The sequence below is a fragment of the Schistocerca cancellata genome, chromosome 1 (genome assembly GCF_023864275.1).
Source record: "Schistocerca cancellata isolate TAMUIC-IGC-003103 chromosome 1, iqSchCanc2.1, whole genome shotgun sequence".
Taxonomy (NCBI): domain Eukaryota; kingdom Metazoa; phylum Arthropoda; class Insecta; order Orthoptera; family Acrididae; genus Schistocerca; species Schistocerca cancellata.
In genome coordinates this window covers 211423102-211495190 of record NC_064626.1, presented here as the reverse complement: position 1 = coordinate 211495190, position 72089 = coordinate 211423102, and positions in this window count along the sequence as shown.

Genomic DNA, 72089 nt, shown 5'->3' with positions numbered 1-72089 from the left:
ATTGCCTAACATCGATGTTCTATAATCGTAGTCAGTGGTGGTACCTACTACGTCGGTTGCAACCAACCATACAAATGGGCGATACGTACTGTACGAAAATCCTCGCAAGAGTTCCCCTCCGTGTGAGAAAAGCGTAGGAAAAGTTATGTTTTGTATCAAGTTTCAAAGAGAAAACATACAGCTGCTTTCGAATAAGTTTGTTGCTTAACATTTACCGAGAGCCGCAATTACTCATCAGGCAGTTTTGCTATCATGCAACAAAACTTGATCTGCTGCCTCAAGGAATAGGTTCTTTTTGTCATCATAAGTGAGCAGTGACGAAAATGACTTTAAAATAGTTGGTTGGTCACAAGCAAAATTTCACAGAATGTTTCTGGACCCATTTATTACTTATTATGCGCTTGACCTGATGACAAATTGGTAAAATAGAAAAAAAATTTTCAATCTTGCAAAATTAAGCAAGTGCCTTAAAAGAGGACATATGCTAAAACGTTACTGAACGTCAAATACATTTGAAACAAGATACATAAGCTTTAGTACAGAATGAATATACAACAAGAACGTCAATTAACTTCGAAAGTTTACTAGTTCCCACTGCAAATGACCTAACATGTGAGTTGCTTTCAGCCGAGTGACGTGACTGGCGGAGAATCCCACAAGAGAGAGAGAGCTTTCAGACGCTAGATGGCGTAAGTGCTGTGGAGCTGCCGCATATGGCAAACACGTAACTATAAGTGTAATTTCAATATCTATTACAAGAGAACGGCCATCACAAATTTAGAAAACTTCGTTAATGTGAAACAACTAGCTCTTAGTCACACAAACTGTTGAGTGCTACGGACAACGGATTTCAAACAGATTCCGTATGTCTAGATGTTCAGAAAGCTTTTGACACAGTACCTCACAAGCGGCGTATAATCAGGTTACGTGCATAAATAATATTGTCTCGATTAAAACTGTGTGCCGGACAGAAACTCGGGACCTTTCCCTTTCGCGGGCAAAGGTCCCGAGTTCGAGTCTCGGTCCGGCACACAGTTTTAATCTGCCGGAAAGTTTTATATCAGCGAACACTCCGCTGCAAGGTGAAAATTTCATTCTGGAAACATCCCCCAGGCTGTGGCTAAGCCATGTCTTCGCCATATCCTTTCTTTCAGGAGTGCTAATTCTGCAAGGTTCGCAGAGAGCTTCTGTAAAGTTTGGAAGGTAGAAGACGAGGTACTTGCAGAAGTAAAGCTGTGAAGACCGGGTGTGAGTCGTGCTTGTGTAGCTCAGGCGGTAGAGCACTTGCCCATGAAAGGCAAAGGTCCCGAGTTCGAGTCTCGGTCCGACACACAGTTTCAATGTGCCAGGAAGTTTCATATCAGCGCACACTCCGCTGCAGAGTGAAAATTTCATTCTGGAATATTGTCTTAGTTATGCGACTGGATTCATGATTTCCGGTCAGAGAGGTCGTAGTCCGTAGCAATTGACGGAATATCGTCGAGTGAAACGGAAGGGATATCTGACGTTCCCCAAGGTAGCGTTTAAAGTCCTCTGCTATTCCTTATGTATACAAACGATTATGAAACAATCTAAGTAGCCGCTTAGGTTCTTAGCACATGATGCTGTAGTTTTTCGTCTAGTAAAGTCATCAGGAGATCAATACCAACTGCAAAACGATTTAGATAAGATATCTGTATAGTACGAAAATTGGTAGTTGTCCCTAAATAATAAAAATTGTGAAGTATTCCACATGAGTGCTTAAAGAAATCCATTAAACTTCTGTTACATGATAAACTAATCATATCTAAAGGTCGTAAATTCAACTAAATACCTAGGAAATATAATTACGAATAACTTAAACTGGAAAGAACACACAGAAAAATTGTGCGGAAGTCGAAGCAAAGACGACGTTTTATTGGTATAACACGTAGAAGATGCAACAGATTTACTAAAGAGACTACGTACACTACACTTGTCCGTCCTCTTTTGGAGTACTGCTGTCCGGTGTGAGACCCTTACCAGATAGGATTAACGCAGTACACCGAGGAAGTTCAAAGAAGGACAGCAAGTTTTGTATTATCTAGGAATAGGGGAGAGAGTATCACTGACATGATATAGAATTTGGGGTGGACATCATTAAAACAAAGCTATTTCTAGTTATGACGGGCTCTTCTCAACAACACTCTCCTCCGAGTGCGAAAATATTTTGTTGACGCCGATCTACATAGGGAGACACAATCACCATAATAAAACAAGGGAAATCAGAGCTCTCACGGAAATGTGGTACATCAATACATCGTCGTATTTCAATAATTGACATAAAATCACCACAGATTTTTTCATGCATTTTAAATGAAAATTAATACCAATATATGGCAAAGACGAGTTTGGAATCCATAAAGGGTTTTGCAATAAAAATATTTTATGTAGGAAACATATAATAAAAAATGAAACTAGGAACCTGTGTCAAGAGGTAAAAGTTGCTAAATAAACAATAAAATATACAGGAGAAGACATCATAAGCGAATGAAGTGTGGAAATGCAGATTTTTGTCCGTATTTTCGCCCTCTATTGGGTCAGCAACGACAGTTCAAAAATGCTACAGAACCATTGTCTGCTGTTGGTTTCTGATTGAACGAACAAAATCTGTTTGTCCATACTTCATTCGGTTATGTTGTGTTCGCCTTTGTAGTTTATGGCTTACTTATAACGGTCGCATGCCTTTGATGGGTTGAAATGGCTCTGAAAACTATGGGACTTAATATCTGAGGTCATCAGTCCCATAGACTCAGAACTACTTAAACCTAACTAACCTCAGGACATCACACACATCCATGCCCGAGGCAGGATTCGAGCCTGCGAACGCAGCGGTCGCGCGGTTCCAGACTCAAGCGCCTAGAACCGCTCGGTCACAATGGCCGGTTGCCTAAAGATGTGATCTGTGCGAATACCGGTCCATATTCGATTAATATGTGGTAGGTCAACTGCGAGACTGACGCGAGTAGGTGAACAGCTGATGAGCGTTCGTCGGCATTTAAGGATATGCATACTGCAACAAGTTTACTCTTGCTACAAAGCGAAACTGACCGAAGATTAACGCCTTTGGAGTACAAAAACATGTAGGAAGCGCTACTGCCATTCTGTGGTAATAAGAACATACAGAAGCTGTGGCAGGAGGCACTGCCACACACAGCGTTACTCAACTAAGAAACGGGACTGACAGGCGTATTGTACACTGACACTTGGTGGTAATCTTTTTTACACATCTGATTCCATTTCTATGCTGGAGGACTGACCATACATCATAAACAAAATGCATTTGACAATCGGCATGGGATGTATGTACCAAGGAAGATTATTTTTTTAACTGACATTTCTTAATGGAGAGAGGCAGTATCAAACAGCAGACTGAGAGGTGTATTGTAGACTATCTTTACTCACATGGACTCCAACACAGACAAACTTCCCGTGGTTGGAAACTTGTATGTACGTCCGAAGCAACGGTACATTGTACTTTTTAACAACACAGGCACTACAATATCATATTTATCCGCGGTCAAGCGACTTTTAACAAAAATCTCTCTCGTGTATGGTAATATACAACAAGAACGTACGATAGTAGGTTGTAGACACATGGTTGACGACACATGAAAATATGGGTCTGGCTGCAAGTCGTGCTCGGATATGGCCACTGCTCCCGATAAGCAGGTAATCAGGGTACAAATCCCAGTCCAGCACAAATTTTCGTTGATGACATCTATTATAGAGCTGATGGTTTTCCATATTCGCAACTATGAATATACTACCTGTATTTAGTATTTCATTTATCTTCTTTAGCAAGTGCAGGTTGTATACAGGGTGAGTCACCTAACATTACCGCTGGATATATTTCGTAAACCACATCAAATACTGACGAATCGATTCCACAAACCGAACGTGAGGAGAGGGGCTAGTGTAGCTGGTTAATACAAACCATAAAAAAAGGCACGGAAGTATGTTTTTTAACATAAACCTACGTTTCTTTAAATGGAACCCCGTTAGTTTTGTTAGCACATCTGAACATATAAACAAATACGTAATCAGTGCCGTTTGTTGCATTGTAAAATGTTAATTACATCCGGAGATATTGTAACCTAAAGTTGACGCTTGAGTACCACTCCTCCGCTGTTCGATCGTGTGTATCGGAGAGCACCGAATTACGTAGGGATACAAAGGGAACGGTGATGGACCTTAGGTACAGAAGAGACTGGAACAGCACATTACGTCCACATGCTAACACCTTTCTATTGGTCTTTTTCACTGACGCACATGTACATTACCATGAGGGGTGAGATACACGTACACACGTGGTTTCCGTTTTTAATTACGGAGTGGAATAGAGTGTGTCCCGACATGTCAGGCCAATAGATGTTCAATGTGGTGGCCATCATTTGCTGCACACAATTGCAATCTCTGGCGTAATGAATGTCGTACACGCCGCAGTACATCTGGTGCAATGTCGCCACAGGCTGCCACAATACGTTGTTTCATATCCTCTGGGGTTGTAGGCACATCATGGTACACATTCTCCTTTAACGTACCCCACCTGCACATTCCGCAATTAACAATAGGCTGACCCTTGACAGGATGTTCGACGGACGTTTCATAGGACGTGGAGGACGCATAAATTGGCCAGCCCGTTCTCCTGATCTTACACCTCTGGACTTCTTTCTGTGGGGTACGTTAAAGGAGAATGTGTACCGTGATGTGCCTACAACCCCAGAGGATATGAAACAACGTATTGTGGCAGCCTGCGGCGACATTACACCAGATGTACTGTGGCGTGAACGACATTCATTACGCCAGACATTGCAATTGTGTGCAGCAAATGATGGCCACCACATTGAACATCTGTTGGCCTAACATGTCGGGACACACTCTATTCCACTCCGTAATTGAAAACGGAAACCACGTGTGTACGTGTACCTCACCCCTCATGGTAATGTACATGTGCGTCAGTGAAAAAGACCAATAAAAAGGTGTTAGAATGTGGACGTAAGCTGCTGTTCCAGTCTCTTCTGCACCTAAGGTCCATCACCGTTCCCTTTGGATCCCTACGTAATTCGGTGCCCTCCGATATACACGATCGAACAGCGGAGGAGTGGTCCTCAAGCGCCAACTTTAGGTTACAATATCTCCGGATGTAATTAACATTTTACAATGCAACAAACGGCACTGATTACGTATTTGTTTATATGTTCAGATGTGCTAACAAAACTAACGGGGTTCCATTTAAAAAAACGTAGGTTAGTGTTAAAAAACATACTTCCGTGCAATTTTTTTGTGGTTTGTAGTAACCAATTACACTAGCCCCTCTCCTCACGTTCGGTCTGTGGAATCGATTTGTCACTATTTGATGTGGTTTACGAAATATATCCAGCGGTAACGTTAGGTGACTCACCCTGTATATTCAAATCATCAGCAACCAGTTGCATAAAAGATATTTAATTTCTTAGCCAGTTTCAGGCACCTAGTGCCCTTATTCAGAACGATATAACTATTGCATTAGTTGCGAGTGTCAACAATAAAATGCACGCAACATATCGCCGGTCATGTGGTTCATAGTGCCTGTATGAAAATGGTATAGTGGCTGTAGTCGCCGTAGCGCCCACTCCTCCGGACAAGCATGCATGTCTGAAAACACTTTGCATTGTACTTATACGTCGGGACGACACAGGCATTGCAATATCGTATTTATCTGCCGACACCGGGCAAGCGACTCTCAATTAAAACTCGTCCCTGTACATAATATACATAATAAATATACGTGTACAAGTTATTGGCACATATTTGACGACATATGGAAGTGTAGGTCTGACCGTGGGGAGTGCTCTGATAGCGCAATGGTAAAACGACCATTCGCAATAAGCGGGAAATCGGAGTTCGACTCCCGGTTCCGTACAAAGTTTCATTGTCGTCATTCCATTATACAGCTGATCGTTGTCCATATTCAAACTTCGAATACATTTCATCTGTTTCATTGGTATTGTGTGAATTGAATTGTGTGTTTGTCTAAGTCCCTCGTGGCTTGCTATGATGCTTTATGCTGTAAGTGCACTCTCAGCGGCTCTGGATGCAGTTGCCCATTGTCTCTTACACTTTAACTGGGTGTCATGCTGTTCCACGCTCTGGGTGACTGGCAGCAGTTGCGTCTTGTCTCATGTATTTTAAGTTGGTGTCACACTTTTTGACTATCTTGGAGCCTCTAGATGTTGGAGCTGTAGCACATATCAAAGCCAGCTATAATTCCCTTTCCTGGGAACTTACCTGTCTGTGGTCGTCTTTACATGGCTTAGCTTCTGAACATGCTGTTACGGTCGCAGGTTCGAATCCTGCCTCGGACATGGATGTGTGTGATGTCCTTAGGTTAGTTAGGTTTACGTAGTTCTAAGTTCTAGGGGACTGATGACCTCAGATGTTAAGTCCCATAGTGCTTAGAGCCATTTGAACCATTTTTGAACATCTTTAGGCATCAGTCTAATGCTTCCTTATTTCACCTGCTATGAGTAAAAATATACAGTTGGCAGAGTTACGTCCCGGTGCCAATCAGGTAATGCTGAGAAGTAATGCCTCAGAATTGGCGCATTTTATGGGAAAATTCTTATAGTTTTTTAAGCAAAACAAACGTTTTTGACAGTCTACATCTTTTTTTCTCATGTGTTCATACTAGCAGCTCTCTGCCGATAGAGGGCTCCGAATTGTAGCGTGTAAGATGGAGTTGTATAAGGTAACTATGTCAGTGCGTCAGAAACAGTATGCTGTAATCAAATTTCGAATTCGAAGAGTTCATCCACAGTTGGAGCACCCTCTTCTTCAGCAAGACAAAGCGAGACCAAAGTCGATTGCTGCAACATCTGCAGAAACCCTACGCCTTGGATTCAGTCAGCTGATTCCAAAACTTGAAGAACACCTTCGATGACGACACATGGATAGTGATGAAGCAGTGCAAGCGGAGGTGAGGTTGTGGCTCCGTCGACAAAGTCAAACATTCTACAGTTTCTCGTTGGAAGAAGTGTCCTGGCTGTTTAGGTTCTTATACTGGTAACGCCACGTAGCGCTCTGTATGAAAATCACTGGCTGTGCTGTGTGAAGTCTGTGGCTGGTTTGAATTGTTTTAATTTGTTATTGTAGTGTTGGGCAGTTGGATGTTAACAGCGCGTAGCGTTGCGCAGTTGGAGTTGAGCCGCCAGCAGTGGTGGATGTTGGGAGTGAGATGGCGGAGTTTCGAGAACGGATGATCTGGACGTGTGTCCATCAGAAAGAGTAAATTTGTAAGACTGGATGTCTTGAACTGATATATATATTATGACTTTTGAATGCTATTAAGGTAAATACATTGTTTGCTCTTTATCAAAATCTTTCATTTGCTAACTATGCCTATCAGTAGTTAGTGCCTTCAGTAGTTTGAATCTTTTATTTAGCTGGCAGCATTGGCGCACGCTGTATTGCAGTAGTTCGAGTAACGAAGATTTTTGTGAGGTAAGTGATTCATGAAAGGTATAGGTTATTGTTAGTCAGGGCCATTATTTTGTAGGGATTTTTGATAGTCAGATTGCGTTGCGCTAAAAATATTGTGTGTCAGTTTAAGCAGAGTCATTTATAATTTCTTTAAGGGAACGTTTCAGTTGTCAGCATGACAAAGCCGATAAATAAATATGTAATCATGTAGAAGAAAGATACAGAGTGTTAATAACGTTTGTTTTACTTAGAAAGACTTGAGAGTTCACACGTAACAAATTCGGAGACATTACTTTTCAGCACGGAGGAAGAAGAGGAGATTAGTGTTCAACGTCTCCAACGAGGTCATTAGAGACAAAGTACAAGCTAGGATTAGGGATGGATAGCGGCATTTGTCTGAAGCGATTTAGGGAAACCACAGAGAATCTAAATCAGGATGGCCGGACGCGGGTTTGAACCGTCGTTCTCGCGCACGCAAGTCTAGTGTGCTATCCATCGCGCCACTTCGCCCGCTTACTCAACAACATGTGCCAACTGATAGCAATGGAAACAATGCTAAGGAGTTACTGTATGAGAGCGGCCGTACAATGCTGTCTATTTCATTTTGCACAGTGAATCGTCTCACAGCACTAGTACGTGTAGTTAGAGTTCTGTCCGTGTGGACGGATGGCAGTAAAGCTATGTTATTGCGAAGATGTAACAAACATAGTGTTCCTGTTTTGCTCTTCACGCCAAAGATAAGAGGTCAAAGCACCGAATGAAAGCTGTTTTCTCATCCGTTCTCTGTAAGGCGTGTGTCTCACCTCTGATAACGTTGCAGTGAACTTTCCCACAGTGAAAGAGATACGCAGATAAGGAGTCGTAACGGACTGTGAATACGTTGCCACTGTCAGTGTAGTCTGCCACAGGAAATCGCATGTAACTCCAGTTGACTGACAGAAGCGATTAGCGCACAATGAATTTAATCCCAGAAGCGGACAACAAGTGTGTCGTCGGTGAACCAGAAAATGTGATGCAGTGCTCAAAATTAAACAGTGCTGCAGCGCAGAGCTGCGATAAACTATCCAGATAAACCTTTCACAATTATGTCAATGTATTATGCGGACTGTAGTCAATGAGGCGTAAAATACAGAGCTATTGAAATTCACTTTACACTTTACAGCCTCCGATGCCGATTTCGTACTTCCTTCGTACTTCCTCATCAACACAGCTGTTACGCAGAAGTTTTGCGAATATCCGCTTCATAAATAGGTAGCAGTAACGGAGATATATAGCTCATCAACATTCCATACAATAGGTTCGCACATAATCAGAAGCAAAAAAGAAGCATAGACAATCAGGTAAGAAACGACACAAAATAAATATAAAATAAGACAGACGACTGAGTCACACAACAGCTGACGGAATATCAATTGATTTTTATCTCCGTCCGGGTTAATCAGAAGGCTTTTGGTGTTCTAACCAACAACGTTCATCACAGATGAATTTGTAGGTTCAACTATCAGGCAATTAATTGCACTAGCTCAGCAAACACACTAGCGCCTGTCCCGGTTTGCCCGTACGTTAGTTAGTTCCCTACCTTTTCCATAAATCATAAACACGTTAAACGTTGTGATTGGAAAATGGAGCTAGTTACACGTAGAAATGTTTACTTCACATCAAAAGTAAACGAATTCTGCTGCAACATAGGTCCCAGTTAGCTAATCCAACAACAATACGCCCTGAAAACCATTTTTAACGTTACTCCAGCAGTTCCTTATTCTTCTCTTATTTTATTTGGCTCGCTTTTATAGAAGTTATTAAAATCTGAAAAGTATTTAAATCTTGATATATGATCGTAGCATGGTATCTTTCAGTGGATTTAGCTTTTGTAATAGTCCAGGAGTACTGTCTTTGATTAGAAATCAAAACGTCCTCGCTCCCCAGTTCGAATTGCGCAACTGTTTAAAATTTGAATAAATATCATCAGTAATGGCAACCGAAGACCTCCACCATAAGAAGTCGCCCTCTTTCTACTACCTGCCTTGTCAAAGAGGACGGAGGAGCGGACAGACGTTAAGGACACTCTCTTGCCATTGGGGTGAGAAACTGCCCCTAAATGTGGATGAATCAGCAATGATTAACCCCATCAGGAAGGAGAAGACTGTGGAAACCATTGCATTAAAGACTCATAATGTGTATCCACAGACCATGTGTCCTGTAATAGAAAAAGTATCGTGATGATCTCTTCATTGGCAAAGGATTCCAGACTGGTCCCCCGTTCGGATCTTAGGGACGGGCTGGCAAGGAAAAGGTGAATATGGGAAAAAGATCAAATAACGACCGAGAGGACAACATTCTACGAGTCGGGGCGCGAAATGTCAGAATGTGGTAGGGAAGCTAGAAAATCTGAAAATGGAACTGCAAAGGCTCAATCTAGATGCAGTGGGGGTCGGTGAAGTGAAATGGAAAAAAGACCAGGATTTCTGGTCAGATGAGTATAGGGTAATACCAACAGAAGCAGAGAATGGTATAACGGGAGTAGGATTCGTTATGAATAGAAAGATAGGGCAGAGAGTTAGTTACTATGAACAATTCAGTGACAGGGTTGTTCTCATCTGAATCGACAGCACACCAACACCTTCAACAACAGTTCAGGTAGACATACGACGTCACAAGTGGACAACGAAGTGATACAGAAAATATATGAGGATGCTGAACGGGTAATTCAGTGCGTAAAGGGAGATGAAACTCTAATACTCATGAGGGTCTGAATGCAGTTGAGAGGAAGGAGAAGAAGAAAGCGTTACGGGACAATATCGGATGGAAATAGGAAAGAGGGAGGAGAAAGATTTTCTTCTGCAACAATTTTCAGCTAGTAATAGCGAATACTATGTTCAAGAATCACAAGAGGAGGAGATATTCTTGAAAAAGACCAGGTGATACGGGAAGATTACGAAATCAGATACTGGATTGTATGGTGTATCCAGGAGCAGATACAGACTCAGATCACGATGTGGTAGTGTTGAAGAATAGGCTGAAACTTAATGCGATAAACGAGAGGGATACAGATGTATATATGAAGATAGTTACTGTTCTCGAAAGAACAGGTACCACTGATGACCGTGCAGCTCCTCTAGAATGTGGGTCTCACGGGAAGAGTGCAAGGGATAAGTCTCTGCAGTCGCGCTATTCATCTGTGTCCTCGGTAGCTCAGATGGATAGAGCGTCTGCCATGTAAACAGGAGATCCCGGGTTCGAGTCCCGGTCGGGGCACACATTTTCAGCTGACCCCATCGAGGTATATCCACAACGCCTGTCGGCAGCTGAGAGTTTCAATTAGTTTTCATGGCTACAGACGTGCTAAGGATTGGAGAGATACGGTTAAGGTTCTCTGAGGCTACAGATACTACGATAGCTCAGTAGGCAGTCCGGTTGAAGAGGAATGCACATCTCTAAAAATGGCAGTCACAGAAGTTGGTAATAAAAACTTAGGTATGAAGAAGGTAACTACAGTGAAACCATGGGTAACAGAAGAAATATTTCAGTTGATCAATGAAAGAAGCAAGTACAAAAGTGATCCGGGAAGTCAGGAAAACAGAACTACAAGCCACATAGTAATGAAATGAATATGAAGAGCATGGAATCTAAGGCGAACTAGCTACATGCAACACGTGAAGAAATCGAAAGAGAAATGATTGTCGCTAGGGCTGACTAAGCATATAGAAAACTCAAAACTACCTCAGGTGAAATTAAAGACAAGGGTGGTGGTCACATTAAGAATGCAATGCCAATTCCACCGTTAAATTCAGAGGAGTGAGCGCATAGGCGGAAAGAGTGCACTGAAGGTCTCTATAAGGAAAAAGATTGTGTGATGAGATCATGGAAGAGGAAATAAGAAATCGATATAGAAGAGATAAGGGAAGTTTGGAAGACTTAATGTCAAATAAGGGAGCAGGATAGACAATATTTCGTCATGATTTCTAAAGCTATTTGGGAAAGTGACAGCTCTGGTGTGTAAAATGTATGAGTCTGGCGACCACTACGGTCGCAGGTACGAATCCTGCCTCGGGCATGGATGTGTGTGATGTCCTTAGGTTAGTCAGGTTCAAGTAGTTCTAAGTTCTAGGGGACTGATGACCTCAGAAGTTAAGTCCCATAGCGCTCAGAGACTATTTTTTTTTTTTTTTTGATAAGCCATGTTATTTGAATCAAGAGGCAAAATTAGTCCTTTCTGAAGATGGTACAAACATTGTTGTGAGGCCAAGCAAAGAAGCATCAATAACAAAAACAGTAAATGATATATTCTTGAAAGAAGTTACTGAATGGTTTTACACAAATGAGTTATCCATAAACTTTGAAAAAACGCACTTAATTTGGTTTTGTACTAGAAAAAATACCATACTGTCTGTTAACCAGTACACCATTAAGAAATAATGAAGAGAACAGAAAACTACCAGTTGTTATGTGCGCATGTTAGTGAAACCTTAAAGTAGAAGAATCATACAGCAGATCTACTAAAATATTTAAGTTCACCTATTTTCTCCTTAAGAATAACTGCCAGTTTTGATGTTGAAAAAATCATCTGATTATTTTCATTCACTGGCGTCTTATTGGGTAATATTGTAGAATAAATCCTCGCTTAGGCAACAACGATTCCTAGTAAAAAAGAAAGAAATTGGAATTACGTGTGGAGTTAACAGATGTATATCCTGCAGGTAACTGTTTAAGCAACTGGGAATGTTAACCACAGCCTCACAGCACATTTATTCACCTATGACGTGTGATCTGCAATTCATCTAAGTATCAGTTAAATAGACATATACAGGGTACAATACTACAAGGAAAAATTATCTGCATTACCTTTTAAACTAATTTTGGCACATGAAGTTATGTAATACGCAGCTATAAATCTCTTACAATCTAACCATGGAAATAAAATGTCTGAGGGATAACAGAAGTTTATGAAGTCCAACATACTGATGTATGACAGGACTGGCGATTTTGGTATTAAATATTTTTATTCTCTTCCATACTCGCCACAGTTGCGATAATAGTAATTTCTTTGTGGCGACTAATTTCGCACCATCACATCCATTTCCAAACACGTACCCTGATGGGAACTAATCACCGCAAAGAAATGACTCCTATTGCAAATCTGATGGATGCAGGAAGAAAATTCAAAATTAAGAAAGATGACAGAAGTGTTTACAAATGTGGATCAAGTATGTTTCTCCTTGATAATTCCTTCTATACCACAGAGGAATTTTTAACTAGAGATACTAGTCATTAAAACTGCAAACGGCCAGCATGTAGCCATATAAGTATTTTTATTTTATTTCGTTTTGTTGTGAATTTCTTTTATGCAACAAGGACCCAGCTAAGTAACTAAGCGTCCTTTTCATGCTCCATTCCATTACCGTCTAAATTTCATTTTTTAACGTTGCACGTATACGTCAAACGCGTGGAAAAAAATAAACATGATATTAATCGTGCTTCTATGAAATTAACAGCTCTAGCTGTACCAGTTTTCTGAATTTAGCAGCAGCAACGAATTATCTTAAAGTAATAGTTGAGTGCGTGGTAGACATCAACTCGGCCGTGTATTTGTCTTGTAGTGGAATCAGTGTTTACCTCACAAACTTCGCGACGATCTTTTATTATTCGGCGTTCAGGTGGCGACCTCCAATCCTTCGTGTGACGTCATGACTGATTACCTTTGCAGTCAGAACTTGTTTAGAATCTGACGTAGTAAATATTACGCCTATGTAGCTGTGTGACCTAACTAATTGGCTAACGCACCAGACGTGCTTGCTAGATGCAATATAGTGCACTACGATGGCAGGTTGCGCCGTCCGGTGTGTACAAGATACAGTCACGTACTCAAGGCCAATTCCAAAGATAAAACGAAAACTGAAGATCAGCTTGATACGCTACGTGACGTTAGATACAACTCGTTTTATTACAGTTCGTTAGTTTCTTAATAACACAAGAAACCTGTGATTGTTCAATCGACTGAATACCATAACGACTGTGATCTGTTAATATAGTATCCGTGTCGTAATACACATCATCTCCCGTGAACAATATTGCCTGAAAAATGAGCCTTTTTCATAAAAATTTGAAATGGAATGACACGTAAAATACGTGACTACTTACGTAGCATGGTAGGACCAATCCGTAAATCTAATCGAAATCAGAATGCTTTCAGGTCAGACTTTCGTGGTGATATCGGAACACTATGCTTCTCACGATCACATAATAAGAAAAAGAAAATTAATGTCTCTTTATTAATATTATTTCAAGGAAACAATCTTGATCACATATATGTTGTACAGTATATTTGGTTTGGTGTGCGGTTTCGACCTTTTGGAGACCATCATCAGATCATTTGTGCTCAGTGCTGACAGCAGAAGTCGGTGGCGTGGAGCAGGTCGATCTGGTGGTGTGCGGAACACTGCTCATGGTGCATGTGGAACATCGCTCATGGAGTACACACAGCACTGCGCATGGAGCTGTCACCAATGTGTTAAAAATGGTCTGGTGATGGCCTCTTAAAAGACAGAAACCGGTCAGCAAACTAAATATACAAAATAAATGCGATCAAGGCTGTTTACTGAAATAATTTTAATATAATTCTAACGATCGCCATTTTTCCCTAGGACAAAGTTTCAAAAGATTCTTAATATGCCTTTAATTTAGCAATGGTCAACAATATTCAGCTTTACTAATAATTTGAAATAAATAATTGTGCATTGGTACAACCATTTTTGTGTCGTAGCGTAACATTAACTAGGCAGGTCACACCCATGAACCATGTAGCGTCTGGAATCCAAAGTCGTCGCTACGTCGATGGTCGAAAATGCCGTGGAGATCATGGTTACGATTGCAAGTTACATAAAACGAAAGAAGTACTAATAAACAAAGCCAGAATCAAATGTAATAACGCTCTACCATTAGCCGTTAACTGATTTTTTTTTAATAGGCAATCAGTTTCAACGTTCCAATCACACAGTCTTCAGGCCTTTCGCACAGATTCCACCAAGTACCACTCGTGCATGTATAAGACGAGGCACAAATACTCGTATTGGTTCCGTAGAAACCCGAACTTCATGACCATATGTGCCCGTAACGCGTGTGACAGTATCTGCCCAACTTCTCATGAAGTTAGAATATCTACGGGACCAGATTCGAGTATTGGTGGCTTGAAATGTCCCCTTACAAAAATTAATTAATTACTGTGCTGATAAACCTCTTACATTATTTGATTTTCAAACAGCTGAGCAGAACTGAACGCACTCAGACATTTCGCTCTTTACCTATTCTGATCAACACTAAACTGACACACAATATTTTTAGCGCAACGCAATCTGACTTTCAATAATCCCTACAAATGAATGGCCCTGACTAACATTAACCTATACCTTTCACAAATCACTTACCTCACAAAAATCTTCGTTACTCGAACTACTGCAATACAGCGAGCGCCACTAATGACAGCTAAATAAAAGATTCAAACTACTGAAGGCACTAACTACTGATAGGCACAGTTAGCAAATGTAAGATTTTAATAGAGAACAAATAATGTAGTTACGAGTGTACCTTAATAGTGTTCAAAAGTCATAATATATATATCAGTTCATGACATCCATTCTTACAAATGTACTGTTTCTGATGGACACACGTCCAGATCATGTGCTCTAAAAAATCCGCCATCTCACTTCCCCCCATCCACCACTGCTGGCGGCTCACCTCCAACTGCACAATGCTATGCGCTGTTAACATCCACCTGCCCAACACTACAATAGCAAATTCCAACAATGCCACCCAGCCACAGACTGCACACCGCACAGCCAGTGATTTTCGTACAGAGCGCTAGGTAGCGGTGGCGTTACCAATATAAGAACCCAAACAGCCTACTTATATAGCCCCCATGCTCCCCACAAAAAGTTTTACAAATTGTTTTGGGCAGTGGCCAATACAGATTTGAAAAAAATTTTCATAATTACAATAACAAAGAAATCGAATGCACACACTTACTGATACAATGTTGGTCAAAAGCTAAAATTTTCTCACAGTCCATAAAGACAGTCCTGATCATTCATCACAATAAAATTGCAGTGTTTTTTTTCTCAAAGTCTGAGTAGTAAAAGAAAATACACACGGAAGTAGTGGATTTCCATGCAGTCTTGAAGAAGTAGTGTTGTCCTTCCAACAGAAAGACACTGCTGACTCTTGACATGCAGACAGGTAATGGGCCACACCAGAGCAAACCCACAGCAGAGTCAGTCGAAGTTTTCAAGAATATTGGTAGGTAGGTCATCACAGAGCAGACCCACTGCAGTCCTGGTAGAGATTATGGTATTGGTGGGCCATCAGGGGTGCAGACCCACTGCGGTCCTTGTAGAAATAATGGTACTGGTGAGTCATCAAAGGTGCAGACCCACTGCAGTCCTTGTAGAGACGGCCAGCAACCATCTGTTGCGACTGTGCAGGTGCACAATCACCATCGAAGAGTCTTGTACTATATACCAAGTAGATAAACCACCACTTGTGCACTCACAAAAAATTTTTTTGAAATGTCCTTAGAACCAGCAATGCTGTTATCCAGTCCCTTGCTGAATTATCAACACATGTGCAAGCACTAACAGTCCCAACTTCTCGCATACTGTGCATATATTATGACCAACAGAAACCTGTGCAGTGAAATGATACTTAATTTGAAGAGCTGGTGTCTATACAATTATAAATTTACAATATAAGAATACAATTACAAAGGTACAAAATACATCATTAAAGAACATAACAGTACAGGTAACATTTGTAGTAGCACTGGATTTACAAAAGAATCGAAATAACATATACATCAGTGTTACAGGAATTATGACATAAGTAAATAAATAAAATTATGAGAATAGTTTTTGAAACATTAATTTCACACTTGAGAATTGAAACAGAACATAATTAATAATGTGTAAACATCTTTACAAAGAATATGACATATTATTAATGCAAATTATATTTGAGGATAACAGTACTCCTCATCATAGTGAATGTAACTGAGTATTAGAAAAATTCTACAACATAAGTCTTATCAGATAAACACATAAAGACAGGAAGAACACAAATATACAAGAGTACACAAACACATAGCGGAATAACGAAAGGGAAAGGACAGGGTTTGTTTTACTGCAGTATCTTGCAAACGAAACTTTCTTTACTTCTTGGAGATCTCCCTTCGTTCTTCATTATTTCAAAAAGTGCTATCTATACCTGCTTTCTGTACTTTTTTCGTAAAACTTCTCAATGCATTTCTTCCAATTCATCGCAACTCATTCTCTTATATAGCCTACTCCTCTTAAGCTAACTTAAATCTACTGTGCTCAGATGCTAAACTAAGGGACGAGGCAATGCAGCAGCACAAAACAATTAACGCAAACAGCAATGCAAAAAAATGCAAATTGGCAAAGCAAGCAACAGTAAATCTAAATTAACAGAGCAATTGCAATATTACAACTAATATAAGGCAATGTGCAGCAAACAATAAAAATAAATAATTAGTAAAACTGGCTTAACAGAGTAATACAAAGTCAAATTTAGTAGCACTAAGCCTGGCAAGCAGCAGCAGCAAGTGCAATAACTAATATCTAAACATGACAAGGCTCAAGCAGAAAAAATAGTACAATAAAGACAACAATGCAGATAAGGGAGATGTCTATTCATATCTTAATGTCTATATAATTAAAGTGGTGCACCACAAAAACTTATTCTATGAAATAAATTACCAAGTACTTGAAAAGAAAATTATGTATGCAGTTCCAGTGAAGGGAAATGTCTTTTTGTGCTCCCTCATTTTTTTGGAAGTATATCACAAAATTATTATTTACTGGATCTGTAGACAGAAAATATTTATATTAGTACATCTATAAAATTTTATTTTAACCAATGCTGCAGTGCAGCTAGAAACTAGATGTTAAACAAAATAGGCAAAGCAAGGCATGAAACGTCATTCACTAGCCATATGGCATTTCATAATGCAGTAAACAATCTTTCAACTAGCAAGACAATAGATGTGAAATGTTTCTCATCATTTCATTTCAGTAAATATCATAAATTAAGAATTCTACAGTGTAATCATGTTTTCAAGTTTGAGTGTGTCATACTTGCGATGCTTTCTACAAAGAAATGTCAGTAGCGAGGATAATGGCCTCTTTCTTCTCCACCTAATGGCTTTTTCTCAAGGCGGCTGGTACACCTGGCCACTCACAACGCATTACGTCATGGTCACTTACCTTTCTTACCGCTACAGTGACAGTCTCATATAAAAATTTCACAGCTCGGAAATTTGCGTTGCAATGCGTAGAAACAAAATCCTGTAAATATAACAGTGTCCAAAAAATTTTCGCCGGCATTGTGATACATTTACGCATATACACACATTTCATAACTCTTAAAGTACGATTCTTGGTTTCCAACATCCTTTTCATAAATCAGAGTCCCTAACCACTGCTCCTTATTCCTTACCTTATTACACATGTACATATTCATTTTCATCAACACATCTTCAATATTTCATCATAATAACTACATAGCATAATCAGATTCCTCATATAGCATCATCTCATTGATCATAAACATACCTCAAAAGCATAATACACATCGTCATTGTAATAATAACACCATAACACCTCAGCCAAATTTCAAAAACGTCGTAGCTTTCTGCAATAATTTCAAAACCTAAAAAAAATTCTCTGCTCATTTCAGTAGTGTCATCTACCTCAAACGTACTTTAAAAATCATGACCCCATACCAAATGCGACATTCAAAGCTCTCATAGTATCACAATGGTTCCGAAAAAAAATATGAACAGTTCACAAAGTACAGACAAAATACAATTTCATAAGTGTGAAATTATCCAACTGTGTAATTGCATAAACATCTGTCACTGATGTAGTAAAAAAGACATGTTTGTCTCTCTCAGTTAAATGATCAGATAGCTGTGTAATATATGTGTCAGAGAAATATGGTACCGATGTGTAAAGTTGTATAAGCAAATACCACATTAGCTAGGGCTCCTTGTGCTTGCCAAACACATGGTACACAAAGTAAGCGTGTACCCCCTGAGGATTAATGTAATTATACCCTCAGGTGTTACAGATTACACCAATAGAATGAAATGTATCATGGAAAACCTTTTTATCATTGTACTTCAAATATCTTAAAAAAAATGTTTTAAGTACAAAATTAATCACTCAAATACGTGTACTGTAGCGCTAAACTGTGCGTCTTGTTGTAAGATAATCTCTGTGGAAGTGTCGTAGTTATCGTCCTTCGAAAGCTAAGTTCTGCAGAAGTCAATGTACTTACCTCATGATAAACAAATGTGAAATGCTTTGCGTATAGATATCTTAGTTATTACGCTTATTGCCGTGATGAAGAAAGTACTGTGCTGTAACGTATTGTTGTGCTACGGAAAAGGGTGTCTCATTGTATCTATACCACAAAAGTTACTACTAAAACATGTTTTCCTTTCGGGAAGAATCCAGAAAATCTGTGCAGATATGAAACAGATACAGTGCAAATGCAATAATATAAATTGTGTCACTCATTAGTAGCGTCGTGATACAACCGTGTAGCTGTCAAATAAACTAACCACTGTGTCATCTGATATCTCTCAGAAAGTACTTTAAATCCAGAATGTATTTTCAAGTAAACCAAAATGTTGCATTAAAATCTCATTAGCAGTACCGGTACATGTTCTAAGTATGTGAGCCTTATAGTCGTTACGTAATCGTGCAACTAACAAGCAAGAATGTACACACACAATAACACTGTGTTGTCTGTTCACTATAACAATGCATTCGTAATTTCTGATTAAATAAGTTATCTTGGTTCTTGACTGGATATTTAACTTCAAACATTGTTGCATGTTAACAGTTTCTAAGTCTGACAAAGCATACTAGTAACGTGAAGTGAAAAGTTTTAAGGCAAAGACTAAGTTAAAAAGCAGATTATCTTTCAATAAAACGGTTTTACATCTGAAATGTGGTGCAATCCTTTACTCTTCATAGTACTCAAAGTTTGAACATGAAAGCAATTATCATGCGGTATACGTCGGTAAAGAATACTGGAATTTTTCTCAAGGTTAGCGTCTATGTTATGTTTCTCAGAGCCAGCCGGCGCAAATGGCTGCCTGCGATGCGAGTCATTGTCTGTCTCTTTGTTGGCGCGCGTCGTTATTGGGATTAGGAGACCTAACTTCTACAAATTCACGTTGTCGAAAGGGCCCCGCCCTGTTTGAATCCCGACAGTTCTGATGCAATTCAGGTCTGTCGTTACGATCACATCGTCTGACGTCATGTCAGTAGATTCCATAGTTTCCTTCTTGTTGGTCATGTGGTGGTGAATTTCTCGCTGAATTGTAACTGCGCGCTGGCCCGTTGCATCTAAAGTTATTCTGTCTCCCTTGATAATAATTATTTTGGTTCCCATATTGTCTGTTTCTCTGATTGTCTCTGTGATAGTCACTACCGCGGAGAGGTGATCTTTCCCTGTTATTATTTCTTTCATCGCAGAATTGTGACGTATGTGACCTGTAATTATTGTGTTCCTGGACTGGAGAATTCAGATTGTTCGAAATGTTTCATCATTATGGTGCTATGTTTTACTTGGTCTTGTGTAGCTTGAGACCAATATGCTGAGAGGAAGGCATGATAAAATTCTCCTTCACTGTGACAATCGTGAATGACCGATCGCATTCTTTCAGCTGGTTCATTCTCTAAGTAGCCACACATAAATTATAATCTGTGCTCCAATGACCAGTTGGGAGGAAAACAATGAGAGAATTGATGAAGTCACGCTTGTGGATGAATGTCGTTGCCGGAATTCTTAAATGTTTTAAATTTACGTGTAGTAATGAACAGCTTATAGTCAAAATCATCGTGTCAGCGAGTAGCATATCGGTCACTGTTACGTCGTGTCGGCGATACCATCTCAAAATTCGGTGCACCTTGCCATTTCTTTCATAATTTCCGAAATGCCCTGTGTTATTATTTTGTGGCTGTTCCGTATTTCTATGTACCTCTCCCCATAATGAAGTGCAAGTGTCCTCTGAAATATGTAATTCTTGTATTACCTGTGTCAACTGATCTTGTACTTCCTGGATTTCTCTTTGATGTTGCGTATTGATTTGATTTTGATTTTGTTTGAATTTTCTAATTTGTTCATACTCTTCTGCGTCAGTGAAGGCTACAGGTCTTGTGTCATTCAGATCATCATCTACCTTTGTAGATAAGTTAGTGAATTGATCCGAAAGTTCGGCTACTTTCTCCGATAGTGAACTGATTTCCTCAGTGCGTTTTTCTTAACCAAGTTTCAGAGTGTCCATTTGTGTTGAAATCGTATCTACTGTGTCCTTTAAGTTTTCCTGAGTTTTTGCAAAAAGCGTAACCGAATCAGTAGATGCAACTGAGTCAATTTTAGCCCACAAGGTCTCATGATTTTCATGAAAAATGGTTTGCAGTTCTTTTATGGCTGCTTCGTGATTCTGTAATGCATTTTCACGCCGCGAAAAAAATAGGTTGAAAATGCACACAAATTTGTGTTTTTACGTCATTACAGACTTTTTGACATTATGATTCAATGTTTGTAACTCAGTAGTTAAATCTTCACGTGTTTGTTCAAGTGTGGTGTCTAACTTTTGAATCTTTTGCTGTGTTTGTCTCTGATTTTGTTCCATTGTGTCTAACTGTTGCTGTGTTTGTCTCTGGTGTTGTTCCATTGTGTCTAACTTTTGAAGATTTTGTTCCATTGTGTCTAACTTTTGAAGCCTTTGTCCCATTTGTTGCATTAATTGTAATAACAATGCACTGGTGTCTGAAACATGTTCCTCAGTGCTATTCGGCAATGCATTTGAACCAGCAATATTCGCATTTTGAAAAGCAGAAACTGTGTCTTGACTTATTTGAGAAAACAGCGAGGACGCAAAACCTGAATCTACAGTATTTGCAAGATTGTGTCCTGTCATTTCGGATTCCTGAGGCAAGCTGTTGCCGACCGATCGATCGATAATGCTTCCCTGTTCACTAACTGTTTCACTGCCTACACCATTATTTGCAGCCCGCTCCATTTCTCTATGCACAATTACCAAATTACTACTTTGAACATTAGTTAATTCATTACACGGCGGCGCTAACACACTGCTTTCGTCTTCACTGTCATTTCTCAGTTTACTTTGGAGCCTAGTATTACGTTTTTCACACGCCATTATTGTCACAATATTTCACACGACAACACAGAAAAGCAGAATTTGAAGAGCAAAATAAGAAAACACATTAACATAGCATTGAAAATAATAACTCCTTAATTGCATGCGCAGCTGCGAAATACTTGGTGCAAATCTACATGCATGCCACAACTGTTTTACTGTACAACAATGAAAAACTACAACCACAAAAGAAATTCTCTGTATAATTACGCACTGGCAATAAACAATAGCTACACTAAGTACACAAACTACAAGAAAAAATCAGAAGTTTCCAGTGAGGTATCTTCGGCTAAGGGTCGACATATGAAATGTCCCCTTAGAAAAATTAATTAATTACTGTGCTGATAAACCTCTTACATTATTTGATTTTCAAACAGCTGAGCAGAACTGAACGCATTCAGACATTTCGCCCTTTACCTATTCTGATCAACATTAAACTGACACACAATATTTTTAGCGCAGCGCAATCTGACTTTCAATAATCCCTACAAATGAATGGCCCTGACTAACATTAACCTATACCTTTCACAAATCACTTACCTCACAAAAATCTTCGTTACTCGAACTACTGCAATACAGCGAGCGCCACTACTGACAGCTAAATAAAAGATTCAAACTACTGAAGGCACTAACTACTGATAGGCACAGTTAGCAAATGAAAGATTTTAATAGAGAACAAATAATGTATTTACCTTAATAGTGTTCAAAAGTCATAATATATATAGCAGTTCATGACATCCATTCTTACAAATGTACTGTTTCTGATGGGCACACGTCCAGATCATGTGCTCTAAAAAATCCGCCATCTCACTTCCCCACATCCACCACTGCTGGCGGCTCACCTCCAACTGCACAACGCTATGCTCTGTTAACATCCAGCTGCCCAACACTACAATAGCAAATTCCAACAATGCCACCCAGCCACAGACTGCACACCGCAGAGCCAGTGATTTTCATACAGAGCGCTAGGTGGCGGTGGCGTTACCAATATAAGAACCTAAACAGCCTACTTACAGGCTTGCTTCATGCATGTACGAGTTGTACGTGATGTTATTCATGCGACAAGCCTGAAGATGAAGTGATTGAAACGTAGAAACCGGTTGCCTAATAAAACAATATCAATATAACGGCTGTTGCCGTAGCATTACTACGTTTCATCGAGCAGTCGCTGTCCCACTCTTCTGAACCCAGTATAGAGTTACATTTTAAGGCAGAATCATCTTATACACCACACACTCAGAAGTCGGATTCCGAATAGAAGTCCAGGTTCATAAAAGCAGGATAACAGACATATTCGAGAATCGGCTTATCGAGTGCTTGCTGATGATATACAGATTCGCCCTCCGAGTCATGTATTTATTTCCGGAAGGGCGCTAATGGCCATCATCATGTGCTGAGTTTGGTAGACTGCTGAACATTTAGTATTATTATTATTATGACTGTTGTTGCGCATAACTCATTTAATGTCATCTCTCAGCGTACCTAATTAAAAAGATGGCCTGAGGAACTTAAAGTTGTCAATCGTGACAAGTGCCTAACTCCTCAGCCGAGTGGTCAGCGTCGCTCACTGCCATGCGGAAGACCCTCGTTCAATTCCCTTCACTGCCAAGGATTTTTCCGTGGTCTGAGGACTGGAATGGGGTCCTTTCAGTCTCGTCATGTTAAAGGAGCTACTTTGATGAGAAACAGCGGCTCTAACGTTTGGACAGCTGACAATGGCCGGGAAAGCGGTGTAACGAACCCATTCCCATCCACATCACATCGGCATCATGCCGTAGGACAAAGGACGACGTTGCGGCCGGTAAACCTCACGCGGTCCATTTTTTAATTGCAGTAGATGCCTAAATAAATAAATGTCAAAACTCTGTAAATATTGATTGAGGAATTGAGAATTGTTATTGTTTCGCTATCAATAGACGGAAGCACATCTTGTAAGTATCAGATCGAAGATAAATGTAAACACGGTTGTTCTTCTTATTGCAGAATTTAATTCGCCGAGATCGTCAATAAACTTCTGTAATAAGAAGAACAACCGTGTTTAGATTCTGAGATCGCCTCCGGTACAACTGACAGTATCAGGTAATAATCATAATATAGTGCCTAGCCGGTAATTAAGGTTCAAAAGAAAGTTTCAAAAAACTGGTTAAACATAATTTTGAATAAAAATATTTTAGGCCACAAATCAGTCCCAAGCATGGCCCTGTTATTGCCTTAAAAGTTTCCTATCAGATACCACCAAGAACACAACATAAAAATATTTTATACGCTTCTTATGTATTTTACTTGCGACCACTGTGCACTGTTTGCACAGCTCTTCTCTTTTTGTATGACGAGGGCCGGTACTATGGAATATCGCCCCTATATGTTTACTTTGAATTTCTATGCATTTTGTGTTGGTTTGGCTTTAGAATTTTCCATAATTGTTCCTTTATGTTCATTAGAGCTGTGTCCACCTTATGTGAACAATCGACGTAACGGATTGGCCCTGTAACCTTTTTTTATACAAATGGCGATTTAATTTCTCTGAAATTATTAATCACTGTGTATTTTTAAGCGACCTGTGCGAATAAACATATGTAATAAGAAGAACAACCTTGTTCAGATTCTAAGATCGCCCCCAATTCAACTGACATTGTCAGGCAATCAGCAGAAGTTAAACGTCGTGCAAATTTCATTCGGAGAAACGAAATAAAATGCGGGTCAGATGTCGTAATGAACTGTCAAGAAGTTGCCTTTGTCGTTGTAAACCGACACAGGAAGCCACTCGAAATTGCAGGTGACTGACAGAAGCGTAACTGCTTAATGAATTTAATCCCATAATGCGGCGACAAGTGTGTCGTCGGTGTTACCAGACAACTTGATCTAGAGAACTAAAATCAACAGTCATGCGGAGTTAAGATATAACTTTCAGATAAACTCAGATTTAAGTCGGCAGATTATGTGTGAAACACTCAATGAGGCGCAAAATGCGGAGTCACTTGATTGCTAATTATGACATTCTTTGTTTAGTTCTCTACCACAGCTGGAAGCGACAATTTTTGTCAATAAAGACGTTTCGATTTCTCAGTTATAGGATGAGTTTGATATGTAGCTGAAAAGTAAATCTGCTGCAGACTAAGAGCCAGTTTAAAATTAAATATTACGACAGATCGGAAAGAGAAAAAAAAGTGGTACGCAAAACATAAATAACAAGATGACAGATTGTTACTCCAGGTAATGGATCCTTCTAGGGCAACTTGTGTGCCACGAAAAAGTTATTTCTATTACCATAGCCGTACTCTGCAAACGACTGAGACCACTGTGAAGGGCAAGACAGCAGTACTTGCGTTATACCCATCACTTAAAACAAAATCTTCAAAAGTAAACATTCCCGTGATAACTGACGTCTTCAGGCGTCCACAAGTTTAAGTTTGCCAGAATCTCTATCGTGGGCAAAAACAAACATGGGAGCACACGTGCTACACATCTTCGTATTCGCTCGAGCTGGGATACACGTGAGAGTTTTTTGCTGTCAGACTGTTTGGCAGTCTCAGATAATACTTGCACAATTGTTTACACTAGGGGCGAATTTATGCTGATACTTACTGTCTGATTTTTCGTTGCGAGTACTTCCTTCAAGTGTCTGAGAATCTTGTGATGCCGGAAGCTTTTATACACAGTACGGTAAGAGTGTCTGTGACAGAGAGATCACTCTCCGCAAGATTTTTCTGAGGCAGTTCTGAGCGAGAAGGAAGAGGTTGCTGTAGCTGCACTTTTTATCATTTTGCTGGCAGAAAAATAACGTGTTCGTGTTGCATAAGTGATCGGATTAGCCGGCCGGAGTGGCCGAGCGGTTAAAGGCGCTACAGTCTGGAACCGCACGACCGCTACGGTCGCAGGTTCGAATCCTGCCTCGGGCATGGAAGTGTGTGATGTCCTTAGGTTAGTTAGGTTTAAGTAGTCCTGAGCTCTAGGGGACTTATGACCACAGCAGTTGAGTCCCATAGTGCTCAGAGCCATTTGAACCATTTGAACGGATTAGGCAGCGGAACGGTTTTGGAGCGTGCAAGAATCTGATTGTAGAGCTTTTGATGGAAAATGCACATCAATACCTAATTTTGTCAATAATGGCAGCGGTGGAGATGGAGGAAGATCTCTTTATAACTGGATCCAAAATTGCCCATCCCGATACTATTATGCGTAAATCCGTTAGTGTCAAAAACAGACTGTTTACGACACTAACATTTCTAGCATTAGCTACGTTTATTGTCTTTAGTATTTGATAAAGTAACAATTACGATGAAATAACTTTGCACCAATAGGCGTTCAAAAGCAAAATAGGTCAGTTATCTGACAAATTAAACATTTGCTGACCTACATGTATTTCAACACTTCATATTGATTACTAGAAACACTCGTAAAGTCTGTTCTATTCTTCAGCACCAAATAATATAGTCAATAAATAACACATCATGTAAGAATATAGACACAGCTGCATGCATGAAGTAAAATGAGAGTTCCAAAACGATTACTTTCGAACGTAACTCCACTCCCTTCTCTATGTTATAAGACTGCTTCACAGGATTCCTTCAATTGTGGATATAATGGTAAACTTCTTCTGTGGAGGTGTTAAAAACCTTAGCCATTTCAGCGAACAAACTGTGTTTCTTATCTCAGTTTCTGTAGTCCAGTAACTATACATTTCATAACGCTGGCCGTTCCTTGAGCAAATTAATTAAATGCACTACTTCGTCCTGAGCCTACTTCCTGCCAATTTCCTTCATTACTTTCTTTTTTCAGATACATCGCTGGTATTCACGCACAGTGCATATCCATCGCCACAGTAGTCTCAACTGTCCCGAAAATACCGGTCCACGATTACAGAGGTGGCGTGATGGGTAGCACGTTAGTCCGTCGTTTATGTATTAACATGGGATAGATGATAATCAGTGCCAATTATTTTATTTTCGTTTGTTAAATCTATATAACATGTCTATGATGTTTTTGTATGTTATTTGCTGTGTAGCATTGTTGAATTCAAGTACTTTCTTAAGATGATAACTGCTCGTAGCGTTCGTTTAGAACGTAAAACGGCCGATGACACTACGGTCACATACAAATACAATGGCTCAAAACGCTCAGTTTCGAGGGTAATTCTACTTAATGCCTACATGAGTACGCCAAAATACGAGGGTTGGAACTTAAATAGTAACAACTATTTATTCACAACCGGTACAAGAGAGTTACATGTTTGCACCTGTTACAGTCCTTCAAAGTAGTCACCAGCGTTGTGTAGAACCCGTTGCCAGAGATGTTCAAGGCGTAGTATAGCTTTAGCAGAATCTGTTCTGTTGATGGTGCGAATGGAGCGGTCTACTGCCTATCGAATCTCTGGAACAGTTCTGAAGCAAATGCCACACAGCCAAAACTGAAACGTCAGTCCAATGAATGGCGTCGTAATGGGTCGCTGCGAAAGTCGAAAGTGCGTCAGAGCCCCAGTATGGTGAAAGTTATGGTGATTCTCGTGCACGACTGTGATGGTGTTATCCTAACGCATTACGGTACGTTCCTCCACGGCAGACCGTCAATGCACAGTATTACTGTTCGTTTTTGGAGCATCACCTGCGACCAGCTTTGCGAAACAAGCGGCGACACTTTCTACTCAACCCATCCATCATTTTACAAAACAGTGCGCGGGCGCATACAGCGCAAGCTGTGGCTGTTCTGTTCGGTCGATGGGACTGGGAAGTACCGTACCATCCACCATACTCCCCGGACTTAAGTCTTTGTGACTTTAATTTGATTCCGAAGATGAAGGAACCACTTCGTGTATTTGGCTTCAGAAGTCTTCCAGAGATCCGACAGACAGCAGACCGCTCAATTCCCACCATCAACAGAACAGACTCTGCTAACGGTATACTACGCCTTCCACATCGCTGGCAACGGGTTCTACACAACGCTGGTGACTACATTGAAGGGCAGTAACAGGTGCAAACATGAAACTTTTTGATTGGTTGTGAATAAATATTTGCCACTACTTAAGTTCCATCCATCGTATGTTACCAACATGTGGTAGTGCGCAATGTGTGGAATACGGCACAAGTCTGGGACGTAATATGGCCGCTCAGCAGTCTCCTAGTGGTTTCACCTCTCCCGACAATGCCAGAGTATGAAACTTCCTGGCAGATTAAAACTGTGTGCCCGACCGAGACTCGAACTCGGGACCTTTGCCTTTCGCGGACAAGTGCTCTACCATCTGAGCTACCGAAGCACGAAGTTCGCAGGAGAGCTTCTGTAAAGTTTGGAAGGTAGGAGACGAGGTACTGGCAGAAGTAAAGCTGAGAATACCGGGCGTGGGTCGTGCTTCGGTAGCTCAGACGGTAGAGCACTTGCCCGCGAAAGCAAAGGTCCCGAGTTCGAGTCTCGGTCGGGCATACAGTTTTAATCTGCCAGGAAGTTTCATATCAGCGCACACTCCGCTGCAGAGTGAAAATCTCATTCTGGAAACATCCCCCAGGCTGTGGCTAAGCCATGTCTCCGCAATATCCTTTCTTTCAGGAGTGCTGGTTCTGCTAGGTTCGCAGGAGAGCTTCTGTAAAGTTTGGAAGGTAGGAGACGAGGTACTGGCAGAAGTAAAGCTGTGAGTACCGGGCGTGAGTCGTGCTTCGGTAGCTCAGATTGTAGAGCACTAGCCCGCGAAAGGCAAAGGTCCCGAGTTCGAGTCTCGGTCGGGCACACAGTTTTAATCTGCCAGGAAGTTTCATATCAGCGCACACTCCGCTGCAGAGTGAAAATCTCATTCTGAATGCCAGAGTAGTTTCATTTATCTGAGAGTTGCTGCCAGCAGCTCTCGAGAGATGCAGGTTGCCGTCTACACGAAAGGTCTAAACTTGCCCCTCTCGCAGCCTGTTGTATATGACGTCGCACACAACGGTAAGGAGAGGTGGGCTAGAGAGTGGTGTGGCAACTGTCCTCGTAGGAAAGCTGGACAAGAACACCTACAATGTGTGCTCAAAAGTATCAGGACACCTGTCTGAAAATGACTTACAAGTACGTGGCGCCCTCTATCGGTAATGCTCGACTTTAATATGGTGTTGGCCCACCCTTAGCCTTGATGACAGCTTCCACTCTCGCAGGTCTACGTCCAGTTAGGTGCTGGAAGGTTTCTTTAGGAATCACAACCCATTCTTGAGTACTGCACTGAGGAGAGGTATCGATGTCGGTCGGCGAGGACTGGCATGAAATCGGCTTTCCAAAACATCTCAAAGGTGCTCTATAGGATTCAGGTCAGGACTCTGTGCAGGTCAGTCAATTAGAGGGATGTTATTGTCGTGTAACCACTCGGTGACAGGCCGATCATTATGAACAGGTGCTCGATCGTGTTGAAAGATGCAATTGCTATGCCCTGGTTGGTCTTCAACAGTGGGAAGCAAGAATGTGCTTCTAATATCAATTTAGGCCTGTGCTGTGATAGTGCCACGCAAAACTTCAAGGGGTGCAAGCCCCCCCCACCCCACCCCCAAGAAAAACACGACCACACCATCACACCATGAAAATCACGATCCGCCTCTGAATTTTACTGTTGGCACAACACACGCTGGCAGATAATGTTCACTGGCATTTACCATACCCACACCCTGCCATCGGATCTCCACATTGTGTAACGTGATTCGTCACTCCTTACAACGTTTTTCCAGTGTTCAATCGTCCTACGTTACACCAAGCGAGGCGTCGTTTGGCATTTACCGGCGTGATGTGTGGCTTATGAGTAGACGCTCGACCATGAAATCCAAGTTTTCTCACCTCCCGCCTAACTGTCATAGTACTGGCAGTGCATTCTGATGCAGTTTGGAATTCCTGTGTGATGGTCCAGATAGATGTCTGCCTATTACACATTACGACCCTCTTCAACTGTCATCGGTCTCAGTCAGTCAATAGACGTGGTAGGCCTGTACGCTTTTGTGCTGTACGTTTCCCTTCACGTTTCCACTTCACTATCTCATCGGAATGGACCTAGGGATGTTTAGGAGTGTAGAAATCCTACGTAGAGACGTATGAAACAAGTGATAAACAATCATTTGACAACGTTCGAAGTGTGTTAGCTCGGCGGAGCGCCCCAAATGTGGCTATCCGATGGCAGTTGTGGGTATGGCAAATGCCCGGTGAACATTATCTGCCAGCGTGTGTTGTGCCAACAGTAAAATTCGGAGGCGGTGGCGTTATGGTGTGATCGTGTTTAGCGTAGCACTATCATAGCGCAGGTCTACACTGATGTAAGCACTTTCGTGCTTCCCACTGTTGAAGAGTAATTCGGGGATGGCGATTGCATCTTTCAATACGATCGAACATCTGTTCATAATGCACGGCCTGTGGCGGAGTGGTTACGCAACAATAACATCCCTGCAATGGACTGACCTGCACAGATCCTGACCTGAATCCTACGGAACACCTTTGGATTGTTCTGAAACGCCTACTTCCTGTCAGGCCTCAGCGACCGACATCGATACCTTTCCTCAGCGCAGCACTCTGTGAAGAATGGGCCGTCATTCCCAAAGTAACCTTCCAGCACCTGTGAGAGGGGAAGCTATCAAGGCTACGGATGGACCAACAACATACTGAATTCCAGCATTACCGATGGAGAGCGCTACGAACTTGTACGTCTTTTTCAGCCAGGTGTCCAGATACTTTTGATCAAATAGTGTATATTTCATGCTGTGCGAGGTCATCAGTAAGTGATACTTGTGAACTTCTGTAAACTCCGTAAGTCCCACAACAAACATCTGGCTGCAGGATCGACGTTGGTGGCGCTACCTCGAAATGCAGTCCTCCATATTCCGTGATGTTTCCACGTTGTGTACTGATGTTTGCATTTGGTAACTGGTTGTAAAAGAAGGAGCATTATCCGTACCAAGAACTTCTCGACGTACATTTAATGAACCAGTGTAATGCCTAGACGTCCGAGTGAATGTACAGAGAAAAGCTTCTCATCATGGATAAAAAAAATACGAGCAACTGGTTTCGTCAAATTGATGTTAGGCTATCTCCAAGAAGATTCGTTAGTAAACACCCGCCATCTTTTTCTGTAGAACGTACACGTCGAAGAAAACTATGCAAAGTGTTCTGGTAGAGTGGCAGTGTCGCCCCTATCATAAACAACGTAAGCAAGCCGTGGGGCAAAAGATTGTCATCATTTAATCCTTGCAGCTGATTATATAGCCGACTAACATAACGTCCAACTTTCTACAGATTTAATGTTCACTTAGAGGTTGCTTTAAACTGTGATAGTGTTTTCACTTTCAACAATAGCCATGTCTCGAGTAATGAAAGTCCATACTCGACACTCTGATTGGAAACAATACTACGAGTGAACTTGACAGAGCACTGAAAGTCTAAGGTCAAAACAAGGTACCTGAGGTAGATTAAATTCTCTCAGATTAATCGAAATCCTTGGGAGAGTCAACAAGACGAAACCAGTCCTCTGGAATAGCAAAAAAGATGAAACAGAGGGTGTATCCTAAGACTTCAAAAATAATGTAATAATTCCAGTGCGAAAGAAGACAGGTGCTACCAGGTGTGAAGAGCCTTAGAATTACGTTGTTCTCATGAAAAAATCCGTTCTTACTTGTACATCGCGATTGGTAACAAGTCTATAGAGTACGTGCGTTAAGTAACAAACATAGTTGAAATGCCTGAACTAACAGGACAGAGCGGATTAGGTTGTGGAAAGGGGCCAAAATAAGTTGCTGTTAGTTTCAGTCAACATACAAACTTTATTCATAAACACATAATATGACAACAAGGATGCAAAACACTCAAAACTTTAATCGACCTTCTTTAACCTTAGATCGGCTGAAGGCCATACTCCAAATCCAAGACACAAGGCCTAAGCAAGAAATTGAAATACAAGGTTCTTCTGGAAGTTTCACCCAACAATATTTTCTAAATCTTCAATCTAAACAGTCTGAAGGCGTTAGCATTCTAATTTTAATGGAACTTGGCTGGAGGCAGCATATTACACAATAAGAAGAGTTTCAATCAGAAGGCAGAAGGCCTTATCTTAAAACAAAAGCATAACAATCTTATGTCTTAAGGGAAAGAAAAGAACATTAATTTAAGAGACATAAAAACTCGGCTGAAGGCCGCACATCAGCAAATACTTTAAAGGCTTAAGCCCTATAAAGAAGAGTTTCCATTTTAAAAGCCAGAAGGCCGTATCTGAAAACATTTCATATGAAATTCGGTTTAAGGCCCCTATAAAGAATAACAGTCTCATGCCTTAAGGGCAAGAGAAGAACTTTAATTTAAGAGATATTAATACTCGGCTGAAGGCCACATACCGACAAAATATCTTTAACGGCTTAAAGGCCTAGAAAAAGAATTTCAATTAAGAAGGCAGAAAGTCTTATCTTAAAGTATCTCATGTAAAATTATGCTACAGGCCCCATATAAAGGAATAATAATATCATGCCTTAAGGCAAGACAAGAACATTAATTTAAGAGATGTTGATACTCGGCTGAAGGCCACACATCAACCAAATAACTAAAACCCAAACAGGGAAATTACTATACAATACAGAAGGAACGGTGCTCAGAAGTTTCCAAGGCTCGGCCTGGGATTGTAACACTAACGCCCATTTAGGTGAGACAGGTAGCCTGTGCATCGACTTCTTAATCTGAAAGCAACCCAACTGACAGACAGCCGACTGACCAATGAACAATATCAGTTCCGCTCCACGTAACCAGCTAAACGACCACAAGATTTCAATACAACGACACACAGAACATTGGCGCCCACAACGACCAACAACTCCTAGCTCTCGAACTACACGCCGCACTGGACAGCAACAACACGACGAGGACAATACACTGCCGAAAATTACGTCAACGACCAGGGAGGTAACTAGAACGTCAACGACCACAAGGCAGAAGATACCGCTGGTCAAATTCACTAACAGGGTTAACTCCAACTTCTCGGCATTATACTGGTTCATGAAATGTACATCGAGAAGTTCTTGGTACGGATAATGCTTCATGTTTTACAACCAGTTACCAACTGTAAACAGCTATATACAACGTGACCACAGGTTAAACTTAAGTTAAACTCCACAGGAAGACGGCTGGAATCTTAGCCGACTCGAAAACACACACGTTGTTGCTCGCCCTAAAGCGACAACCAGGACCAAACGAAGAAATGTAAACAGCAGGTTAAGTGAGGACTCTCATATCCAAGATCGGTGGGGGACGAACTTCGTAGCGCTCGCAAGCAGCACCTCACACTCCACGCCGCCGGTGGCTCCGGCCCAACTCTGCACAGCGGCGACTTCCTCGCTGCTCCACGCCAACCGACCTACTGCCAAGAAACGGTGAAAGGACCAAATATACGTCGGCCGATGAGACGACCAACTGAACGACCAACCAACGGTCGTCCCGCTCCAATCTCCCTCCGTCGGGCGGTTCATGTGTGTCGCCAGCGGTCGGCGAGCACTGGCTGTCCGCGCCTCACCGGCGCTCCGTCCCCGACTTCACTGTTACTGCGCCCTGCTGGTCCGTCTCAACCATGGAGGTAAGAATAAGGGGAGATGGCGCTACGTATCCCAGCCGTATTACGTTTTGAAGCCATGGGGGCGTGGCTCGCTGCCATGACACTCTGACCAAAACATTGCCAGTGTGCTATAGCGCTGCGTGTATTACAGTCGCTAATTGCAGCATATACGCATGTAACGTCATCAGATTGGTTGTTTCAAAGTTTTTGTTTAAAATAAAATCTCGTAAAGGCGAAATTCCACATTTCTTCTGATTAAAAATAGTTTTTAATGTAATATTACGAATAGCTAGCCTTCAATGTAAACGACACAATTTTGTTAATTCAGTAGTAAACGTATATCACAAACTAAATAATAGAAACTGAAAACTAAGTTAGCTGTACCCTCCCTCCAAAGCGCCATAAGTACATCTTGTTTGTAATACGTACTGGGACATTTCAGTTACGTTACACCACTGGTAAACACTGTTCATTACTACCAATATTTACTGAAATACGGTACATAGAATGGCAAATCTACACAGTGTCCTGTTTAGGTCTATATTTTACGCCAGTTAATGTAGTGTTAGCTTTTAATTTGGTACATGACGAAGACAAAGTGAGTTACTCAACACTTCGATTATCGACGATACGTACGTATTATACGGAAACGTGAACTTGAAAACTAAGAATTTAATTCTTTGAATTAACATACCTTTTGCAAATGTTTTGGGTGTGAAGGGAAAACTGATGGTACAGCATTTTCTCGGAGCCTTACTGTTGAAAGCGAAGTTCGGTCTATGTCCTCTTCTCGGAAATGCTGAGAACATATAGTGCTCCATTTAGACGCACGCCAATTCTTCCTCCTCACTGCATTCTCCCACAGAGCTTTCCGACTTTCATTTTTAGGAAATCTAAAATCATACAGGAGAAAAACACGCTATAGTACAAGTACCGATGTAGCACACGTTCATTCACAACGAAGTTGTAAAATCACACTTAACGAGACAACTTGCACATGAAATGTTATTCCCTTCGATTTCGCATCACAATCAGAACGATTCGTACATCCGAACACCACACAAGTCACCATAATGGCGCAAAATCCTTCCAAAAGCGAGCGACAAGCCTATGCACACAAGCTTACAGCAGCAATGTTTTGGTCGGATTGAGATGGCTACCCTCGGCTTCACATAGCTTCACAGCTGTGACGTCACGGCTTCTCCCTCTATTCTTACCTCAATGGTCTCAACTGACTGCCAGACACACGACGACCCGGAAATACTATCGGTCGCTCCAGAGATGGTACGACAGTGCACTTACCGATACGCGCTGCTGCTGCTGCTGCAGTTCACGGGCAAGTAAGGCAAGAAGTTAGTGACGCCAGTAAATGGAATAAGGAAACGAGGCGGCAGCACCGTAGTAGAAGATGACAAACAATAAATGGCCTGAACACGAGCCGTGCGCGGCTCAGTAGTCTGGAGCGTTTAAGTACTCATCCATTCGTGTACTAAAATATTCTCTTCTGTCACAGCCTTCACTAAGAGATTCGCATGTTAACCATGTTGTGTAATACTCTTCTCTTTGCACACTAAAACTAAACTCCGTCGGAACAGGCCTCGGAAGGCTTAAGGATACCGACCGATCACCGTGTCAAGCTCAACCGATAGGCGTCACTGGATGCGGATGTGTAGAGAGGCATGTGTTCTGTACACCGCTCTCCACGCCGCTGTTAGTTTTCGTGATCGAATCTTTGAGTACTATCATTTGTCAAAAATTCGTTTGCATGGTTTTTTTGTTTAATTTGCTCCCATTTACAAACTACCTGCCACATAGTTATTAAGACAGGTGGTGTTTTCATAGTATTAAACGGCACATATACGCCATATGAAGCGTATTTGATTTCTTCTTACTTTAACAATGTGTAACAATCTGCAGCTTTAAATAATAATAAATTCAAAGCCAATTGGAAATATTTAACGTTAGTAATTTATGCATTTTTTTGGTCATCAGTCTACTAACTGGTTTGATGCGGCCCGCCACGAATACCTTTCCTGTGCTAACCTCTTCATGAGTAGCACTTCCAACCTACGTCCTCAATTATTTGCTTGATGTATCCCAATCTCTGTCTTCCTCTACATATTTGCCCTCTACAGCTCCCTCTAGTACCATGGAAGTCATTCCCTCATGTCTTAGCAGATGTCCTATCATCCTGCCCCTTCTCCTTATCAGTGTTTTCCACACATTCCTTTCCTCTCCGATTCTGCGTAGAACCTCCTCATTCCTTACCTTATCAGTCCACCTAATTTTCAACATTCGTCTATAGCACCACATCTCAAATGCTTCGATCTTCTTCTGTTCCGCTTTTCCCACAGTCCATGCTTCACTACCATACAATGCTGTACTCCAGACGCACATCCTCAGAAATTTTTTCCTCAAATTAAGGCCGGTATATGATATTAGTAGACTTCTCTTGGCCAGAAATGCCTTTTTTGCCATAGCGAGTCTGCTTTTGATGTCCTCCTTGCTCCGTCCGTCATTGGTTATTTTACTGCCTAGGTAGCACAATTCCTTAACTTCATTGACTTCCTGACCATCAATCCTGATGTTAAGTTTCTCGCTGTTCTCATTTCTACTACTTCTCATTACCTTCGTCTTTCTCCTATTTACTCTCAAACCATACTGTGTACTCATTAGACTGTTCATTCCGTTCAGCAGGTCATTTAATTCTTCTTCACTTTCACTCAGGATAGCAATGTCATCAGCGAATCGTATCATTGATATCCTTTCACCTTGTATTTTAATTCCACTCCTGAACCTTTCTTTTATTTTCATCATTGCTTCCTCAATGTACAGATTGAAGAGTCGGGCCGAAAGGCTACAGCCTTGTCTTACACCCTTCTTAATACGAGCACTTCGTTCTTGATCGTCCACTCTTATTATTCCCTCTTGGTTGTTGTACATATTGTATATGACCCGTCTCTCCCTATAGCTTACCCCTACTTTTTTTCAGAATCTCGAACAGCTTGCACCATTTTATATCGTCGAACGCTTTTTCCAAGTCGACAAATCCTATGGAAGTGTGTTGATTTTTCTTTAGCCTTGCTTCCATTATTAGCCGTAACGTCAGAATTGCCTCTCTAGTCCCTTTACTTTTCCTAAAGCCAAACTGATCATCACCTAGCGAATTCTCAATTTTCTTTTCCATTCTTCTGTATATTATTCTTGTAAGCAGCTTCGATGCATGAGCTGTTAAGCTGATTGTGCGATAATTCTCGCACTTGTCAGCTATTGCCGTCTTCGGAATTGTGTGGATGATGCTTTTCCGAAAGTCAGATGGTATATCGCGAGACTCATACATTCCACACACCAACGTGAATAGTCGTTTTGTTGCCACTTCCCCCAATGATTTTAGAAATTCTGATGGAACGTTATCTATCACTTCTGCCTTATTTGACCGTAAGTCCTCCAAAGCTCTTTTAAGTTCTGATTCTAATACTGGACTCCCTATCTCTTCTAAATCGACTCCAGTTTCTTCTTCTATCACATCAGACAAATCTTCACCCTCATAAAGGCTTTCAATGTATTCTTTCCTCCTATCTGCTCTCTCCTCTGCATTTAACAGTGGAATTCCCGTTGCACTCTTAATGTTACTACCGTTGCTTTTAATGTCACCAAAGGTTGTTTTGACTTTCGTGTATGCTGAGTCTGTCCTTCCGACAATCATATCTTTTTCGATGTCTTCACATTTTTCCTGCAGCCATTTTGTCTTAGCTTCCCTGCACTTCCTATTTATTTCATTCCTCAGCGACTTGTATTTCTGTATTCCTGATTTTCCCGGAACATGTTTGTACTTCCTCCGTTCATCAATCAACTGAAGTAATTCTTCTGTTACCCATGCATTAAGAAGATAAAAATGAGGAAGATAATAAAGAGTAGAACTTATAGAAAGCCACCATCTATGATGTACAGGAGGGAGTGCCTAGGACACTGAGGCTTTCGCTGCTAGACAGCCACCGCACGTAGTCGCTATGCGAGGTCGAGTGTCTTCACTATACTTTGAAATTATCACCACCGGATGGCGTGATTCTACGTCAACATTAACTATTTTTCAAAGCAGCATGAACTGTCCTCTAATTCTATATTTCTCTTTCAATAAACACTGTCTAGTGGCATTAATGTGGCCACTGGTCAAATGCCTGATTAATCACCTTGTGCAGTGCGGACCCCTGCGAGACCTGCAGTAATAGTCACTGAGGTTCTGGAAAGAGCCAACAGGGATGTGGAACCTTGCCCACTCTTGATCTGTGGCCAGCTGTGCTACGTCTCCCGGTTGAGGATCCATGGGGATAACAAGTTGATCCAGGTGGTTCCACAAATTCTAGAGCCGCGGGGAGTGGTGGCGTGTTTTGACGCGCCATGTCACAGATTGCGCGGCCCCTCCCGCCGGAGGTTCGAGTACTCCATCTGGCATGTGTGTCCGTGTGTGTGTTGTTCTTAGCATAAGATAGTTTAAGTAGTGTGTAAGTCTAGGGACCGATGACCTCTGCAGTTTGGTCCACACAAATTCTACATTGAATTTCTGTGAGAGTTTTTTGCACGTTGACCTCAAACAAAGACGGTGGTTACACTAATGTGTCTGGACCAGGTAATATTAATGTGCTATGGACACTTGTTTTAGTAACACTTATGTTTAGTCCTTATTCTATTTTTGTCTTCGCTTGTGCGCTGTTGTCTGAACTGCTGCTGCTATTAGTGTCATCTGTCTCTCTAGCATTGTCTGTACAATCATTCATCTGTTGCCTCTGCTCGTTGCTGTATGTACTCTTGTCGCTGCAAGTTCTCTTTATGAAGTGTCTAGATATTCTGTCTGAACAGTTGTAGATCGGTCCACAAGCTCTGTGATTGTGTTATGTCGTAGCGTGAGTGTGCGAGTCGTCTTTTCTGCTTTCCTTTCAGCGTTTAAGAGTGTTTTCTGGGGTGCAACACTCTACGTAAACATTATCAGCCTCCTGTCCCAGCTTTATAAGCAGGAAATTAATGTATTGCCCATGGTCTGTTAAGAAGTAAACCATATCCCGGTAGGGAGTAACATGTTTCATCATCGCAGCTACTTCAGTATCTTGAACCATTAAACAGGCACGATGGGTGTTACAAACCGTCCACAGGTACTGGCGACCATTAAGGTATCGACAGATCGCCGTGTCAAGCCGCATCAACCTCTGCCACCAGCGCCATTGGCCGCCTCCCCGTGGAAGGGTCCAGGCCAGCACCCCCCCACCACCACCACCTCCACCACCAACACCGACAGAGCCCCGGTCACCCGGAGCAGCCACCACCTAGTCGACACCACGAGGCAAAAAATGGCGCTATTCGTTATCACCGATTTCGCCTAAATTTTTGGTGTGTGCAGGGCACGGCCAGAAATGGACGTGACATAATCGGGAGCCCCAAACAGCTAATCATTTAGAGAAAATTAGCGTTTTTCGAGCAGGTCGGGAGAAGCATGTGTCGCTTCTGTAAGTGAAGCTTCCAGATAGCGGAAAGCGTACAGGTAGATAATTCGAGGGTCGTAGTGTCTAGTCCCCGTGTGGAAACCTTTTTCCTTCCTTATCCTCCATTTTCTACGTTACTTACACTGCAAGTAATCAGATATAATGAATTTATTGTTAAATTCTGTTTTGTATATAGGGCTGCCACAACTAAAAAAGTAAATAGTTAATATTTAAGCATCTTCTACCGCACTCAACTGTACCGCTGATGTTTCCCGTACTGGTTCTACTTCTGCCGGAGAAAGCGCTTACACCGATGGAAACAAAAATACCGACACCAAGAACGAGTTTGCGGCGGAAATGAAAGTTCGTAGACGTATTTCTACATCTGAAAGAATGTCTGGTCAAATTTCGCACCAGTTCCTTAAGAGTGGTAAAACAGGAAGCAAATTATGTTTGCTTTAAGTGAAAGCTGTAACTCTCGTGACCATTAGTTAGCTTTGATGATGATGGTGGTGTTTGGTTGATGATGGTGTTTGGTTAGTGGGGCGCTGTACGACGTCCCAGTTTTTAGACAGTCCAATTTTTTTTCCCAGTCCAGTCTAGCCAGTGTCATGAATGATGATGATGATGTTGATGATGATGATGATGATGAAATGATGAGGAAAACACAAACACTCAGTCCCCCGGGCAGAGAAAAATCCCCGATCCGGCCGGGAATCAAACCCGGGACCCCGTGATCCAGAGGCAGTAACGCTAGCCACTAGACCACGAGCTGCAGGCAGTTACCTTTGAGAGTGGACGTGGTGATTTGATGTTGGTGAAGAATGCCTCTAAGCCGACAAAGGCGCCATTATCAGCACCTCACCGAGTTTGAACGAGGTCGTGTAATAGGGCTACGTGAAGGTAGATGTTTCTTCTTCCATACTGAAGAAAGAACTGTAGAGAAATGTAGCCACTGTACATGATTGCTGACAGCAGTGGTCAGGGGAACGTACTTTTGAAAGAAGACCAGCGTTGCGAACGGTCACGTGGCACTATCGAAAGGGAAGACCATAGTGTTCGTCGTGTGGCTCTGGCGCATCGTGCTGCATCTACAGCAGAATTTGAGCACCAGTTGGCATCACAGTGGCACAACGAACTGATACAAATCGGTTACTTCAAGGACAGCTTCGAGACAGATGCCCTGCAGCGTGCTTTCCACTTAGCCCAAGCCATCAAATGGTTCAAATGGCTCTGAGCACCATGCGACTTAACATCTGCGGTCATCAGTCCCCTAGACGTAGAACTACCTAACTAACCTAAGGATATCTCACACATCCATACCTGAGGCAGGATTCGAACCTGCGACCGTAGCAGCAGCGCGGTTCCGGACTGATGCGCCTAGAACCACTCGGCCACACCGGCCGGCACCAAGCCATCGCCATTCGCAACTTCAAAGGTGCCAACTGAGAGTTCCTAGGAGAACAGGGTGGAGGACTGTTGTGTTTACTGATGAAAGCCGATTCTGCCTCGGTGCCAGTCATTTGTTGGTTTACAGGAGGCTAGCTGAGGACCTGCAACCAACCATCTGCCTCATAGACACCCTGGACCTGCCCCTGGAGTTATTGCCTGGGGTGCGATTTCGCATAACAGCAGGAGCACTCTCGTGGTTATCCCACGAACCCTGACTGCAAATTTGTACGTCAGTTGTGATTCGACATGTTGTGCTGCCAAATCATGATCAGCATTCCAGAGAGTGTTTTCCAACAGGATAACGCTCGCCCTCGCCCCCATACCGCTATTGTAACCCTACATTCTCTACAGAGTGTTGAAATGTTGCTCTGAGCTGCTCGATCACCAGATCTGTCTCCATTCGAGTACATATGGGAAATCATCTGACATCTCCAGCGTCATCCAAAACCAGCATTAACTGTACATGGATTGAACGACCAAGTGCAACAGGTATGAAACTCCACTCCACAAACTGACATCTGTGGCTTATACAACCCAATCCATGCACGTTTGCATGCTTGCATTCAACAATCTGGTGGTTACATATATTACTGATGTATCAGCATTTCACAGTTGCAATGGGTTATCTCACGCTTACATTAACCAGTGACCTTGCAATGTTAATCACTTCAATATGTTCCCTAGACAAATGTATTCCCAGAATTTCAGTCTCAAATGGTTCAAATGACTCTGAGCACTATGGGACTTAACTTCTTAGGTCATCAGTCCCCTAGAACTTAGAACTACTTAAACCTAACTGACCTAAGGACATCACATACATCCATGCCCGAGGCAGGATTCTAACCTGCGACCGTAGCGGTCGCGCGGTTTCAGACTGTAGCGCCTAGAACAGCTCGGCCACCCCGGCCGGCCTCAGTAGTCTACATTAACTATTTTTTGATGTTGCGGTTTTTTCCGTCAGTATATTATAGGATACTTTTACTTACTTTATGCTTTTTATTCAGGTGTCCGCCAAAAAAAGTCTTGGTAAGCAACGTTACTTTCATTTTTCCATCACAGGGAATTTCATGATAATAGTATCATAGTTGGGATGGATATTTCCCAACTTGAGGTAGTACAACACCACTAATGGTATCCATAGTATTGACGTAACAAACAGTCGCCATTTTCACACGTTTTTAATGGTAAGTGATTCTTAAATGGATCGGTACTTTTTGTTGGTTGCTGTCAATTACTTTGGTAGAATCTCCAAACCTTACATATTAGAACACTGTTAGTCTTCTACAAGCTTCTGCCATAAATTTGCTGGTTCTAATTATATTTTACAATAGGTCTTAACACTTCATGTCCTATATTTCACGTCCACGTACCGGTGCTTAATCCCAATTTTACTGTCGGCAGCAGCCTACAATAGATCAACAATTTCGATTTTCAACTCAGCGTTGGATCATCGCACTTTCCAGTTGTTTCAAGGATAATCGTGTGAATAACCGTTAACAAAATATTCACAGTTTTCTAGTTAATACACGCTTGATAAATATTTTAAGCATATTTATAAAATTTTTTACCCTTTTTTATAAAATCATATTCTAAAAAATGGCATTATAATTAATAGTGAATCACCTGAGAAAGCACCTGAAACGATGCGGAACCGATAGTGTTCCCAATAAAAGACTACATGTCAGCTAAAGCAGCTTGAAGAGATTCACTGTGAATCCCATGAATTCGTTAAACTTTTTTGGTTAAAAGGGTTTGAAGATTCTAAAATTTTAACAATGTCATGTATTCACGACATGCATGAATTGGAAAGGCGAACGAAAATTTCAGATTTTAAGTAAATCCCTAAGTGCAGGACAGCAAATTTCTTTTGTTTCTTGACCCAAGGGGGGAGGGGGTGAAAAACAAATCCACAATTATACGATAAGTTTTTCAGTATAAACAAGGATTCCCGTTCTGAAGTATTAAAGTGATTCTTCTCAAATACACTCCTCTTTTTCAAACCTGCGATGTCTATTTTGTCATGAGGTAAGGAATTTGATCAGAACAGTTAAAAACTGCTCACATCTCATTGAGAGAGAAAAAGAAATGATACCCCGAGAAGACTGCATCAAAATATATTCCATTGTACATCACCAGTCATCCTCACCCATATTTGGTGAAATGATGCATTCCGGATCGTTTGCTGACAATCTGTGTGGTGAGAGATAGTATGCAGCAAGTGTAAATCATCAACGGTAGAATAACAAAGATATCTAATTTTATGTACGAATCTCTTGTATATATCTTACAATCCCTTCGCGGAAATTTATTTGTAACCCTAAATTGTCCGTTGCCTTTACAATTCCTGAGTTTTCTGAAAACATTAATAAGTAAATATATAGACCATTATTTAGGTTTACCTCCAGTGTAAGTAACGTAAAAATTTGAGATAGAAGAGAAATGGTCCCGCACAGCCCCCACGACCCTAGGATTACCATTATGTACACTTTCTGCTGCGCTAACGTTAATGGCTGATACCTCGCCCAACCAGCACCAAAAATGCCATTCTTTGTAAACGATTGGTGATCTCGAACTCCCATTTCTGTCACTTTCATTTCATACCAAACCCTGCATAAATCATAAATCTGGGCAACATAGATGATGACGAGTAGGTTTCGTCCCCTTGTCAGTCCGCCATATTACAATGCTCCCACCAAGAAAAATTGTCTGCTAGTACCGGGAATCGCAACCAGGACTTCTGCATGGTTGTCAACAGCACTGATCACTCAGCTACGGAGGTGGACCAAGAATAGTCTATTGTCGGTGTATTGTTTCAGCATGTGGTGGAACTGAATGCGCTATCAAAGATCGTTTATTCGACATTGGTTATAGTTGTAGATCTCGTACCACGTATAAATATGTCAGTATGTTTTAACACACATCAAACAAAAATTTACAGCGACTACTATTTTTCATTGCAGACTACTCGCATTACTTGCGAGAGACGAGAGGTGTTGCCCCAGCTGCGTGAAAAGAGTGGTTCAAAAATGGCTCTATGCGACTTAACTTCTGAAGTCATCAGTCGCCTAGAATTTAGAACTAATTAACCCTAACTAACCTAAGGACAACTCACACATCCATGCCAGAGGCAGGATTCGAACCTGCGACCGTAGCGGTCGCTCGGTTCCAGACTGTAGCGCCTAGAACCGCACGTCCACTCTGGCCGGCCAACAGTGGTTGAAATGGCTCGAAGCACTATGGGACTTAACATCTGAGGTCATCAGTCCCCAGACTTAGAACTACACTACTGGCCATTAAAATTGCTACACCACGACGATGACGTGCTACAGACGTGAAATTTAACCGGCAGGAAGAAGATGGTGTGCTATGCAAATGATTAGCTTTTCAGAGCATTCACAGCAGTTGACCGGCATTACCTGGTGCAACGTTGTTGTGTTGCCTCGTATAAGGAGGAGAAATGCGTACCATCACGTTTCCGACTTTGATATAGGTCGGATTGTAGCCTATCGCGATTGCAGTTTATGGTATCGCGACATTGCTGCTCGCGTTAGTCGAGATCCAATGCCTGTTAGCAGAATATGGAATCGGTGGGTTCAGGAGGGTAATACGGAACGCCGTGCTGGATCCCAACGGCCTCTTATCACTAGCAGTCCAGATGACAGGCATCTTATCCGCATGGCTGTAACGGATCGTGCAGCCATGTCTCGATCCCTGAGTCAACAGATCGGGTCGTTTGGAGTACAAAAACCCTCTGCACGAACAGTTCGACGTCGTTTGCAGCAGCATGCACTATCAGATCTGAGACCATGGCTGCGGTCACCCTTGACGCTGCATCACAGACAGGAGCGCCTGTCATGGTGTACTCAACGACGAACCTGGGTGCACGAGTGGCAAAACGTCATTTTTTTCGGAAGAATCCAGGTTCTGTTTACAGCATCATGATGGTCGCATCCGTGTTTGGCGACATCGCGGTGAACGCACATTGGAAGCGGGTATTCGTCATCGCCACACTGGCGTATCACCCGGCGCGATGGTATGGGGTGCCGTTGGTTACTCGTCTCGGTCACCTCATGTTCGCATTGACAGCACTTTGAACAGTGGACGTTACATTTAAGATGTGTTACTACCCGTGGCTCTATCCTTCATTCGATCCCTGCGAAACCCTACACTTCAGGAGGATAATGCACGACCGCAAGTTGCAGGTCCTTTACGGGCCTTTTTGGAAGCAGAAAATGTTCGACTGCTGCCCTGGCCAGCACATTCTCCAAATCTCTCACCAATTGGAAAGTCTGGTCAATGGCGGCCGAGCAACTGGCTCGTCACAATACGCCAATCTTTACTCTTGATGAACTGTGGTATCGTGTTGAAACTGCATGGGCAGCTGTAACTGTACACGCCATCCAAGCTCTGACTCAATGCCCAGGCGTATCAAGGCCGTTATTACGGCCAGAGGTGGTTGGTCTGATTTCTCAGGATCTATGCACCCAAATTGCGTGAAAATGTAATTACATGGCAGTTCTAGTATAATATATTTGTCCAATGAATACTCGTTTATCATCTGCGTTTCTTCTTCGTGTGGCAATTTGAATGGCCAGTAGTGTACTTAAACCTAATTAACCTACCTCGGGCGTGGATGTGTGTCATATCCTAAGATATGACACACATCCACGCCAGAGGTAGGATTCGATCCTGCCACCATAGCAGCGTGGTTCCGGACTGAAGCGCCTCGAACCGATTGGCCACAGCGTCCGGCGAAAACAGTGGTTTCCACACAGTTGCGCTCTTGCAAAGCAGGAATCACATGTAGTACAAGGAGCTCTCGATAACGTGCGGACGTCATGGTGCACCTTACAGACCCTCTGTGTCTACTCTCTTCAAAGAAGAGGTACTTGTGAATCCACACTACACAGTCACATACGACGAGTGAAATGACTCTTAACATGTTTTAACAGTACCCCGAATTCGACAGCTCTGTGTATACTTTACTGCCTGTAGCATAAAATGTGCGTCGTCGCTCCACCAATATTCCCGGCCACCTGTTACAAATTACGTTCTGTAACAGAAATCGGAGGGCAAATTCATAACGTTGCTGCGGATCGTGATTTTTCGGTTCCTTCATCCTCTGGATCTTGTACAGGTACCGGAGTAAAAAAGACCGGAAAACTTTCCGTACTCTCGACTATGAGATGGTAAATCCTCCTGATGCTGTAAGAGCATTATCATTATCATGGTACGTGCTACATGTTGTTGTAGCAACAGCAGCCTCTTCAATTACTTCCACCCGGATTTGACGCATTTCTCTTCCAGTTGCTACACCAAGTTTACACGCGCAGTATCATCTTCTTTCATCTATTTAATGAGATAGGACCTCTCCTCAGATCTTCCACTCGTCGATTCTCTCCGAATATACCACAGTAATTGCCACGGCTCACGTAGAACAGTTTCACGAAGCGCGCTCGGTCTCTCTTCTCTATAGCCACACTCTTCACTCACGTTATGGCTTGTCTTGTCGCATGACAGCGTAGAAGTCATACCGTCATACAAACGATGTACAGCACCTGGTGCCCACAAATGGAACTAACTTTTTTCCGGAGTAAACCGGTTACACATTAACGCATTAGCAAGTTCCGGTGGCTTACAATAATTACATCCCACACTGGACCTCCGCGAGAAGCTGCACTTTAATTGCAACTACACGGTATACACAGGGTGTCCCAGGAGGAATGGACAATATTCAGTAATGTGACCGAAACAAAAAGCATCATATGGACATATGCCCTCTTCCGAATGGCTTCTGGAATAGAACACATCGAAAACAATTTTGTTTTGTCCTAGTAGCGTGCGGGCCGGTGTGGCCGTGCGGTTCTAGGAGCTTCAGTCTGGAACCGAGTGACCGCTACGGTCGCACGTTCGAATTGTGCCTCGGGCATGGATGTGTGTGATGTCCTTAGATTAGTTAGGTTTAAGTAGTTCTAAGTTTTAGGGGACTGATGACCACAGATGTTAAGTCCCATAGTGCTCAGTGCCATTTTTTAACCTAGTAGCGTGCAGCCATCTAAAATCAGCCAATCTCTGACTTTTTATTCTAGCTCATACTACCTCATTGCTTTCAAGCTGTTTGCTCGGAATGTTTTTCTGCCATTAAACCAGCCCGTTGAACTCGCAGTTATCCGTGGTGTGTCGTGTGTGGAGTCATGTGAGGGATCGAGAATGTATCAGAGAGAAGCATCGGTTAACTGTGTTTGTTCACTCTCTGACTAAAATGCTACATGCCTACACTAATGAAGAGTGTGCGGATATTGCATGCTGTGTGTTAACTGCTTCTGCGTTGGTTGTGGTTCCTCCTGCTGCTGCTGGGTAATACCGTCGGCGCTTTCAGGCACGTCGAATTTCTGACCGTACTAGAGTTTTCAGCACGTTGCGTGAAACAGGTATTCTTCCAAGTTCCCGTTTTTCTTCTGAAGTTGTAGTTCAGCAACCCGTGCAGAAACAGCAACACGTTACTGACAAGGTCCAGCGAAGTCCTACTGCCAACTCACGGTGGCTTTTTGCGCGTATCAGTGACCCACGAACACGTGTATGGCAAACACTACATGCGCAAAACTTATACCCATTTCACATACAGCGTGTCCACAATCTTCACATTCTTCATAGTTTCAAACGACCTGAATTCTGTCACTGTTAAATGACAATCCTCAATTCCTTACATTAATACTGTTCACCGATAAAACCACTTGTACATGGAATGGAATCAGTAACAGAAGTAATAACACTCGATGGTCGCAGGAAAATCCGCACGCTACAAAGGAAACCAATTGCCAAGTTCGTTTCTCGATCAATGTTTGACGCAGCGTGATTGATAACATCACGACAGGCCCAGTTATTATAGAATGGCGAATGATGGGACAGACCTACTTGCATTTCTTTTGTTTTATTTACTTTTTATTTTTGTAATGGCGAGCAGTAGTTAGTAAACTGGACTCGCATTCGCGAGGACGACGGTTCAGACCCCAGCGAAGCCATCCAGATTTAGGATTTCCGTAATTTTCCTAAATAAGGCAAATGCCGGGATGGTTCCTTTGAAAGAGCACGGCCGATTTTCTTTTCCGTCCTTCCCTAGTTCAAGCTTGTGCTCCGTCTTTAATGACTCGCTGTCGACGGGACGATAAACATCAATCTCTTCGCCGACTGTGGTGGCCGAGCGGTTCTAGGCGCGACAGTGCTGAACCGCGCGACTGCTACTGTCGCAGGTTCGAATCCTACCTCAGGCATGGATATGTGTGATGTCCTTAGGTTAGTTAGGTTTAAGTAGCTCTAAGTTCTAGGGGGCTGATTACCTCAGATATTAAGTCCCATACTGCTCAGAGCCATTTGAACCAATCTCCTCCTCCTGGACACCCAGCGAAGCCATCCAGGTTTAGGTTTTCCGTAATTTTCCTAAATAAGACAAATGCCGGGATGGTTCCTTGAAAGCGCACGGCCGATTTTCTTTTCCGTCCTTCCCTAGTTCAAGCTTGTGCTCCGTCTTTGTCGACGGGACGTTAAACACCAATCTCCTCGCCGACCGCGGTGGCCGAGCGGTTCTAGGCATTTCAGTATGGAACCGCACGACTGCTACGATCGCAGGTTCGAATCCTACCTCGGGCATGGATATGTGTGATGTCCTTAGGTTAGTTAGGTTTAAGTAGTTCAAAAGTTCTAGGGGACTGATGACCTCAGATGTTAAGTCCCATACTGCTCAGAGCCATTTGAACCAATCTCCTCCTCCTGGACACCTTAAGAAAGTTCCTTGGTCACGCAAATTCCAGTTACGAGGGCTGTCCGGAAAGTAAGTTACGATTGATCGCGAAATGAAAATCACAGTGCAAATCAGAAATGTTTCATTTGTAACAGTTAGCTACACCTTTCAGCTACTTCTCTACGCAGTCGCCGTTCTGACTCAGACATTCGTCGTAGCGTTGTACCAACTTTCCAATACCCTCATCATACAAGGCAGCCGCCAGTGCTTTCCGCCAATTCTCTACGCTGGCCTAAAGCTCGTTGTCTGTGCCAAAATGTTGTCTTCATAGACAGCGGTTCGTTTGAGCAGAGATGAAACTCAGTGGGAGACAATTACGGGCTGTATTGTGGGTAACCAAACATTTCCAACTGAAACGATGCAGGAACATATTCATTGCCCCTGCAGAATGAGGCTGAGAATTGTCTTGAAGAAGAAACCGCACGACAGTTATGTAATGTTGGTTGCATAGCTTCAGGGGAAAATTCTCACCAGGCCCTCGTACTTGGCGGGAGACACTATTTTCTATAACATCTTTACGCGCTCACTAAGAGCTCAGGAATGAAATGAGGGACATATTTCTACCTATAAGCATACTAGAGACACTGCCCAACACATCTTTGCAAAGCTTTATCGGATTTTAATAGTCGTTTCCATTTCGCAACCGATCGTAACTTACTTTCTGGATAGCCCTCGTATTTCCAGATTGACGGATCTCCTACATATTTCTCAAGATGTATGATGCAATCTCTCAACCGCACTTACCCTGATCGCTGGATTTACCGTGATAGTACAATTAGCTGGTCACAAAAGGCGTTAGATCTTACCCCATTAGATTTTTATTTATGAAGATGGAGGATCTCTAGGTTTACAAAGGAAAGATGAATACGCGAGACGAACTGTTGCTCGCATCATGGACGCTGCTCTTCATGTTAGGGAACGTGCAGTGGCAGTCGAACAAGCAACGCAGTATGTTCTCCCAAGGGTGCACAAATGTACTCAACTTGACGGTTGGATATTCTAACATTTATTATGAACTGTACGACAGGTATAACGTGAGGTTTACGATAATGCATAGCGGTGAATGTATTTTTCAATTGATACTTTGTAAGTGTAACATATCTATATGCGTGAACCTGGCTGTTTATTGAATAATACAGGAAATAAATAACCATGTACATTAAATGTGCTCTATCTCGGAAACCGTTCGGAATAGAGCACTCGTCCACATGAAGTTTTTGTAGCAAATGAGAGTTCCTGTCATGTCCCTGAATAATGACCATTCCTCTTGGAACACCCTGTACGTTAGAAGACACTTTCTAAGATTTATTTCATTACGTTTCAGTTATATATTGAGGTAGAAGACGATATTTGTGATCTAACTCACCATACAGGACTGACCTATTCAATCAGTTACTTTGAGGTCAGAGTAAAGTAATTACATTTTCTTTTTGCTAGAGATTTGCCTTAAAACCCAGGAGAACCTTTCGAAATCCTTTATTATTATTGGAGCATATGAACTATTTCTTGATATGATTCTGAAGCAATAAGCCTGAAACTAAAGCATGAACACATAGGAGTGTGTATGTACATCTGTTAAGGTGTGAAACAGAACAAAGACGATTAATTTTTGGACACGATAAGCAGTAGACGTTTTTTCTTTTCTGCTTAGTATTTTGTGTTTATTCTCTGTGCCGGAGGGCACACCAGGCTGTTTCGATATCCGACACATTGCAAAGCCTAGTTTTTATTAGTGAGCTGGAATTGAGGCAGAGAAAATTCTAGATGGTTATATTTGGGAGGACATTTCCAGCCTCATCGCGTGGCTTTCAGTCAAGGCTAAACCTTTTGAAAAATCTTGTAAGAACTAGAGGATAAGAAGTATTTTAAATTTATTTCTGGGAAAATATGTCCTAGGTTAAAATATGAATATCCAGTTGGTGTGTGCTCATCTGTTTATGTGTGCAACAGAGAAGTGTACATGAGGATTCGAAGTGTACAATGCACCTACGTGACAAGTAAGTGCGTAGAACAATAATGAAGCATCAACTCCAGACTGAAGGTTGCATTTTTTTTCATTTTTTTTTTAGTCATTAGTCTTGTGATTGGTTTAGCGGCCAGCCACGAATTCCTCTCTTGTGCCAACGTCTTCATTTCAGAATAGAACTTGCAGCCTACGTCCTCAATTATTTACTGGACGTATTCTAATCTCTTCCTTCCTCTACAGCTTTTGCCTTTACAGCTCCACTCTAGTACCAAGGAATTCATTAACACATGTCTTAACAGATGTCTGTCATCCTGTCCCTTCTCCTTGTCAGTGTTTCCCACATATACCTTTCCTTTCCGATTCTGCGCTCAACCTCCTAGTTTCTGACTTTATCAGTCCACCTAATTTTCAACGTTCGTCTACAGCACCACATCTCAAATGCTTCGATTCTCTTCTGTTTCTGTTACCCGACGGTCCATGTTTCACTACCGTGCAATGCTGTGCTCCAAACATACATTCTCAGAAATTTCTTCCTCAAATTAAGGCCTATGTTTGATACTAGTAGACTTCTCTTGGCCAGAAATGCGATTTTTGCCAGTGGTAGTCTCCTTTTGATATCCTCCTTAGCCCGTCCGTTATTGGTTATTTCGCAGCCTACGTAGCAGAATTCCTTAATTTTTTTCTACTTCGTGACCATCAATCCTAATGTTCTCGTTTCTTCTACTTACCATTACTTTCGTCTTCCTTCGATTTACTGTCAATCATATTCCGTACTCAGTAGACTGTTCAATCCATTCAGCAGATTTGATACCCTTTCACCTTGAAATTTAATCGCACTCCTGGACCTTTCTTTTATGTCCATCATTGCTTCTTCGATGTACAGAGTGAACAGTAGGGACGAAAGATAACATCCCCGTCTTACACCCTTTTTTAATCAGAGCACTTCGTTCTTGCTCTTCCACACTTATTATTCCCTCTTGACTCCTGCACATATCGTATATTACCCGTCCCTCTTTACAACTTACCCACATTATTCCCAGAATTTCTAACATCCTGCATCATTTTACACTGTCGCACGCTTTTACAGGTCCTGTGAACGTGTCTTGATTTTTCTTTAGCCTTGCTTCTATTAGCAACCGCAACGGCAGATTTGCCCCTCTGTTGCCTTTACCTCTCCTAAAGCCAAACTGATTGTCATCTAACACATCCTCAGTATTTTCCACTCTTCTGTATATTATTCTTGTCAGAAACTTGGATACATGAGCTGTTAAGCTGATTGTGCATTAATCTCGCAGTTGTTAGCTCTTGCAGTCTTCAGAATTGTGTAGATGATATTTTTCCCGAAAGTCAGGTGGTATGTCACCAGAACGATACACGTCAGACTCTACACACCAACATCAATAATAGTTTTGTTGCCACTACACCCAATGATTTTAGAAATTCTGATGGAATGTCATCTATCCCTTCGCCCTTGAGCCGACCGTGGTGACCGAGCGGTTCTAGACGCTTATGGGTCGAATCCTGCCTCGGGCATGGATGTGTTTAATGTCCTTAGGTTAGTTATGTTTAAGTAGTCCTAAGTTCTAGGGGATTGATGACCCCAGATGTTAAGTCCCATAGTGCTCAGAGCCATTTGAAACCTTCTGCCTTGTTTGATCTTAAGCCCTCCTAATCTCTCTTAAATTCTGATTTTAATACTGGCTCCACTCTCTATTATAAATCGACTCCCGTTTTTTCTTCTATCACATCAGACAAATCTTCCCTCTCATAGTGGCCTTCATTGTACTTTACAAATATCCCCTCTCTCCTCAGCGTTTAGCACTAGGGATTTTGTTGCACTCTTAATGTTACCACCTTTGCTTTTAATTTCTCCAAAGGTTGTTTTGACTTTCCTATACAGTGAGTCAGTCCCTCCAACAATTATTTCTTTTTCGGTTTCTTGACATTTTTCACGCATCCATTTCGTCTTACCTTCCCTGCACTTTCTATTTACTTCATTCCTCAGCGACTTGTATTTCTGTGATCCCGAATTTTCCTGAACATTTTTGTACCATCGTCTTTCATCGATCACCTGTAGGATTACTTCCATTACCCATGGTTTCTTCGCAGGTACCTTCTTTGTAACTATGTTTTCCTTCCCACGCCTGTGATTGTCCTTTTTAAATACATCCATTCCTCTTCAACTGTCTGCCTACTGTGCTATTCTTTATTGCCTTATCTTTTGCCTTAGAGGTCTTCAAGGGTATCTCGTCATTCCTTAGTACTTCCATATTCCACTTGTTTGCATATTGATTCTTCCTGACTAATCCCCTAAACTTCTGCGTACTCTTTATCATTACCACATAGTGATGTGATCTATATTTGTCCTGGATACGCTTTACAGTCTAATATGTGATTTCGGAGTCTTTGTCTGACCATGATGTAATCTAATTAAAACCTTCCCGTATCACCCGCCCTTTTCCAAGAATAACTCCTCCTCTTACAATTCGTGAACTGAGTATTCGCTATTATTAACTGGAATTTATTACAGAACTCAGCCTTTCTCCTTGTCCCAAACCCATATTCTTCTTTAACCTTTTTTTCTACTCCTTCCCCTACAACTACATTCCAGGCACCCATAACTTGTAGATTTTCATCTCCATTCAAGTACTGTATTATCCTTTCAATATCCTCATATACTTTCTTTCTCTCTTCATCTTCAGATTGCGACGTCTGCGCGTATACTTGAATTATCATTTTCGTTGTTGGTTTGTTGTCGATTGTGATAAGAACAGCCCTACCACTGAACTGTTCACCGTAACACACATTCTGTCCTACCATCCTGTTCATAACGAATCCTACTCCCGTTATAACATTTTGGTCGCTGCTGAAATTACTCTACACTCGTCTGACCGGAAATCGTTGTCTTCTTTCCGTTTCACCTCACTGACCCAAACTTCGAGTATATCTAGATTTAGCCTTTACATTTCGCTTTTCAGATTTTCTAGTTTCGTTACCACGTTCAAGCTTCTAACATTCTACGCCGCAAATCGTAGAACGTTTGCCTTAATTGACTTTAATGCTTACAACAGATTACAGTCTATACGCTGCGCTTTAGAGAAAAGTAAGAACTTTTCTATTTTAATTCTATGATGAAAACCGTCGACAAAATATTTTTCTGTCGAGGTCAACAATCGTTCGACACGCTAAAGTTCTCCTACAATAATATTTCACCGCTACCATTTTTATTGAGGTGGAGCACGAAACACTTTCTGCTCCGTGAAGTTTTCTGCGCTTAGATTTCGCTTGGCTGACATATTTATTGGTTTGATACTAACTCTGCTCTATTAATACTCTTTCCATAGCTGATAACGGGTAACTGTAAAATTGCTCAGTGACTGTGTTCGTGAATAAATATTTTTGAAAATTTACCTATCGTGATATTCTGCATTATGTCTATGCCGTACTTCGTAAAGCAAATACACTGGTATTAAGTTTGTCAAACAATAAAGACCTATGTGTATTTTACTTGAATCTGAAATGGATCTGTACCCCAGATATTTCACCACTATTTCGTTGTTCTGATAAAGACAAACGCATCTCTTTGTTGTTACTTACGAGAAACTCTCGAGGGTTGTCTAGCATGAAGAGTCCCTTCTCTTGTCATTTGTAGTTCTAGCTCTAGCATACTAGTCGCTCAGTCCAGCGGTGACTACCCATAGTTTTTGCTCGTGATACCCGTTGTTCCTGATACAGCACCTTTCTCTTCTTCATAGTCTTACGATTTCTGGGCATCACATTGGTTTAATAGCACTGTCCCTTAGTTAGGAGAGGGATTAGGATCTAATGTCTGGTCGATGACGAAGCCATTAGGGCTGGAGCACAAGGTCGGACGACGGAAGGATCTGACTCTACATCAACATACATACTCCGCAAATCACCATGAGGTACATGGTTGAGGGAACTTTGCACCACTGCTAACTATTTCCTTTCCTATTTGACTGGAAAATACAACAGTCTACATGCTTTAATATGACGCCTGATTTCTCTTGTCTCCGTGGTCCTTAAGCTAGATGTGTCTTGGTGGCAGTGGAATTTTTCTGCAGTCTACAGAGGATGTTTAAAAAGCCTACATTACCCACTAATTGCAGAACTCTCACCAAATTCATCCTGGGATTACCATTTACGTTCATGGAACATTTCCATACGACTTGCCTGTTGATAGACTCTACAGGTAACAAATCAAGCACCACGTCTCTGATTTGCTTTGATGCCTACCATTCATACGACATGGTGCGGATTCCAATCACTTGAGCAACACCAAACAGTTGGTTGCATAACTGTTCTGTACTCTTTCTTATTTATACATGTATGAACTAGATTATACTAGAATTCTCTCAATAAATCGAATTCAGTGGTTCCCCTTCCTTATACAAACCACACGTTCTCTTTCTTGTGGTTTTGCAACGTTACACCTGGATATTTAATCTGTGTGACTCTCAGATAACACACCACTAATACTGTAACCTAACAATACACTGCTGTCTCTCCTACACATTTGTATAAACTTAGATTTTTACGAATTTAGAGCAAGCTAGCATTCATCACACAAAATAGAACTTCTATTAAAGTTATCCTGTAACCTTCTACAGTTAGCCAACGACAACACTTTCCAGTACACTACAGTATTTACGTCTACATCTACGTCTACATCTGTACTCTGCAAACAACCATAAGGTGTGTAAGGCATCTGGATTTTACGGACCTTACATGAGCTTGATCTATAACGACAGGACGATACAATATGAGGACCCCAGAAAATAATAATTATATTATATCAACAAAAGGCAATTGCAGTTAATCTCATGTACCGAAAATCAACAAAACAATCTACGAGTATATGGACTGGCATGAACATCAAGTTAAAGTGAAACGCATTTTGGAGACGAACCGAGCCAGTGGTTAATGATATTGTAAAACTCCCATTTAGCAAGAGAACGGTGAGCTTCAGCTCAGAAAGGGATAAGACCAGAGAAATACATTACTCCTTTTAAAGTAAACAAGGCAATGACCGAGGGTAAGTGGCTGCACATCATTAAGAGGGCTAGGCTGCGACCCAGCAAGAAAAATAAAAATGTATTCGCCTCTAGCGAGACGGTGATTGGCTGAAGCCATACTTGGTGACGCAGACGCGACACGATGGGGAGATCCCCATTATATAAAAGAATTTTGAGACCTAAAATTAAGGCTCTATCTCTCTCTCTCGCCTCGCAGCGGACTGCACAAGTGTGTGGAAATTTGCGAGGACGTTGTGAGCTTTGCTTTCTGTGAAGTGAGGACGATACGCTTCACGTATCATGGCGACAGATAGCAAAGCGGTAGTTAATCATTCTTGGAAGAAATTTTGCAAGCAAAGAAATTGTGCATGTCACTCCAACCCACAGCGAGTGTGCAATAACCATTATTACGACTATCGAAAGATTAACGTTCTACAGAATGCAGGAATGTTGTGACTGAGTGAATTCAGTCAAGGCCAGAGTAGGGAATTAGCATTTCAGATTCAGCATGGAGACAACACAGTTGCAGATGTCGCTTGGTAAAGTACCATCGCGCATTAGGCCACAGTAAATGTTGAGTCTAGATTTTGTTCACTCCAAATTGCGTATGCTGACCACGAGAGTTTTTTTCATTGGTTCAGAAGTAAATTTATTCTCCACCAACTCAGTGCATTGACCAGCTACGACAATGTAGATTTAAATGAGCTGATGATGATCTTTAATAATCATTCTTGCCTGTGATGAAAAATTTTCATGTGTAGAGATAACGATTTTAATAATCATCATTTCAGTATGTCCAAGAATTAAATATTTTTTAATGAGTGTCAAAAGTAATTGAACATGATTGTTGCTTATCACTTGACCCCTGAAACCAACAGTTGATAAATTATATGTAGGATAAAAAAGGGAATAGCAGTATTGTCTTTCTAGAATAGACCCAAAACATTCACTTTTATTAATTCATGCATTCTAGGTACATGACTGCAGCATTTCTATTGATTTTTGTTACAATCCACACCTGATATTAGCTGCCTCACAGGGTCAGGATCATATTTGTTTAGAATGTCTGTCTGACACCCTGGGCTTGAGAAGACAGTTCAGATGTTTTGTCCATTTGCACGCTAAGTGATAATCTAAGTTTGCACACATCAGTACACTCGCTGTGCAGATGCAAAGGTCGGACATACGACAGCCGCATGGCAGAAGGTACATCTCATTGTACCAGTTATTGGGTAACTTCCTGTTCCATTCCTGTATGGAGTGCAGGGAGAAAGATTGTCTGAATGCCTCTGTGCATGCAGTAATTACTCTAATCTTATCCTCACTATCCCTACATGAGCGATACTTATAGGTTTGTTGTATATCCTTAGCTTAACCTTTTAAGGCCGGTTCTTCAAACTTAATTTATAGACTTTCTCGGGATAGTTGACATCTATATACGAGAGTCTTGCAGTTCAGTTGCTTCAGTGTCTCTGTGACACTGTACCATGGATGACCCTTCATGCTGTACTTCTCTGTATACGTTCAATATCCCCCATCAGTCCTATGTGGCATGAGTCCCACACAATTGAGCAGTATTCTAGAACGGTCACATGAGTGATTTGTAAGCAATCTTGTCCGCAGCTCGTGGTCGTGCGGTAGCATTCTCGCTTCCCACGCCCGGGTTCCCGGGTTCGATTCCCGGCGGGGTCAGGGATTTTCTCTGCCTCGTGATGACTGGGTGTTGTGTGATGTCGTTAGCTTAGTTAGGTGTAACTAGTTCTAAATTCTAGGGGACTGATGACCATAGTTGTTAAGTCCCATAGTGCTCAGAGCCATTTGAACCATTTTTTTGTAAGCAATCTCCTTTGTAGATTGACTGCACTTCCCCAGTATTCTACCAATAAACCGAAAGCTACTACCAGCTTCATCCACGACAGGACGTATGTGAAAATTCCGTTTCATATCCCTGCAAAGTGTATCACTAGCGCATCTGTATGAGTTGGCTGATTCCAACAGTGACTCACTGAAATTAGAATTCTTGCATACAATGTGTTTTCTTTTTGTGAGGTGCAAAATTTTACGTTTCTGAACATTTAAAGCAAGTTGCCAATCTCTGCATCGCTTTGAAATCTTATCAAGATCTGACTGAATATTTATGCAGCTTGTTTCAGACAGTGCTTCATTATAGACAACTACATCATCTGCAAAAAGCTTGATTTTACTATGAATATTGACTGCAGCGCCGTTAGTATACAGTATGAACAGAAATGACCCAGCACACTTCCCTGGGGCACACCCAAAGTTATTTCTTCATCTGACGACGACTGTCCATCCAAGATAACATGTTGCTTCCTCCCTCCCAAAAAGTCCTCAACTCAATCACAAATTTCACTTGATACCCCATATGATAGTACTTTTGAAAACAATCGTAAGTATGGCACTTAGTCAAATGCTTTTCGGCAATCAATAAATACGGCATCTACCAGATCGCATCGATCCAAAGCTTTCAGTATGTCATGTCAGAAAAGTGAGAGTTGGGTTTCACATAATCGATGTTTTCGACATCCATGCTGGTTGACATCGAGGAGATCATTCTGTTCAAGATGCCCCGTAATGGTTGAGCTCAAAATATGTCCTAATATTCTACAGCAAATCGACGGTAGTTCTGTGGATCGCTCCCGCTCCCCTTCTTGTGGACAGATGTGACCTGTGCCTTTTTCCAAGAAATGGGCACGGTTTTTTGTTCGAGGGATCTACCATAGTTGTAGTTAGAATAGGAGCTAATTCAGTTGCAAATTCAGAATATAATCTAACAGCTTTCATTCGGGGTCTGAATCTTTGTTCAGTTCATTGTTGGATAATTGAAGTTTCCACCGATGATTACAGTACGACTGGAAAACTTACGTATGTAGAAGTGAACTGAGGTTTCCTGTAAAGTTTTCGGTTACATAAGGAGATGAGTGTGGACGGCGACAGAAGGATCCAATTGTCATTCTATGTCCACCCCTGATACTGAGTTCTGCCAAAACAATCTCACATCCAGCATCAATTTCTATCTTAGTGGATTTGAATTTCTTGTCTTCTGCGACAAATAACCACAACCATTTCCCAATTTCCGATACTTTCGACATACACTTAGATTTTCCTAAAAAATCTCACTGCTATCAATTTCAGGTTCAAACCAGCTTTCTGCACCTAGTATAATGTGAGATTCGCTGTTTTTCAAGAACACTTAAAATTCTGGTCATTTGTTGCGAACGCGTCGGCAATTTACCATTAGGATTTTAATGCACTTGTGGGAGACATTTCTTTCGATATTACACCGATACTTCTGGATTTCCTACAGCTATCGTTATCTAGATTGGATGGAGAGTCGCCTAATTTAAAAAGAACCTTGCGTTCACACCACACACAGTCCGCTACTTGAGTACCAACCTCTGATTTGTAGTGCACACCTGACCCATTTAGGGGGACGCCATAGTCCTCAACACTGTGGCATATGTCAAGGAAGTCGCAGCCTAGCTTGTCAAAGAACTTTCTAAGTCTCTGGTTCATTCCATCGACTCGGCTCAGAACCAATGGGCCACTATCAGTTCTGGAGACAATACTCCAAATTGTGAGCTTCACTGAAACTCCATTCGCAAGCAGGTCTTCTCAACCTTCTCTGCGGGGCGCTGGAATGAGCCAAGAATGACCTCGGGGTCCAGGCGATAGGCATCATATGTTCCAACGTGCGCCACAATCTGCAGTTGGTTGCACTCTAGTCCCACAATGCCTGCTGGAATAGCCTCTCCAATATGTTGAATGAGGCTCCTAAACGTACAAATTGTATGCACATGGACCCTTTCCTGTCCCTTGCTACTATTTCTCTAAGGAATATCATCAGCAAAGAGTAATAGATTGCTGTATACCATATCAGTCAGCTCATTCACGTATATAAAGAACAAAATCTGTCCTCTCACACTTTTCTGGGGTGTATCCCATATCTGCGATGAACACTCGCCGTCCAGAATAACGTACTGGGTTCTAATACTTAAAAAGTTTTGGAGACACTCATTTAACTGAGAACCTATTCTGAATAAACGTAACTTCGTTAACAGGTCGCAGTATGACACTGCGACAAACAGTTTTCGGAAATCTAGGCGCATGGAACCTGCCTGTTGCCCTTCATACGTGATTCGCAGGACATCGTGTGAACAATGCTTTCAACGTCTGTGTTGTTTTGTGGATAGAATCTACTCTACCTGAAATAATATTATATTCGAACTTATAACAGGGTCAAGAACTCTTCAGCAAAATGACGTTAATGGTGTTGGTCTGTAATTTTGTGGATCTCTTATTTTACTGTTATTATATACGGGTGTCAACTGCGCTTTCCTCTAGTTGACTATGACTTTGCGTAGACCGAAATATTGGCGATAATGCAAGCCAAATAAGGAGCCAATGCTGCAGGGTACTCTCTGTAAAACCGTATGAGACCTCATTCGGATCTGACGACTGATTTATTTTTAACTCTATCAGCTGCTTTTCAACTCCAGGTACGCCTTTCTCTGCGTCCTCCATACGGCAATTTGCACTTCTGTCAGACTTGCTGCAATCTTCTTATGTGAATTACGTTTTAAGCGTACAATTTAAAGCTTCAACTTTCCTACCAGTGTTTACTATTGCTGCACCAGACTAGCCTAGGAGTGACCGGATAGAAGTCTACAGTTTGCGTACTGATTTTACATAGGAATCAGCCGTGTCCTGGGATTTGCGTTGAAGCGATTTAGAGACACGATGGAAAACCTAACTGTGGATAGCTTACAAAGATTTGAACCACTATCCTCTGGAATACGAGTCCAGCACGTTGGCACTGCACCACCTCACTGGGTAAGCTTCAATTAGCTAGCCGTTTTATTTGTCACCAATAGTGACCCACAATGACCCACAAGAATTTCTTTTAATTTAATTTTTACTACTGTACTATAGCGCCAATGATGCTATGTAAGTTGCACTATAAACTTGTATGATGACCAAATACGAGGACTTTCTAATAAGTATAAGACCTTTGGCCAGAAAAAATATTTCGAATACCTGACGGGGTTGACGCCCTAATTCCCTTCAAAGTAGGCCCCTTGTGCTTGCAGAATCTTAGCCCACCAATCCTTACACTGCTGGAAACACCTCTGGAAGTCTTCTTTTGGAATGGTGATCAGCTCCGTCGTTGTGTTCCACATTATCTCTCCTCTACTCTCAAAACGGGATCCTTTCAGTGTGCTCGCTGCCGCCATTGGATAAGCAGCTGCAGCAGCAAGTCGTATACTCCTAGCTCACTCATTTGTTACATAGTTTAATTCTTAATTTCTTTGCGTGTTTTTGGTACTTGCATTGTTTAATTCATAAATTTCGGGCGTATTATAGTATTTGAGAGTTGTAGCATCGCGTTTTAGTACCTGAATAGTGTAAATTCGCGTAGTCGTCTGTCATCTGTTTTTGTTTTGAACGGCCAGTGTCGGTTGGTCACAGTCAGTGTGCTCCCTGCCGCCGTTGGATAAGCGGCTGCAGCAGCAAGTCGTATACTCCTAGCTCACTCATTTGTTACATAGTTTAATTCTTAATTTCTATGCGTGTTTTTGGTACTTGCATTGTTTAATTCATAAATTTCGGGCGTATTATAGTATTTGAGAGTTGTAGCATCGCGTTTTAGTACCTGAATAGTGTAAATTCGCGTAGTCGTCTGTCATCTGTTTTTGTTTTGAACGGCCAGTGTCGGTTGGTCACAGTCAGTGTGCTCCCTGCCGCCGTTGGATAAGCGGCTGCAGCAGCAAGTCGTATACTCCTAGCTCACTCATTTGTTACATAGTTTAATTCTTAATTTCTTTGCGTGTTTTTGGTACTTGCATTGTTTAATTCATAAATTTCGGGCGTATTATAGTATTTTAGAGTTGTAGCATCGCGTTTTAGTACCTGAATAGTGTAAATTCGCGTAGTCGTCTGTCATCTGTTTTTGTTTTGAACGGCCAGTGTCGGTTGGTCACAGTCAGTGTGCTCCCTGCCGCCGTTGGATAAGCGGCTGCAGCAGCAAGTCGTATACTCCTAGCTCACTCATTTGTTACATAGTTTAATTCTTAATTTCTTTGCGTGTTTTTGGTACTTGCATTGTTTAATTCATAAATTTCGGGCGTATTATAGTATTTGAGAGTTGTAGCATCGCGTTTTAGTACTCGACTAGTGTTAAATCGCGTAGTCTCCTACCGCCGCCGAGCAGTGTGTCAGCAGTGCACAAGTGGCAGCATTACTGCATTTACTAGGCAATCTTGTATTTTAGTAACCGTTTCAATTTTGTGTCGTTTTGTTTGCGCTCTCTGTAGATTAGTTCAGACGTTCTTTGCACAACAGTTTTTAGCATGGATAGGGACTGCAACTGCTGTGTTCGGATGCAAGCTGAGTTGGCATCCCTTCGCTCCCAGCTTCAGGCAGTGTTGGCCTCGGTCACACAGCTTGAGGCTGTTGCCAATGGGTATCACTGTGGGGGTCCGGATTGGGGTTTGTCGGGGACGGCCAGCTCGTCCCACGCATCCCCCGATCGGACTACGACTGTGGTTACCCGGGATACTGCCCGCATTGAGGCTGATCCCTCACCTGTGGTAGAGTGGGAGGTCGTCTTAAGGTGTGGCAGGGGGCGAAAGACATTCCGGAGGGCTGAACGGAAGGCCTCTCCAGTTTGTCTGACGAACCGGTTTCAGGCTCTGTCTCAGGCTGATACTGATCTTCGGCCTGACATGGCTGCTTGTCCTGTTCCAGAGGTTGCCCCTCAGTCTGCAAGATCCGGGCAGTCGCAGAAGGTGGGCTTACTGGTAGTTGGGAACTCCAACGTCAGGCGCGTAATGGGGCCCCTTAGGGATATGGCAGCAAGGGAGGGGAAGAAAACCAAAGTGCACTCCGTGTGCATACCGGGGGGAGTCATTCCAGATGTGGAAAGGGTCCTTCCGGATGCCATGAAGGATACAGGGTGCACCCATCTGCAGGTGGTCGCTCATGTCGGCACCAATGATGTGTGTCGCTATGGATCGGAGGAAATCCTCTCTGGCTTCCGGCGGCTATCTGATTTGGTGAAGACTGCCAGTCTCGCTAGCGGGATGAAAGCAGAGCTCACCATCTGCAGCATCGTCGACAGGACTGACTGCGGACCTTTGGTACAGAGCCGAGTGGAGGGTCTGAATCAGAGGCTGAGACGGTTCTGCGACCGTGTGGGCTGCAGATTCCTCGACTTGCGCCATAGGGTGGTGGGGTTTCGGGTTCCGCTGGATAGGTCAGGAGTCCACTACACGCAACAAGCGGCTACACGGGTAGCAGGGGTTGTGTGGCGTGGGCTGGGCGGTTTTTTAGGTTAGATGGCCTCGGGCAAGTGCAGAAAGGGCAACAGCCTCAACGGGTGCGGGGCGAAGTCAGGACATGAGGGGACCAAGCAGCAATCGGTATTGTAATTGTAAACTGTCGAAGCTGCGTTGGTAAAGTACCGGAACTTCAAGCGCTGATAGAAAGCACCGAAGCTGAAATCGTTATAGGTACAGAAAGCTGGCTGAAGCCAGAGATAAATTCCGCCGAAATTTTTACAAAGGCACAGACGGTGTTTAGAAAGGATAGATTGCATGCAACCGGTGGTGGAGTGTTCGTCGCTGTTAGTAGTAGTTTATCCTGTAGTGAAGTAGAAGTGGATAGTTCCTGTGAATTATTATGGGTGGAGGTTACACTCAACAACCGAGCTAGGTTAATAATTGGCTCCTTTTACCGACCCCCCGACTCAGCAGCATTAGTGGCAGAACAACTGAGAGAAAATTTGAAATACATTTCACATAAATTTTCTCAGCATGTTATGGTCTTAGGTGGAGATTTCAATTTACCAGATATAGACTGGGACACTCAGATGTTTAGGACGGGTGGTAGGGACAGAGCATCGAGTGACATTACACTGAGTGCACTATCCGAAAATTACCTCGAGCAATTAAACAGAGAACCGACTCGTGGAGATAACATCTTGGACCTACTGATAACAAACAGACCCGAACTTTTCGACTCTGTAAGTGCAGAGCAGGGAATCAGTGATCATAAGGCCGTTGCAGCATCCCTGAATATGGAAGTTAATAGGAATATAAAAAAAGGAAGGAAGGTTTATCTGTTTAGCAAGAGTAATAGAAGGCAGATTTTAGACTACCTAACAGATCAAAACGAAAATTTCTGTTCCGACACTGACAATGCTGAGTGTTTATGGAAAAAGTTCAAGGCAATCGTAAAATGCGTTTTAGACAGGTACGTGCCGAGTAAAACTGTGAGGGACGGGAAAAACCCACCTTGGTACAACAACAAAGTTAGGAAACTACTGCGAAAGCAAAGAGAGCTTCACTCCAAGTTTAAACGCAGCCAAAACCTCTCAGACAAACAGAAGCTAAACGATGTCAAAGTTAGCGTAAGGAGGGCTATGCGTGAAGCGTTCAGTGAATTCGAAAGTAAAATACTAGGTACCGACTTGACAGAAAATCCTAGAAAGTTCTGGTCTTACGTTAAATCAGTAAGTGGCTCGAAACATCATGTCCAGACACTCCGGGATGATGATGGCATTGAAATACTAAACACCTTTCTCCAAAGCTGTTTCACAGAGGAAGACCGCACTGCAGTTCCTTCTCTAAATCCTCGCACCAACGAAAAAATGGCTGACATCGAAATAAGTGTCCAAGGAATAGAAAAGCAACTGGAATCACTCAACAGGCGAAAGTCCACTGGACCTGACGGGATACCAATTCGATTCTACACAGAGTACGCGAAAGAACTTGCCCCCCTTCTAACAGCCGTGTACCGCAAGTCTCTAGAGGAACAGAAGGTTCCAAATGATTGGAAAAGAGCACAGGTAGTCCCAGTCTTCAAGAAGGGTCGTCGAGCAGATGCGCAAAACTATAGACCTATATCTCTGACGTCGATCTGTTGTAGAATTTTAGAACATGTTTTTTGCTCGAGTATCATGTCGTTTTTGGAAACTCAGAATCTACTATGTAGGAATCAACATGGATTCCGGAAACAGCGATCGTGTGAAACCCAACTCGCTTTATTTGTTCATGAGACCCAGAAAATATTAGATACAGGCTCCCAGGAAGATGCTATTTTTCTTGACTTCCGGAAGGTGTTCGATACAGTTCCGCACTGTCGCCTGATAAACAAAGTAAGAGCCTACGGAATATCAGACCAGCTGTGTGGCTGGATTGAAGAGTTTTTAGCAAACAGAACACAGCATGTTGTTCTCAACGGAGAGACGTCTACAGACGTTAAAGTAACCTCTGGCGTGCCACAGGGGAGTGTTATGGGACCATTGCTTTTCACAATATATATAAATGACATAGTAGATAGTGTCGGAAGTTCCATGCGGCTTTTCGCGGATGATGCTGTAGTATACAGAGAAGTTGCAGCATTAGAAAATTCTAGCGAAATGCAGGAAGATCTGCAGCGGATAGGCACTTGGTGCAGGGAGTGGCAACTGACCCTTAACATAGACAAATGTAATGTATTGCGAATACATAGAAAGAAGGATCCTTTATTGTATGATTATATGATAGCGGAACAAACACTGGTAGCAGTTACTTCTGTAAAATATCTGGGAGTATGCGTGCGGAACGATTTGAAGTGGAATGATCATATAAAATTAATTGTTGGTAAGGCGGGTACCAGGTTGAGATTCATTGGGAGAGTCCTTAGAAAATGTAGTCCATCAACAAAGGAGGTGGCTTACAAAACACTCGTTCGACCTATACTTGAGTATTGCTCATCAGTGTGGGATCCGTACCAGATCGGGTTGACGGAGGAGATAGAGAAGATCCAAAGAAGAGCGGCGCGTTTCGTCACAGGGTTATTTGGTAACCGTGATAGCGCTACGGAAATGTTTAACAAACTCAAGTGGCAGACTCTGCAAGAGAGGCGCTCTGCATCGCGGTGTAGCTTGCTCGCCAGGTTTCGAGAGGGTGCGTTTCTGGATGAGGTATCGAATATATTGCTTCCCCCTACTTATACCTCCCGAGGAGATCACGAATGTAAAATTAGAGAGATTAGAGCGCGCACAGAGGCTTTCAGACAGTCGTTCTTCCCGCGAACCATACGCGACTGGAACAGGAAAGGGAGATAATGACAGTGGCACGTAAAGTACCCTCCGCCACACACCGTTGGGTGGCTTGCGGAGTATAAATGTAGATGTAGATGTAGATAGACATATTTCATTCTGGAAACAACCAGAAGTCGCAAGGAGCCATGCCTGGAGAGTAGGGAGGTTGGTGGACGGCTTTAATTCCATGTTTGGCCAAGAAATTTTGGATCAAGTGGGATGAATGTGCGGGGACGTTGTCATTACGCAGATGACACTTTTTCGCTGTCCACATGTCCGGTCTTTTGCGCCGAACGGCGTCACCAGGGAACATCTTGGTAGTACTCCTTCGCCACTGTTTGTCCTTCTGGTGCGTATTCGTGATGCACCATTCCACGGACATCAAAGAAGACAGTTAGCATCACCTTGATTTTGCTTCGCACCTGCCGCACGTTCTTCAGCCTTGGAGACTCGGGATGCTTCCATTGCGACGACTGTCTTTTTGTTTCTGGGTCGTACTCGTACACCCATGGCTCATCTCCAGTTATCACGGTGTTCAGAAACCCATGATCAGTGCCCTGCTGTTGTGTTTAAACCTGATTGCGAGGAAGAAAACGAAACCAGCTTTTCACAGCACAATCCCTTTCTCGCAGTCGCTTTTAATGGAAAACTTGTGAATCTTTAATACAATATTGTGTAGGAACTTGGAGTAAATCGATCAAGGACTATTCGCGGTTTTCACTGCCAAAGTTTACCCTTTGTGTATTATATATACATGTTTATATACCACATGTATAAAAACATGTGTAGCCTTTCTCCATCCAGACGTTTATTAGAGTGTCGTGAAGAATTCTGAAGTAAAAAAGTAAACCGCTGAAGATCTTTTCGTGGTTTTTGCTAAAATCGTTTCCTCTTTATGTACTGCCATATATACATTAAAAATTATGTATCTTTACTTCCCTCCGAAACTTTATTAGAGCATCATGTAAACTGTTGAAGTAAATCGGTCGAGAACGTTTCGAGATTTTTGCTAAATATGTTTCACCCTCATATTGTACACATATATCTATGTACACATTGTAATCAAAAATGTCCTGACACCTGGCTGAAAATGACTTATAATTTTGTGGCGCCCTCCATCGGTAATGCTGGAATTCAGTATGGTGTTGGCCCACCCTTAGCCTTGATTACACTCTCACACGCATCCCATTTAATCAGGTGCTGCAAGGTTTCTTGGAGAATGGCGGTCCATTCTTCACGGAGTGCTGCACTGAGGAGAGATACTGATGTCAGTCGGCGAGGCCTGGCACGAAGTCGACGTTCCAAAACATCCCAAAGGTGTTCTGTAGGATTCAGGTCAGGACTCTGTGCAGGTCAGCCCATTACCGGGATGTTATTGTCGTGTAACTACTCCGCCACAGGCCGTGCATTATGAACAGGTCCTCGAACGTGTTGAAAGAAACAATTGCCATCTCCGAATTGCTCTTCAACAGTGGGAAGCAAGAAGATGCTTAAAACATCAGTGTAGACCTGTGCTGTGATAGTGCCACGCAAAACAACAAGGGATACACCACCGCCTCCGAATTTTACTGTTGGCGCTACACACGCTAGTAGATGATGTTCAACGGGCATTTGCCATACCCACACCCTGTCATCGGATCGCCACATTGTGTACCGTGATTCGTCACTCCACACAACGTTTTTGCACTGTTCAATCGTCCAATGTTTACGCTTCTTACACCAAGCGAGGCGTCGTTTGGCATTTACTGTGGCTTATGATCTGTCGCCCGACCTTGAAATCCAAATTTTCTCACCTGTCACAGTACTTGCAGTGGATCCTGATGCAGTTTGGAATTCCTGTGGGATGGTCCGGATAGATGTCTGCCTATTACACATTACGACCCTCTTCGACTATCGGCGGTCTCTGTTAGTCAACAGACGGGGTCGGATTGTACGGTTTTGTGCTGTACTTGTGCCTTCACGTTTCCATTTCACTATCACATCGGAAACAGTGGACCTATGGATGTTTAGGAGTGTGGAAATCTCGTGTTCAGACGTATGTCACACGTAACACCCAATCACCAGACCACGTTCGAAGTCCCCGAGTTCCGCGGAGTATCACATTCTGTTCTCTCACTATATCTAATGACGACTGGGGTCGCTGATATGGAGTACCTGGCAGTAGGTGGCAGCACAATGCAACTAATATAAAAAACGTATGTTTTGGTGGGTGTCCGGATTCTTTTGATCACATAGTGTATCATAAATATTTAAAACAACCTTTAACAATGAGTCGTCTTTATATAGCAGTATACATCAGAGTTTCAACCCTTTGTGACACGTAGAATAGCCACCAAGGGATGTTGGGGTAGTTCTTATTTCTTGTTCTTGCTAGACCTGGTAGGGTATATCAGAAGAGTAAACTCTGTCGGATATTGTGTGAACACTGCAAAGGACGCAGAGGTGCAGTTTACTCATGTGAGACAGAGTTATTAGCATCTCACATAGTTGGAAAGAGATCTCATTAAGGGTCTCTATTTTGCCGTCTGGACGAATCGTGCAATATCCAGATATTGGGATATCCGGCTGTGACAGTAGCCCGAAATTGCCCTGCTTGGGAACCTGAGGGCAGACAGGCTCATCGTCAAAGTTCCGGTGGATAATGTTTGACCACCACAGGGGAAGACCACCATATTGGGCACCAGCCTTATCGTTAATCTGTCACATCTCCGTCTACCATCAGAGAACAAATGATGGTCTCCATGAAACGTTCTGTCTCATCTCGCATCCTGGGTCGGAGACCACCAGCAGCGGTATCAGCATTTCTAACAAGATGACTCAGTGGAATGTGTGGCATAAGATCGACTGTGCGGCCAGTATACATGGGGAGTACAGTGATCACTATACATGCGTAACAAGTGAAAGTGATATTGCAACAGGTGTCGAGTCACGCAGTTCATCATCCTTGCCGGACAGGGAGCCACGAATCCCATCCCCAGTGAAACGTAGTTAAGGACAATTGTTGTCCAAGGAGCGGGTACTAAACAGAACTACGCACATGGACAACCATCCAGCGCACAGTAAAAAAAAATTATGAATAGAATTCTAATAAGTCCGCGGCAATATGACCGTGTAGCGCATAAGAAAAACTATGGATATTCAAGGGAGCACTAGGCGCACTTGTTACAAAAACTGATGTTTCCGCGTTTCGAGGATGCTCGATACAATTTATAGGATGTGTGTGATAGTGACCTACTATGTTACGCGCATCAAACTGCGCGCGGTATAGATTACAGTGATTTCAAGGGAAGCCTTGGATGGTTGCCTTAACAGTACTATAACACATAACGAAATTTCAAACGAAGCGTCAACTTGACGATACTCAAAAAACTGAGGATTCGCCCCGAAAATTTGTAGATGAGATAAACAAACTTTTACCATCGCTAAGTGGGGAATTTGTCTTCAACTCCGACCAATCGGGATTCGAAGAGGAAATGTGTATAAAGGAACACTCGAAATTAGGAGTACCAAGAGTGTTGTATCAAGATCAACTAACATTCGTGCTTTAGCGCGTTCGTATACAATTATGTCGACTGTTCTACATCTACATCTACATCTATACTCCGCGAGCCACCTTACGGTGTGTGGCGGAGGGTACTTATTGTACCACTATCTGATCCCCCCTTCCCTGTTCCATTCACGAATTGTGCGTGGGAAGAACGACTGCTTGTAAGTCTCCGTATTTGCTCTAATTTCTCGGATCTTTTCGTTGTGATCATTACGCGAGATATATGTGGGCGGTAGTAATATGTTGCCCATCTCTTCCCGGAATGTGCTCTCTCGTAATTTCGATAATAAACCTCTCCGTATTGCGTAACGCCTTTCTTGAAGTGTCCGCCACTGGAGCTTGTTCAGCATCTCCGTAACGCTCTCGCGCTGACTAAATGTCCCCATGACGAATCGCGCTGCTTTTCGCTGGATCATGTCTATCTCTTCTATTAATCCAACCTGGTAAGGGTCCCATACTGATGAGCAATACTCAAGAATCGGACGAACAAGCGTTTTGTAAGCTACTTCTTTCGTCGATGAGTCACATTTTCTTAGAATTCTTCCTATGAATCTCAACCTGGCGCCTGCTTTTCCCACTATTTGTTTTATGTGATCATTCCACTTCAGATCGCTCCGGATAGTAACTCCTAAGTATTTTACGGTCGTTACCGCTTCCAATGATTTACCACCTATGGCATAATCGTACTGGAATGGATTTCTGCCCCTATGTATGCGCATTATATTACATTTATCTACGTTTAGGGAAAGCTGCCAGCTGTCGCACCATGCATTAATCCTCTGCAGGTCTTCCTGGAGTACGTACGAGTCTTCTGATGTTGCTACTTTCTTGTAGACAACCGTGTCATCTGCAAATAGCCTCACGGAGCTACCGATGTTGTCAACTAAGTCATTTATGTATATTGTAAACAATAAAGGTCCTATCACGCTTCCTTGCGGTACTCCCGAAATTACCTCTACATCTGCAGATTTTGAACCGTTAAGAATGACATGTTGTGTTCTTTCTTCTAGGAAATCCTGAATCCAATCACAAACCTGGTCCGATATTCCGTAAGCTCGTATTTTTTTCACTAAACGTAAGTGCGGAACCGTATCAAATGCCTTCCTGAAGTCCAGGAATACGGCATCAATCTGCTCGCCAGTGTCTACGGCACTGTGAATTTCTTGGGCAAATAGGGCGAGCTGAGTTTCACATTATCTCTGTTTGCGGAATCCATGTTGGTTATGATGAAGGAGATTTGTATTATCTAAGAACGTCATAATACGAGAACACAAAACATGTTCCATTATTCTACAACAGATTGACGTAAGCGAAATAGGCCTATAATTATTCGCATCTGATTTATGACCCTTCTTGAAAATGGGAACGACCTGCGCTTTCTTCCAGTCGCTAGGTACTTTACGTTCTTCCAGCGATCTACGATAAATTGCTGATAGAAAGGGGGCAAGTTCTTTAGCATAATCACTGTAGAATCTTAAGGGTATCTCGTCTGGTCCGGATGCTTTTCCGCTACTAAGTGATAGCAGTTGTTTTTCAATTCCGATATCGTTTATTTCAATATTTTCCATTTTGGCGTCCGTGCGACGGCTGAAGTCAGGGACCGTGTTACGATTTTCCGCAGTGAAACAGTTTCGGAACACTGAATTCAGTATTTCTGCCTTTCTTCGGTCGTCCTCTGTTAATCTGTATAGTAAATTTTATGGAAAACTATTATGCTGTGAGGTGCTCTGCCCTCTACGATTCTTTCTCATGTGCGTGATCTTGCAAGGGTAGTAGGGAATATTCAAGTTACAGCAAGAGAGAATTAGAAAATGAGCTGTAAGAGAACTATAACTATGGTATGAGTATTTCTATTGGCTGGTAAAAATACCTTGCTGTTGCTTTATACCTCGTCTGTGTGTAAAAACCATACTCCTTTAGAGCAAACTATCCTTCCAGGAACATTGCAGTTCATACCATCTGGAACCACTGGACAAATTCAGCCTCTGGATACACTTGTTGTAGCTGGGATTCACATCAATAAAATTTTTTTTAAAGACATCATCTTTACGCCAGAAAATGTTAAAAGTTTTTATTTTTTTTGTTACACTGTTTCAATTTCGGCCTTAAGCCATTATCAACTTCTGTTATTATGGCTTTAAGCCATGTCAACGTAATGTAATTTGACACATTTGTGTGTCGTTGTCAGTCCTGTTAAATACATTCGTGTCGTTGTTACACAGTGCAAGCACAGGTATACAAACATCCTAAAATAAATGCACATGTTCATTAACCCATCACTAGTCACACATGCTGCTACTAATGATGGGTTAATGAACATGTGACATAATCCGTAGGTAGCGGTCTTCCACTGCAGTAGTAGCCCTTGTGCGGCCTGAGCGAGGCATGTCATCGACAATTCCTTTCTCTCTGCGTCTCCTCCATGTCCGAAAAACATCGCTTTGATTCACTCCGAGACGCCTGGACACTTCTCTTGTTGCGAGCCCTTCCTGGCACAAAGTAACAATGCGAACACGATCGAACCGAAGTATTGACCATCTAGACATAGTTGAGCTACGGACAACACGAGCCGTGTACCTCCTTCCTGGTGGAATGACTGGAACTGATCGGCTGTCGGACTCTCTCCGTCTAATAGGCGCTGTTTATGCATGGTTGTTTACATTTTCGGGGGGGGGGGGCTTATTTACATCTATGGACAATCCAAGGGACAGTGTCTGTGATACAATATCCACACGCAACGTCTATCTTCAGCAGTTCTGGGAACCGGGTTGAGGCAAAACTTTTTTTGATGTATGTATTATGGAAGAGAAAGATAGGAAAATTGGAGTGAAAAGGAATTGTAAGACTGACGTGGTGCTACAAGAGAATACTGAAGATTTGATGACCAGACAGGATTAGAACAACGTTACCAAAAGAAGAGATCGGTTTATAGGACACAACCTAAGGCATGGCAGAGTCGTCAGTTTGGTAAATGAGAGGGAGGTGATTAAAATTGTTGTGGGGGACCAAGGCTTTATTACGGTAAGCAGGTTAAAATGGATGTAGGTTTTAGCAAATATGCAAAGTTTAGAGGATTGCACAGGATAGACTAGAATGGAGAACACTGCATAAAGCTAGTCTCCGGAGTGGACTCCATCACAACAACATCAACAGGAATGACGTTCAAACATAAGCAGCATGGCGAAGTGCAAAAAGAATAAGCTCAACAATGAATTACCGAGGAATCAAACGCACTGTAAACCCTTATGTGAAGTAGGTTCGCGTTATTAGGATGAGTTATGAGACGTCCATAAAAACATTTCAAGGTATAAATGAAAAGCAAAAGAAGGTGGATTTTCTACATTAAAATTTATTTAGTTAACCAGTTTTAGGCTTACAAAGTCATCACCAGGCTGTAAAATCTACGGCCGTCAAATAAGATATAGTAATGATTAACAACTTGGACTAAAATATTATTCTTGGA